Here is a 72,089-nt window from a genome sequence, read left to right as displayed (position 1 = left end):
AAGCGGAAAATAAAAGTAGTCAAGGAAAGTAAATTGTTCAACACTTGGCACGCAGGCCACAAATTGTTCGATAGATAAAGGGAATTAAACCTGTGGGCTTGCCATCAACCCGCTCCTGCTCCTTCAATCCCCTAGTCCATGTCCTCATCGCTGTCTTCACCTCCATCCCCATGCCCCGCCATATACTCCCGGATGCTGCCGATATCGTCTTGTATATCGTTGATGTTGCATTCAATGGCTCCGACCCGGTGGTATGTATTGTTGGCGAGGTTGTAGGCGTTCCTGGTACACATGAGGTTTTCCTGCAAAAGATCATGTAAGCTTTGAAAGTTAGGAAAACCGCCTCCTTGTGAGGAGAATTGACCCGGATCACCATGGGGTTGATATTGGTAGTGGGGAGGTGGTGCGTGAAGAACTAGGGCCTCCTGCGGATTCCATGCATAGCCTTGCGTCCTTTGGAAGCTCACTGTCCCGTCTTCTGCCTCATAAAGTAAGTTCATGGCTCGGCAAATGTGGTAGTCAACTCGTCCTGACCATGGGCTTCTTTCAAAGGACCTTGGAATTCGCGTGAAGTGCTTGAAGAGGCGGTACACCCATCCTCCAAAGAAGATAGGTGTTGGAGCACGAGCAAGGCGGTTGAGATGCATGTTTCGTAACAGGAGATATGAAACATCGAGAGGCTTCCGGTTGTGGATACAGTGAAGGACAACCAAATCCTTCAACCCTACAACGCCACTACTGTCGTGACATTGGCTAAGAGAGTAGGTGAGGAGCCTGTGAATGTAGCGATAGAGCGGGTCTCTCAGCTTAGTACTCTTGGCTCTTGGTGCTGCTAGGGTTGTAGATTCCTTCACCGATTTGGGCCCATGCGGCTTGACGTTCATTTTCATCCAAATCTCTTAATCCCCCGGTATTTTCCTCATTTCCCGATTCCTCTTCCCCGTACAGTCCCACTATAGCTCCAAACTGTGCCATAGAGATCGAGAACCTTGTCCCGCCACACCGAAATGCAACCCCTTCATTGTCGAACGGGTCACACCTTGAGGTGAAGGTAAACGTGCTATAGAGCTCCATGGTGCATTGATGCACCGACCAAAGCCGAGTGGTCAATGCAACTCTTAGTGGTCCCGTAACGATGTTGTTGAATCGGTCCAGCTGGTTTACCAAGGTTAACAGGTCCGTGCATGCTCGCCTGGGGTACTCCTCGGGTCTTGTTTGAAGTATTTCGTATCTTACCCTAGCATCGAGCTCACTTGCGTTGAACCTTGTGAACTTTGCCATCTGAAAGAATACACCAAAAATTAGCACGAAACAATGAGATTTTTAAAGAAACTGCAAATAGTGGGCTGGACGCGGCCCCGTGTTCAGCGGGCACGACCCCGTGTCCAGACGTCTGTAACCCAAAAACTTCATTTTTCGTCCTGGTCCGAAAATCTGAAAATTTTTGGCCAAGTAGGTGCGGTTCCCCCCGAAAATGAAACCCTAAGTGTCGTTTTTCCCAAAACAACCCATTTACCCTTCCAATTTCATCTTTTTCGGTTCAAAAACAAGGGTTTGAGGTTTTAGTGAGAAATCCGACAAATCTATCAACAATACAAGTGTATTTACTTCTCATTATACTAATTTAAACTAATACTAACAGATTCCATCAAAAATTTGAAGTTCGATCCGGATGAACTTGAAGAACCCTAGTTTTTCCCCAAATCTTTGATGTTTAACTACATGCAAGTAACTAATCTAACTACTAATGATGATAGAATCATACCTTGATGTTGTTAAACGTGGAAGTAACGTCAGAAATCTGCGGAAAATCGCCTTGAACCAGAGCGTTTTCGGTAAAACGGGGCGTGTGGAATGAGGTAACTGTTATGAAAAGGGGGTTTTAGCCTCGACACGGCCCCGTGTCCAGCGGACACGGCCTCGTGCCGAGCAAAAGTTTTAATTTTTTTTGTGCTCGTGTGCATACCCCTTTTTCCGAAAACGTGGTTAGAAGACTTACCTGTTTTGATGTATACTCGTTTGTCTGCAACATTTCGGGTATGATGTGGATGCTTTTCATTCGTTAACCGTTTGAAGCGAGATCTCCTCTTCTTCATCCTCAATGGATCCTCGGTAGAGTTTTAGCCGTTGGCCATTGACTTTAAATGGTATACCATTTCGAGCTTTAATTTCTACTGCACCGTGAGGAAAAACATGGGTGACGGAAAAAGGTCCTGACCACCTAGATTTTAGTTTACCAGGAAATAATCGAAGTCGCGAATTAAACAACAGAACTTGGTCTCCTGCCCGAAATTCATTAGACTTAATATATTTATCGTGTAAATTTTTCATTCTTTCCTTATAAATTTCGGAGTTAGAGTATGCATAATTCCTTAATTCGTCTAATTCATTCATTTGACAGAATCGATTTTTACCTGCAGTTTCTAAGTCTAAGTTTATGTTTTTTATTGCCCAGTAGGCTCTGTGAGCTATTTCTACCGGCAAGTGACAACTTTTTTCATAGACGAGCTTATATGGGGTTGTGCCTATAGTAGTTTTATAAGCAGTGCGAAAAGCCCATAAAGCATCATCTAATTTATCAGCCCATTCCTTTTTATTTAAACCTATGGTTTTTTCAAGTATTTATTTTAAACCTCGGTTAGTCACTTCGGCTTGCCCATTTGTTTGAGGGTGATATGCTGTTGAGACCCGGTGATAGACCCCATACCTTGTTAATATTTTTTCGAGTTGATGATTGCAAAAATGGGTACCTCTATCACTTATCAAAGCTTTTGGTGTTCCAAAACGAGAGAATAACTTTTTTCAGAAATTTTACCACTACTCTTCCATCGTTAGTTGGAAGAGCTTCGGCCTCTGCCCATTTAGACAAGTAATCGACTGCCACAGGTATATATTTGTTTCCTTTTGACGGTGGGAAGGGTCCCATAAAATCGAGTCCCCACACATCAAAAATTTCACAAACGAGAATGCCGTTTTGAGGCATTTCGTTTTTGGAAGAAATATTACCTGATCTTTGGCAAGCGTCACATGCCTTTACAAGATTTTGTGCGTCTTTGTAAATGGTTGGCCAATAAAATCCTGAATCAAATACCTTTCGTGCGGTACTAGCGGCACCATGATGCCCTCCGTATGGACCTTCATGACAATGACGGAGAATTCTTCGTGCTTCATTACCATGGACACACCTTCGGATGAGTTGGTCGGCACACATTTTGAAAAGATAAGGGTCTTCCCAAAAGTAATGCTTTACATCAGCAAAGAATTTCTTTCTTTGGTGATGCGGCCATCCTTTGGTGACTATACCGCTAGCTAAATAATTAGCATAGTCGGCATACCATGGTTCTTGTCTACTCTCCATCATTTCCAAGGACTCTGTGGGAAATTTTTCGTTGATCTGCTCGTCCCTGGTTGCCTCTAAAGCTGGGTCTTCTAGGCGTGAAAGATGATCTGCAGCAGTGTTTTTTGCTCCTCTTTTGTCTTTGATTTCAATGTCGAACTCTTGGAGGAGTAGAATCCATCTGATCAAACGGGGTTTTGCGTCTTGTTTCTTGTAGGATCGTTTGCTGACCCGAACGAGTCGTTCAGAGGTTAACTCTTGCAATTCAGATGCGGAATAATAAGCAAAGCAAGTAGATATAGCTTGTTCTTCCTCCTAACTGTCTTTTGTATTGATTAGAAACGTTTTACAGCTCAAACGTCACACCGGCAGAGCTTCGGCGTGGAATACAATCACTCTCCATGAGGATCGCCCCAAACAACCCTATATATAGGCTTCTGGGTTCGCTCATGTGGACATGTGACACATGAGCGGTCCAGGCTTGACACATAAGCGACCCAAGTCTTGTGTGACCCTATAAACGATCCTAGCTCCTAACACCTATACAGACTCTCGCTTTCTCGTATAACGTGCCCTATTCTATACAATACAATGCAAGACCTGATCCTAGACACTTAGACGGAATCAACAGATGTAGTGCACCAACAGACTCCCCCTCAGATGTTGATGGAGTCGCCAACACACCTTGATTTCAAAACTGTGTCTTCACATCTTCAGACTAGATCAGTCTTTGGGCTTCCTCTTTCTCTCTATCTTCAGACTCCCCCTCTCGATTTACTGGCATTCTTTTGTTCTTCAGTAACATCTTCAGGATCTTTGTCTGGCATTCAAACACTATAATTCTCTTGATCAGATCTCTTGATTCCTTAAATTCATCAGCATCAATTGATAACCAAGATCTTCAGAATCAGAATCGATCAACCTGGCTCTCCTCTAATCTTTTAGAAACAAAACCTGTTTACCTGCACAATCTTAACCTAGAAATGAATTTTCTAATTTTATCACATATCAAATACCTGTGCACCAACATATAACTCCCCTCAATATACACTATGATGAACCATTTGAAGAAGGTTAGATTTAACAAATACAGTTAGGTTTACACAACACTCCCCCTCAAGTTATGCTCATCATGTTTAGCACTCGGAATTTTGAATATCAGTTTTCCAACATCAGTTGTCGAAAATATTTTTGACTTTTCAAAAATTAAACTAAAACACACTAAAATCTTTTTGGATTTTCTGAGAAATATTTTCTGACACCACTTGAAAAACAAAATTATACAGAAATATAATATTTACAGACAATATTTTTGTGAGTTCGTGCAAGAGGATCATATCAGTTTTTGAGACCAATCACTAACACCGTTAAGCTTGATTTCATTTTAAGCTTTAAACAATTTACCTAGATTGTCAGTATGTTTGTCCTCTTAAATTTTCAACACAAATTTCAATCGATTCGTGATACGATATTAATGTTTTAGAGACTTAAACTTAATTGTGTATCACTCCACTTGAATATACTCCTGTATCCAGATCCCAAATATTCAGTCTTACAGGTGAGTATACCACAGCTGATATCTGTAAAGGGGTTAGGTGTGAAACCGTGAGAGCTCAGGTCAGAACTTCCGTTCAGTAGAGAGATGACGGCTCGACTTTTGGTGGGTCCCCTTTAGAGGATCTTTTTTTTTTTACAACAGCAATGACTATCAATTTTATTGTTTCATCGATTTGCTGAGGGCGGCGCTTTTTCAAGCATTTGCAGAAAGTATTATCCGGGGACTAGGTCAGTACTTCCATACAGCAGAAGTCCCGGGATAATACCCCAGATATCACTGAGTATAAAGACATAGTATCTCAGAATATGGGACCTTTCAAACAAGATTTCGGGGGTTACCCATATATTCAAGAATAGTTACCCACGAATTAAGCAAGTTTGAATTTAGGTTTATATCTCGTTTCAATTTACTAAATGTGTGAAAATCTACTGACACATTCACAGTAAGATTGTTTAACACTTTTTAACTTTACATTTCTTTAGCGTGCTGTGATAGTCCACTGATGTACTATCATTTCCTCTTTTTCGCAAGAAACTCATTTTTGATTTTATAATGTTTTTGGCTTTTTCAAATTTTCAAATGTTTTTGGATTTTCTGAAATTTCCCTACTCCCCCTAAAATGCAAACACATTTTAAAGAAAATTTGAAAACTTCAAGACTCTTGACCTACTAGAAACATAAAATGCAAAAACAAACTGTACAGAAACTTGACAACTGACACTGAAACACATCAAATCGCCATTCACTAGGCATAAACAATCTGAACTCCCCCTATCACAAATCATTTTCTCATTTAGATTTCAAAACACTTAAGTTTGTTTTAATCAAAATGATTTTTCCGGAAAATGAATTTGTGTTGATAACAACCACATGTAGATTTATCAATGTTAAAAACGAGGATGTGGTTCATCATCTTGTCTATCTTTTGTCATGAATAGTAAATCAAGTACAAATTAATGTCCCTGATTTACCATTTGCATCTAAGAACCTTCTGTACCACTTGTAAATGTAATTACTTCAAAGTAACCAAGCATCTCAAAATTTAACCACAAATACCACCTGTGGGATCAAGATTACTCAAAAAACTACCACGTGTAGGAATATTACGTCTACATCACCATATTACCAATCAGGATGCCGATTCCTGCTTCGCAATTAACCACCTGGAAGCTCCGACATAGTCCTTTCTCCTGCAAAATATCCAAACATGAATCACAATCATTCAAACAAATATATCACAAACTAGAATGATGCCGATTCCTGATCCACTATATAAACTTGGGATCTCCGGCATAGTCCTTTGACTATTCTGGGAAACAAACTTCCCTCCAAGTCTTCTCAGACTTGAGGACCTTTAACTCTTCAGCTGTAGGGTAGTATGTCGCCTTTTTAGTTGCGTAAAAATCTTTTACCCCTTTAGCTTTCCCACTCAACATTTTCCCAAAAATATTTTTAACATTCCCGTTGAATGTTTTCTCGACATCAAATTCTTTTTCATCATTATAAAATTGATTTGAAATTTCAATTTTTCCAATTTTCTTTTTAACCTCCTCAAACTTCAATGATGGAAAAACATCATCATTTACTGAAACTTTCTTCACAACTTGTGGCTCTTCTGGCTTTGTGGAACCATATTCATCGCCGACTTTTTCTTCTACCCTTTTAGAAACCCATACTTGGTTGTCATTTCCCTTTCTTTTGTAAAATTTTTCCTTTTTCGAACAATCTCCAACCTCATTTTTCGAATTTTTAAAAATTTTTGATTTCTCAAATTTTTCAACAACTTTTTCTTTCATCTTCTGAGAAGCTCCCTGTTTTGCTTTGATATCTTTCGAACAATCCGATGCAATGTGACCAGCTTCACTGCATTGAGAACAAGTTTGAGTATTTCTCAGATGAAATACTCCAGTTCCATTCTTTCTCCTCTCAGCAAGAAACTCTTTGTTAGTTTGTCTCCAAAATGGTTTCTGTTGTTCATCTTCCGAGCTTCCACCTGTCACAAATTCAGTATTTGATTTAGAATTGTTCTCATTTTTGTAATTTTCTGGTAGAACAAAACCTAAACCTTTCTTTTTGTAACTACGATTTTGGTTAGATTTCTTTGGAAAACCAGTACCAGAATTGTAACCTTTTTTCTTGTTTAGACGTTGTTGAACTCTAGAGGTATATTTTTTAGGTTTATCAAAATTTTTCAAAACTTTTAATTCAGGAATATTAACCTCTATTAGTTTAAAAGTTTTGTTGATTAATTCCGTTTTGATACTCATTATCGGAAACTCTTTGTTGTAATATAATTTGTCAGAACCATTCAAAGTATAAACAACTTCAAATGTTTCATCATTCAAATCTGCCTTCGATAACAAAAATTCTTTACTATAAGACCGTTTAACCGACGAATTTTGACTGTTGACAGACGACTTTGGCTTTTCAGACTCAGATTTCGACTCTGTCTCCTGATCAGTATCCAACACCTGATCGACCACCTTTTTGATTATTTCAGACTCATGATCAGTATCGGATGAGGTAAACGTCACATCAATGTTTTCTGGTAAGACGTCAGTTGTGTCGGTTTTAAGCTTTATATTGACTGCTTTTGCAAGTTGCTCCTCATTTGGTTTCCTAGGTGAATACCCATCCCAAATTGGAGGCGGACACTTGTTATAGCTAACAGTTGTTTTCTTACCACAGTCTTTCTTTTCTTTTGGCTTCTCGTCTTGAAAAGCTTCCATACCTGCAACAGTTGGGTAAACACGATCAATAACATAATCAGAGGTAGAATAACTCAATAATAACCTCCTAATCCTCTCATTTTCAATCTTTTCAGTTTCCAACTCTTGCTTCCATTTAGCACTTTCTTCAATGTAGAAATTTATAGCTTTTTGCTTTGACATTAAAGTTGCATTCATCATCGTCAGCGCCTGTTCTCTTTCTGTGTTTGTCTTTTGGAGACCAGTTACTGTTTTGTTCAAGACATCGTACGATTCTTTCACATAATTGAGATTGAACAATAACTGCTCTTTCTTCATTTCATACTCAGCTATGATGTCATCTTTTGCTGCACACTCCTTGCAAGCTTCCAAACACTTCTCACATGACTTGACGACTTCAATAATCTTCTCAATTTCGACTGTTTTAATAACTTCAACCACTTTTTCTACTTCGATCACCTTTTCTACTTCTTTCACAACCTCACTAATCTTCTCAGCAACATTTTCAGCATTCTGAACATCACCTTCAGATTCAGATTGTTGTTCTTTAGCACCTTGTTTCTCTTCCAGTTTCTCCATTCTTTCTGCAAAATAAAAATGAAAACTTTCAGGAGACATATGAGATTTTGCAATATTTATATGTTTCTCTTCCTCATCATCACTGCTACTATGATCTGGTGATTGATCAAACTGTACAGATTTTTCAGAATCATCTTCAGAAACACCAGAATCAGACGGTGTTTTATCAAATACAACTTCCTGTTCTTGAACAGTTTCATTTTTTACAATCTCATCTGAATTATCTGAAACATCCCCAGAGTGTTCTGAAAGTCTATCAGTACTATCTGAACTTTCATCAGATGACACAGACTTTTCATCTCCACTTGACACATTCTCTCCAATAGATCTCATCCAAGTAGCAAACAAATTTGGCTCTCGGACGATCTTGGCAATGAAAGCTTTAAAACTTCCCTTTTCATCCACGAACATATCCCAACTGAAACCTTCTGGTAGTTTCTCATCATCTTGATCGATAACACGTTCTGCTGTGGCTTCAGATGATATGTAATCACTCCAGCTGAAATCTACAACACATGCTCTTTTGGAGTCTTCAATCTTTCTCCCATGAGCTGTCTGAGGTTCTTGGGATTGACCAACTTGTTGATAGATAGCTTTGCGGTAGTAATCATCTTTCCCGAATGGATTCTGTGCTCCGCTAGCTTCTCTTCCTTTGCACTCCCGCTTGAAATGACCTTTTTCCCTGCATCGAAAACAAGTAACTTTAGATTTATCAAAACCTAAAGTTGAAACATGAGCATCTAAAAAGTCATTTCTCCCGGTAATTGTTTTGAATTTCTCAGCTCGACGAAGAACACTTGCAAGACACCATTTGATATCCATAAGTTCCATTTCCTCGGCATCTATTTGGTCGTAATCCTCTTTAGTGAGCATAGGATTTCCGATCCGACCAGCAACAAGACCTTTATAAGATAACAGAACTGAACCCAGAAGTGCCATGTGGTCTTTAGCAGTGTCTTCAAAAAAGCTTTGACCTTCTGGAAGGTTGAGAGCTATGTTGCACTGAATTATGTATCCATTTCCAGTTTTTGTACTCTGAGACTGAAAGCTTGTGTTAGTCTCTTTCGGATTCACACTCGGAAACGATGAAAACCCGCTGCTGCTCTTGTTTGAACCCTGATCAACTTTGTCTGATGAATCTCTAGCACTGAAAGCGGTTTGAATCTTTGGGCTTCTTTCAGCTTCAGAAACTGGAACACTACCTTTATAATACATTTTAACATCTTGTTGACCACTAGGATTATTCATCCTCGCGATCTTTTGCTGTTCTAGATCCTGACTCTCAATTTTCTCAATAAATTGACCAATTGTTAGTTTGTCATAAACACCCGTGTTTTTCAGTATCATTAAATACGTTCCCCACTCTTTCTGAGGTAACGCATCAGCCAACTTATCAACCCATTCCTCACGACCTTTTTCAACTCCCAACATCGATAACGAACGCACTAAGTGACAGTATCTCTCAATCAGCTTTTTAGTATCCTCTCCCGGCAAACTGCTAAACAAATCAAATTCCTTTTTAAGCAATGCCTTCTTGCTTTTGATCATACTTTCACTACCCTCGAATTTTACTTTAAGAGCATCCCAAATTGATTTTGCAGTTTTGTCGTGCTGTAGCATAATGAATATATCTTCTTTAATCGCCTGCTGTAACAAACTGATCATCATTTTCTCTGCTCTGTACATTGCACGTTCTTGTTCTGAGAATTCAGATATCTGTTTAATGACTTGCAACTCTGTTCGAGGTAATGTGTACTTTTCCAATATGCATTCCCACGATCTGAGATGATTTGCCTGTACCCAGTTTTCAAAACGATCCTTCCACCCGTAGTATTCTTCAATACTCATCAGTTTCGGGGGTTTCTGGGTGGTTCCGGTCTCATTTTCCAGGTTCATAGCTTGAGCAATCACGGCTGGTGATAATGATGTAGCAAAGGCGTTGTAAAACTCAGAATTCATGATGACTTAGCACGATTTTCAAGACAACTGTCAGAAAAGCGATCCAGAGAAATATTCCTTGGAGCGGTCCAGTTACAATCAAATGAGCGATTCAGACGATGTTCTTTGGAGCGATTCCAAAAGAATTTTGAGCGATCCAGAAATTAACTAACAAGAAATCCAGAAATGTTCTAAAAGCGGTCCAAAGATGTTCACACGAGCGGTTCAGAACAATTCGTTCGAGCGATCCAGAAGCAATGTACACTCGAGCGATCCAAGATCTGTTTTCAAGCGGTCCAAAAATGTTCTAAGAGCGGTCCAGAAAGGAACAAATGAGCGATCCAGAAATATGCATACGAGCGGTCCAGACACTAATTTGGAGCGATCCAGAAGCAAATTGTACGAATGAGCGGTCCGAACTATCAACTTTCGAGCGGTTTACGATGACGTCATTAGAGCGATCCACATTCCGAACATGATTTGGTCCATAAAAACTTTGAATTTTGGTTTCAAACTTTCCAGGGTTTATCTCGATACTATTGCGCACAGACTGTGAAAAATTGAGCGAATTCCGACCGTGAAATCTTCCCGAATCAGAAAAAAAAATGTAGAAGTAAGAAGAAACAGTGAAATCCGGCTATAATCTGTAGAAAACCTCCTCCCAAGCTCTGATACCACTTGTAGGATCGTTTGCTGACCCGAACGAGTCGTTCAGAGGTTAACTCTTGCAATTCAGATGCGGAATAATAAGAAAAGCAAGTAGATATAGCTTGTTCTTCCTCCTAACTGTCTTTTGTATTGATTAGAAACGTTTTACAGCTCAAACGTCACACCGGCAGAGCTTCGGCGTGGAATACAATCACTCTCCATGAGGATCGCCCCAAACAACCCTATATATAGGCTTCTGGGTTCGCTCATGTGGACATGTGACACATGAGCGGTCCAGGCTTGACACATAAGCGACCCACATATGATCAGATAAGCGACCCAAGTCTTGTGTGACCCTATAAACGATCCTAGCTCCTAACACCTATACAGACTCTCGCTTTCTCGTATAACGTGCCCTATTCTATACAATACAATGCAAGACCTGATCCTAGACACTTAGACGGAATCAACAGATGTAGTGCACCAACATTTCTTGAAGAGGTATCTGATAGCTGCATGATCTGTATAGACTACAGTTTTAGAAAGAACAAGGTAAGAATGGAATTTATCAAAAGCAAACACCACAGCTAGTAATTCTTTTTCTGTAGTTGTGTAATTTTCTTGTGCATCGTTAAGCGTTTTACTCGCATAATAAATTGGGTGGAAATGCTTTTCTTTTCTTTGTCCCAAGACTGCTCCAACAGCAAAGTCACTTGCATCACACATGATTTCGAAAGGAAATTTCCAATCGGGTGCTATCATGATAGGTGCATTGACTAGCATTTCCTTGAGGGTTAGAAATGCTTGATTGCATTCTTTGTCAAAGATGAAAGGTGCATCTTTTTCAAGTAATTTTGTTAGAGGTCTTGAAATTTTCGAAAAGTCCTTGATAAACCTTCTATAAAATCCGGCATGCCCTAAGAAACTTCTGATTGCTCTAACGGAGGATGGTGGAGGTAGTCGAGAAATAGTTTTTATTTTTGCTCGATCAACTTCCATACCTTCGCTTGAGATTTTGTGACCGAGTACTATTCCTTTTGTTACTATGAAATGGCATTTTTCCCAGTTAAGGGCGAGGTTAGTTTCCTCATATCGGGATAGCATTCGTTCAAGGTTATCGAGGCATTGGTCATATGAGTCTCCAAAGATAGAAAAGTCGTCCATGAAGACTTCAATTGTCTTTTCTATCATATCATGGAAAATGGCTACCATACAACGTTGGAATGTTTCAGGTGCATTACATAGACCGAATGGCATGCGTCGATAGGCAAAAGTTCCGTAGGGGCATGTGAAAGTTGTCTTCTCTTGGTCTTCAGGTGCTATCGGGATTTGAAAGTAACCTGAAAAACCATCCAAGAAACAATAAAATTTATGACCGGATAGTCGTTCTAACATTTGATCAATGAAGGGCAAAGGAAAGTGGTCTTTCCTTGTTGCTTCATTTAATCGTCTATAGTCTATACAAACTCTCCATCCTGTGACGGTTCTTGTCGTTATTAATTCATTTTTTTCATTAGTTATTACCTTCATACCTCCTTTCTTTGGGACTACTTAGACGGGACTTACCCATGGAGTATCGGAGATAGGATAGATTAGTCCGGCGTCAAGTAGCTTGATGACTTCATTTTTAACCACTTCTTGTACATTGGGATTTACTCTTCGTTGTGGTTGAATTACTGTTTTGTAATCATCATTCATTAAAATTTTGTACGTGCACATGGAAGGACTTATTCCTTTAATATCTACAAGCTTCCAAGCAATCGCATTTTTGTGTTTTTTAAGAAGATTAACTAATTTCTCTTTTTCTACGTTACTTAATTTAGATGAAATAATTACAGGCAAATTACCATCTTTGTCTAGAAAAGCATATTCCAAACCTTTAGGAAGTTCTTTGAGCTCCATGGGTGGGTCTTTAGGAGACACCTTATTTTGTGGCTCATCTAGATCAAGAACCTTAAAGGTTTGCTCTATGGCGATCTCTTCTTCAACAAAGTGGTTATCTTCTTCAGTTGTATCGGGTGGCTCATCCTCATCTTCAATTAGGGGGTCATTATTGCCAAAAGGATACTTCATTGAACGCTCAAGATCTATGCTCCTTTTGAATGCCCCTAATTGAAGAGGTAGATTGTTGAATTTCCGGTTCTTCAAAGCTTTATGAGTTTTTACAAAAGATTTTCCCAAGACTAGAGGAGCGTCATTGAGGATGACGAAGTCGGTTGGAATAACCATTTGATTTGCTTGAACCAAGACATCCTTAACTACACCGATTGATTTTATTACTTTCCGATTGGATAGAAAAATGGGTATTTGAAGTGGAGCAAAATCAGTAATACTTAACTTTTCAAAAATGTAGTTAGGCATTATGTTAACACAAAGATCTTTATCAATGTTGATATTACTAATAAATGAATTTTGAAAGAAACATGGAACCGGTGTAATGTTAATTTCAAAAGGGTCTTCTTTTATTAGCGAGGTTTGATCATTTGTTAACTTAACACTTACCATTTCTTCAATTTTAGTGTTAGTGCTTAACTCTTTTAAAAACGTGGCATGAGGGGTTACTAAACAATGATTTTCGAAAGAAGGTGACAAGAGATTAATTTCTTTAAAATTAGACTCTTCTTGAATTTTAACATCATCGGCCTCACCTTTTTCGTTGTTTAACTCATGTGTCGGTTTTTCACTTTCTTGTTCTTCCATTTTTACATTTTCAACTATCTCTACGTTATTATTAAAAAATTTAATTCTTCTCTTGCGCGGGACTCCTCTTCTCTTGCGCGAGATTCTTTTATGCAACGTTCGATAGTTTTAATGTGTTCTAATATCCTATTGGTTACTTCGGTGAGAGAGAAAGAATTGGGATCCTCAAAGCTTGAATCCGGTTGTTCGATCCTTGGTTCCTCATAGTACCCATATGAAGTAGATGGTTCACACCATTGTTCTTCGTTGTAAGTATATGATGGATAAGGGTTGTAACTTTGTTCTTCATAGTACTCATATTCACGCCATGGTTCCTCATAATAAGTGTATGAAGGTTGTGGCTCATATCTCGAGTCATCGAAGTATGAGTATGAAGGCTCATACCTTGGTTCATCAAAATATGAGTATGAGGGAGAAGGTTCATACCTTTGGTCTTCATAGGATGTGTATGAAGTTGATGGCTCGTACCTGGGCTCCTCATAATAGTTGTATGAAGTGGATGGTTGAAACAAGTTACAATATTGTACCGAGTGCGGGTTTCCACAATTAGTGCAATAGTCTCTCATATAATCATCCTCCTCATAGGTGTAGTTGTAACCTCCTGAGTATTGATCCATAAGAATCACTCAGCAGACCACAACTGAGTCTCGGGACCAGAAAACAAAAACAAAGACGGAAACAGAAGCTGGACACGGCCCCGTGTTCAGTGGACACGGCCCCGTGTTCAGGATCTGTATCTGGGCGTTTTAATTAAAGTTACTGGTCACGTTGAGCACGGGGACGTGTTCAGTGAGCACGACCCCGTGTTCAGACTCTGTATCTGGGTATCTAACTAAAAAAATGCAGCACGGGGGCGTGTTCAGTGAGCACGGCCCCGTGTTCAGGCTACTGTAAATGCAAACTAAACTAAAATGCAGAAAAATATGCGCGCGTTTTAAAAAGGTTTTGAAAAACTGATTAGGCCGTCGATTTTAAGCTTTCTTAAAATCCTTGTGTCCCCGGCAGCGGCACCAAAAACTTGATGTGCGTGTAGTGTAATATATTTTTGATGTATATTTTAAGCCCTTTTTACACTTTTAGCCAAGTTTTAAATTTATAAAACATGATATTTACTAACACTAAACACACATATGGGCAAGTGCACCCATCGTGGACGTAGTATAGTGTTGGTAAGATACCGAGGTCGTCCAAGGACACAAGAGCTTTTAGTACCGGTTTATCCTCAACGTCTAATCAAATCAAAATGTTAGAAAAGGTTTTTAAACTAAGAAAATAAAAACTAACTAAATGCTGAAAAATAAAAATAAAATAAAAACAGATAGACAAGATGAATCACTTGGATCCGACTCGTGTATTAGTATAACCTTTGATTATTTTCACACTTTTGCACTTGTTTAAGAGATTATCTTAGTTATTGTAGTAGGCCCCTCTTTTGAAGGCGACGTTACCCTCAACCCAGTAGTTTGAGTCAGCAAGGATACAACCCTAAAGGGTTGGATTATTGGAAGATAATGAATTAAATTATTAATGCAAATTATGGTAGGCCCCGCTTTTGGCGGTGACGTTACCCTCGACTAACTAGTCTGAGTCAGCAGGGATACAGTCCTAAATAGCCGGGTTATAGTATTAATAGTAGTTAACTTATGAGGGGGTCAAAGAGTTTGGATCCCCGCCATCCAATACCTATGGGCATTGAAGGAGATCCTACCAAAATTTGACCCAGGTCCCTTGCAGGACCTCTAAACGCTGAACAAGGGCAAGACCCTTACCAAACCTTTCCCTTAACCCCCGACCAGGTAGCCAACATACCTCCATATAGACCGTGGAGATATGAATGGTGAAAATCTTTTATTTTATATAGACAGTAAAATAATGCCAAGACATCACGGACAAACGATAAGGAAAGATCTCCTTCAACATAAGCAACTAGTTATTAAAGTCATTAATACAAAACCAAATAAAAAGTGCAAAAGATTAAAAATAAAAAGTATTATACTAAACACTTGTCTTCACCAAGTGATGTAAGAGACTTAGGCAAACATGGCCTTGATTGTCAAGAACTCTTACGATCAATCTTGGATCCCGAGACGACTCACACACTCTATGATGGATAATGGATGATGGTGGTGGATGATGGTGTTGTGATGGTGGTGGGTGGTGGATGAAGTGTGAGAGAGGTGGTGTGCCAACGGATGAGTTGCAATGAAACCAAGCACTCCTATTTATAGGCTGAACAGAAGGCTGGGCACGGCCCCGTGTCCGCTGAACACGCCCCCGTGCCTGTCTGACACTTTCTCTCTTCATTAATTGTAATTCGCAATTACAATTAATGCGCCTGCTGTACTTTCGCCACGCCCCCGTGTCCGCTGGACACGGCCCCGTGGGGGGGGGGGGGCAATAGAAGCTTCTATAGGTTTGTCTTTTCTGCTGCTTCTTGGGCACGGCCCCGTGCTGGCTGAGCACGGGGCGTGTTCAGTCTTCTGCCTTCTCTATTTTGCTTGGGAGGATGCTGTTGAGGGGTCGGGCAATCCACTTATGTTCCTTTTCTTGTATTTATGTTAGATTTTGCTGTCTTTTTGCTTCTTTTGTGAATTTGAGCTCATTTAATCCTGAAAATACAAAAGGAAGACAAAAACACTCTTTTTCCAACATTAGTACTTAAAAAGGGTTAGTTTTATGCCTTATTTGATGTAATTTATATGTTGCATTTTACACACATCATCACCCTCAAGTTTAACCATGGATCCTTCAAGATCCATGCTTAAACTTGGTAGATCCTAGCTTTAACGTACTTGATTTAATCATAAACACAAGATATAACATGAACAACTTCATTACATACACTAAAAATTCATGTAATCACTTATTTTCTTCATGAATATGTTAGATCTTCTTATTTTTAATACTAGAAGTTAAGTTGTTTAGATGGTGAAACTTGCACATAACATAATCATGACATAAATTAGTGATCAAGAAGCTTACTACTAGCTCTAATGGCTAGGGAAGTGGCACAAAAATGATGAAGATGAACAAGGAAGAAAGTGAGTGGTTAAAAGCTCCACAAGGTGGTCCTTCAAGTTCTAGCACCATACATCTTCATAAATGGCCTTCATACACCTCCTAGTGAGCTTGGATTGTTAGAAAGTGAAGTGAAAATGGTGGGTTGTGTGTGTGTAGGTTGAGCCGAGAGTTGGAGGGGGAGTAGGAGGTTGAAGATGAAGTGAATGAATGGTAGGTCATATAAGATTCTTCCATATCTTTTAAATGGCATATTACTAGCATATTCTCTTACACAAGATCTAGTAAAATCCAATAAAATCTAATAAAATCAAGTGAGATTTAATAAAATCCCCATTTGGGGCCCATAGGGGCCGGATTTTGTGAGGGGGGGGGGGGTAAAATGTAATTTTTGAGAAGTTGAAGGTTTATGATGCAAACTAGAAGGTTTAAGTTAGTATAAGTGTGTTTAGGTGTTTTTTATGATTTTTAAGATGTTCTAGCATCAATACTAGTTTAATATCATAAAAAACATTACTTCTAGTCGAATTTTGATGTCCCAGTTTTTGTCCGGTTGTTCGGTTCGTTACGGTTCGTTAAAGTGCTGAATTGCGCAGTTTCGCTAGGTATAAAGCACTTCTTGTGGCAGGTTTTATTCCCAACACTTTGTAAGTTATTTTGGACAATAAAACACAAATTCTACATGATATTGATGTGTTAAAAAGCTGATTATAGCTGATTTATAGCTGAATTATGTAGATTTCTGCATTTAAAGTGCATTTCGGGTGCTTTTTAGTGCGTATTTTAGCTTTCGGAAGGCCTATATGTTAACCCTTGTATGTACTCTTGGGTTTTAATGTATTCTTGTCATTGGGCCTACACCTAGGCTCCAATTTTATTGTCTAACTGCTTTCTGCAGAATTGTTGACACAATGTGTCTTACCAGTGAGTTTACTAGTATTTCTGACGTAACGCTGTTCATTAATGCATAAAGTAATTCTTGTAGTATAAAACGTGCATGAATTCACTTGTTTAGTATGTAATTAGACAATGTTGACATTTAAGCACATAATTGCAGTCGTTAAATAATAATTAAAGTGTACAAAAATTACCGGTTTTGTGCTAGTTGTCACACTCGGTATCTTACCAACGCTATACTACGCTCACGATGGGTGCACTTGCCCATATGTGTGTTTAGTGTTAGTAGAATATCGTGTTTAATAAATTTAAAACTTGACTAAAGTGTTAAAAAAAGGGCTTAAAATATAACTAAAAATTTATCACACCTAACGCACATCAATGACCCATATGTTGGGAACATATAGTGATAAGTTTCTCTACATGATTCAACTACAATTCTATACTTAATTTCCAAAAGGTCTAACACTATGTTTTTATCCGGTGTAACCTCGGGCGCGTGGCCTTCTCCGGCAGTACAAACTGCTTCGGCTGTTGTACCCTAGGAGACAGACGCGTCGTCTTTAGTAGAGGCACGAAATCTATTTTAAGGGAAGCGTGTTGAACACATGCCTCAGCCACAACCGTCAACATTTGTTTGTTATTTTTGTAGGAAATTATTATACAAGAAGACGTGGTTCAAGACCTCGTTGAAGTCTACACAACAGACTGAAAACACAACGAACCATACAAGTAGACGCGGTTAAAGATCAAGTTGAAGACTTTATCTTTTGAAGATATTGGTTTGAATCAATTGTTTTATTAAATTTGTTGTAGTTCATATTTATTTTGCGTTTGAATTTGTACACGGTTCATGTACTACAATTTCCCAAATAGGTAAAGAGAGTATCTTTACTACTTTTTTATTTATATAAGTTTTTATTAAAATTGTGACCCATATCCTACAGTTTTGTCGATAGAGGTTTGGCGGTCTATTGTGGTGGCAATTAGGTGTGGCCGAGTTGACGATGAAGGTGTATGGGGGTGGGTGTTTGAGTCGGCGGCGATAAAGGTGTGTGGTGGTGGCTTCACAGTCGATGGAAACAAATGCAGATGGTGGTGTTCATCATCTTCGATGAAGGTGTGTGGAGGTGAGAGTTTCATTAGTTTCTATTGAATTGAAAGTTATGTTCATATATGAGTTGTCCTTTAAACATGTTTTTCTTTTTTGTTAATTGTAGTAAACTTTTGATAGTAATCTCTTAGTCTTTCACTTCACCATTTCATCAATTAAACAAACAATGGATTCTCTACGGTTTCTGTTAATCATTTGTGTTTCAGAGATGGTATGGTGGAAGATTCCTAGGGATGAAGGTGATGGAGACAATGGGGTGGGGGTATTTTGGAAGTTAAAAATATTGTTTATTTGTTATTATTATTTATTAAAAGTAAGGGTAGTTTAGTAATTTTACACCAACTTAACTAAGCAAACTAATGGTCATCTGCTTAGAGGACTATCCGAGTAACAAACGATCAAACCACAGATAACATACATGTAATTTTAGAAAGTTAGAGATTAAAGATGAAAAAATGACAAACCACAGGAAACATCCGGGCAATTTACTTTAGTAATCTGAATATTAATAAAAGACTTCATTTAATGCAACATGTCATTCTCTCCTATAATCTCTCATTTTTATTTAAATTTTATTTAATAGATTAATAAAATTTAATCAAACTCACATCCTTCAATTTATTTATTTGTAGGTCCCTTTTCTCGGAGGATCGAGAACAACCTAAACCTTGTTATACTAACCCACTAGCGAGTGCGGAATCCAAGCTAGTAGGCAAACCGGGATGAAGCAAGAACAAACACAAGAACACACAAAGTTCACCGATTAACACCACTGTATTAATACGTATGAAGGTTTACGGTTACAAGCACAATGTTTACAATCTGTTTGCAAACTCTCTAAAGTGTGTGTGTGTGTGTGTTTTTCAGCAGAGTTTCTCTAACTCTCTATGTGTGCCTCTATCTAATACTAACACACTGCATGAGTATATATACCCATACACAGCAGGTCCTTTCCGAAGGATCCGATAGATGGTCCGAAGGATCATCTATCGAAGACAACAAGTTCGAATGATCAACATGTACCTTGAAGGATCATCCTTCGAGGACTAATGGTCGAACCATATCTGTCGAGCACCTCGAAGGATCAACAGTATCCTTCGAGGCTATCCTTCGAGACAGACACTTATCTTTCTAACTGTTTGACCAAGTCAATCCGGAGGATGGTTGACTTAGTCAACTTACAGACTTAGGACATCGTTTACATACAGACCGAATACAGACAAAGTACAGACACAAGTGCACCAACAAACTCCCCCTTGGCTGTAGCTTTGTCTTTATCTTGTCTTGATCTTCTATAGATGTAGACCCGTCTTGAACATTGACGGTCTTTGGTCTTCGAGTTCCCAAAACTCTGATGTCCTTTCAAGTCTTCATGGTCGGAGGATCTTCAAAGTCTTCACGTCTTGAAAGCAGAGAGTGTATCAACAAACTACCCATATCGTGTAGGAAGTGTGTTGACAAACTCCCCCTTAACATAAGCTCCCCCTTGAGTTATGCTCGTGAAAGGACTTTATCTTTATGAAGTGAGATCCTTGTGGTGTTGATGATGGCCAGCGGCAACTCGATCATCTTCATCTTTTGAGCGCCTTCTCGTCGTGTCTTCATTCCAGAGCTTGTCATCGACCATGTTCTCCTAGCCTTTAGAATCTGCACATACAAGAAATCTAAACGCGTAATGAGAACAACTGCTTGGAATATAGTATAAACAAATGACACACGAATGACCATGTCATAATCAAACACCGTCCGACAGTTTGAAAGTTTAATAAATTTGTCAATTTTAGCCTTTAACTTTCAAAACTTGCAAATTTCGACCGTTTATGAAGATTTAGTCAATTCGGTTTTCGTTCAGGTTTCAGGCAACGAAGACTTGAGCTCCAACATCGTACGATCGAAAATAAAACAGAAATAAAATCTTTTTGGCTTTTATAAAGTTTATATTAAAACAAGCCTAAAATCTTTTTGGTATTTTTGAAATTAAAAGGAAACAATTTTAATATCCTTTGAGTGTTATCAAACGACATCACCGCTAATGTCGTGCTGATATGCACCAAACGACGAAACTGTTTAAAAGAAACATACTAAAAATTAAGCAGTAAATAAATATATACAGACATTCTTTTTGCGAGTTTCGAGGGTAAGAGAATCATATCAGTGTACGGTCATGCCAAAACACTCTTGTTGTTCAGTTAGTTAATATTAAGATAAGCATCCTATAACAATTATCGGTATTGTTGTCCACTTAAGCTCAACTTATCAGATGTAATCATGGCGAGGGGATACGTTAAGGTATGATTTATACTTACCGACCGGTGTTCATCCACATCACGACACATTCCCGTATCAAGGTATGCACGAGAGTTCATCTTACCGGTGAGTATACCGATTATCATCTGTTTGACCGTATAAATTGTGAGATACTCACTTATTTTGATTTGAAAACAAGTCCTATGTGATATAATCACTTATTGATGAGGAACTTGATTTTCGTATGCATGAGGGCACAGGTGCAAGTCCGTGAACAGGTCAGTACTTCCGTACAGCAGAGAGACGAACTTGACACCCGGATAACTGTGATATTTTATCACTTATTTGATTTGGACATGTGATTGTTTATCACTTATTGAGGTCGAATGCAGTATGTAATATGTACACGTATGTATAGTATCATGGAAGATCCAGACTTGCGTCCCCGTTATTTTTCGGTAAAAGATACAACCATGATACCCAGATGATAAGCAGCATAAAGACCGAATATCTCAGAACCTCGGCAATATATCAAACGAAATTTCGGTACTAAGACCATATGCCAATGAATGGTTCCCACCTGGTCTTCAGTCGGTTAAGATTTATATCACCCTGCACACTTTAAAATGATTGTGAGCCTACCGATACATCTTATATAGAGCTGCTTATCGTTTTGCATTTAAGGTTTAAAGAGGTTTGGATAGACCACTGATGTACTATCATTTTCTCTTTTGCTCTCCAGGAAACTCATTTTTGTTTTTCTATTGTTTTTGTGTTTTTGAAATTTTTCGATGTTTTTGGATTTTCAGATTTTTGGATTTACTCCCCCTAAAATCAATAAACTAAGATAAATTTAAAAACACACAAAGATATTTACAAAAATGATTTTCCGATGTTGGTTTACTCCTGCTTGACCTTAATGCCGTTTACCAATAATAAGAAGTCAAATCTAGATTTGTCAAAAGCTTTGGTAAATAAGTCGGCACGTTGGTCATCGGTGTGGACCTTAACAACATCGATTAGTCTTTTCTCAAAGCAATCACGTATGAAGTGATATTTGATTTCGATGTGTTTGGTCTTTGAATGCTGCACAGGATTTTTAGTGATATCTAAAGCAGCAGAATTATCAACGTAAATAGGAGTAGTTAGGAATTCAAAACCGTAGTCCCGCAATTGTTGTTGGATCCAAAGAACTTGTGAACAACAACTTGAGGCAGCAATGTATTCAGCTTCGCATGTTGATGTAGCGACACACGTCTGCTTCTTGCACTGCCATGTGACTAGGCGATTTCCTAAAAACTGACATCCAGCCGTTGTGGATTTGCCGTCGATTTTACATCCGCCAAAATCAGAATCACTGAATGCGACCAAGTCAAAGTTATTATCCCTAGGATACCACAGACCGGTGTCGGGGTAAGCCTTCAAATAACGAAAAATCCTTTTGACAGCTGCAAGATGTGAGGCCTTCGGGTTAACTTGATATCTGGCAAGTAGGCACGTTGGGTACATTATATCTGGCCTTGATGCTGTGAGGTACATAAGGGATCCGATCATCGCGCGATAGTATGAAGGGCTAACAGGTTCACCCTTCAAGTCAGGAGTAATTCCGTGATTAGTTGGCAGTGGGGTACCAATGGGCGTTGCATCGGACATCTGGAACCGGCTCAAGATGTCTCCAACATATTTAGTCTGATGGATGAATATCCCAGACTCCGTTTGTTGCACTTGTAGGCCCAAAAAGAAATTCATTTTCCCCATAGCACTCATCTCGAACTTATCCTGCATGATGCGCTCGAAATTCCTACACAAAACATCATTAGTAGAACCAAAAATAATATCATCAACATATACCTGTACCAGAAGAAGATCTCCATCTTGTTCTTTGATGAAGAGAGTACAATCGATAAGACCTCTTCGAAAACCGTTCTCCAGCAGATATGTAGATAAGGTTGCATACCAAGCTCGTGGCGCTTGATGAAGACCATAGAGAGCTTTGTTGAGCAACCAAACCCGATCGGGATGAACAGGATCTTCAAAACCTGGAGGCTGTTCGACATATACCTCTTCTTCAACCACACCATGTAGAAATGCACTTTTGACGTCCATCTGGTAAACTTTGAATCCTTTGAATGAGGCATAAGCCAGAAAGATCCGAATAGCTTCCAGACGTGCAACTGGTGCATAGACTTCGTTGTAGTCGATCCCTTCTATCTGACGAAAACCTTGAACGACTAAACGAGCTTTGTTTCGAATAACCACTCCACGGTCGTCTTTCTTGCATTTGAAGACCCATCGAGTGCCAATCTTCTTGTAGTTCTCAGGCTTTTCAACAAGCTTCCAAACACCAAGCTTGTGAAATTGCTGTAATTCTTCTTGCATGGCCTCAACCCAGGCACTATCTTTCAATGCTTCTTTCCACGACTTTGGTTCTTCTTGTGACACGTAACACGCGAAGGACCAGTCATTTTGTTGACCAGATTCTCTTATAGCTGAATACAAACCAGCATTCCGGTTGTTTCTCAGCTGATTACGCGTCTGCACACCGCGATGGACATCTCCTATGATATTCTGCTGGGGATGGGTATCGTGAATCCTCATTTCAGGATTATCCGGTACACGAGCATTGATACCCAAATTATTCAAATTAAGATCAACAACCAGCTCCACACCTGGAATGTGGGTAGAGGTGGATGCATTCCCTTCAGCAGTATCTATATTCTGCGTATGCGGTGTATCTACAGAAGCACCTTGAACAGGAGCAGCTGGAGCTGAAGATCCTTCAGCTGCATCATGATATTCATCATCTTCAGAAGAGTCATTATAATCAGCAGCATCTTCATAAACCTCATTTTGAACCATATTGTTGACTGACGAAGAAGCTTGAGGGTCAACCACAATAGGTCTAACCAATGGCGAGACAGCAGCGTTGTCACTTTCCAACAACATTCGAGCCGCTGCTGATTCTTCGTCAAAGGTTGGCAGATTAAAGGAGTCAAATAGCCCATCATAATCGAACATCCACGGATCACCCGGAGCCCTAACAGGACTCGTGTACCTTTGAACCCTAACTTCGCTCCATAGCTCAATCTTTTTGGTAGCTAGATTCCAAACACGAAAATTCGGAGTAGCATATCCAAGGAAGAAACCCTCGATAGCTCTTGCACCAAACTTTCCATCTGGCTCAATCATAGTACACGGAGCACCAAACGGTTCAAGGTAAGAAAGATCCGGTTTCCTTTTCTGAAGGAGTTCGAAGCAAGTCTTGCCATGTCTCTTAACTGTAAGAACTCTGTTCAACGTGTAGCAAGCAGCCGATACAGCCTCTCCCCAGAATTGAATAGGGAGTTCCGACTCTACTAACATTGTTCTTGCAGTTTCAATAATAGTTCGATTTTTCCTCTCAGCGACACCATTTTGTTGTGGAGTATAACGAGAACTGTACTCATGAAGAATGCCTTTAGAAGTACAAAACTCATCCATAACTTGATTCTTGAATTCAGTTCCATTGTCGCTTCGGATCCTTTTCACTTTCAACGTATAGAGATTTTCTAACATTGTAAGAAGATCCTTGAGGATGCCAGGAGTTTCACTCTTGTGTGCCATAAAAGATACCCAAGAAAATCTAGAGTAGTCATCAGTAACTACTAAACAATAAGCATCACCAAACGTTGTCTTGTGCTTCATAGGTCCAAAAAGGTCCATATGAAGACGTTCGAGAGGCATGCTGACAGTGTTGATTTTCTTCAAAGGGTGAGACTTCTTTGTTTGCTTCCCCTTTTGGCACGAGACACAGATATCTTGTAGATGAAAACTTCTTACAGGCACACCATTCACAAGATTATTTTTCACCAAATGGTTCATCTTTCTCAAGTGAATGTGTCCCATTCTTCTGTGCCAAGATATAGACTCCTTTTCTGTGGCTTTTGAGACAAAACAAGTAACTTGTGCAGATGTTGTAATCGCCTGGCTCATGTCGAGAATATAAAGATCATTAACTCTCGGAGCCGATAAGAGAATCCATTCTTGTGGAATTTTGAATCCAGGTTTCAGCACATAGCAGCCAGCATCATCAAAAATCACTGAGAACTTTTTATCGCAGATTTGCGACACACTGAGAAGATTGTGATCAATTTGCTTCACATAATTGATCTTATCAAAGCACACGATACCATTGGAGATACTTCCTTCTCCAGTGATGTACCCACCTTTATCACCCGCAAAAGCAACATACCCTCCTCTAATATTTCTCACGTCGTATAGGAGCCGTAAGTCGCCAGTCATGTGCCTGGATGCTCCACTATCAACAATCCAATGACTATTAATAGTTCCTCCTAGAACATCCTGCACATGTCAATTAAACACATCAGTTGAGAATGGGGACCCAAGCCTTAGTGGTCTTGGGTCGTCCCTTGGCATCACGATACGTAAGCTCTATCTCTTGATGGTTTTCAAGAACAACTGCTCCCCCTGAATTGTCACCCGACTTAGGTAACCAAGTTTGTCTGTGCCTACCAGTTTTTGAAGATTCTGGTTTTCCAGGTTGTGACACACTTGGTTCCTTTTGTACTGCTTTAACTTCAGATTTTAAAGCTTTTTCAACAGTTTTTATGTTCTTACGTCGTTGTTTAGTTTCTTGTTCTTTTACAGTTCGTTTATCTTGTTTAGGTGAAACTGACCGACGTTGAGGGTGAACTGTTTCAGGTGGAGTTTTCTCAACAAATTTCTTCTTTGGAGCATTTGGGCAATTTCTGATAATGTGCCCAATTTCTCCACATTTGAAACAAGTTCTCCTTTCAACAGACTTAGGAGAACTTGATCGACTACCAGATGTTGAGCTTGTAGAACCTGAGGTACTTGCTCTTTCATCACACCCGTTTGTGTGTTGGGTGTAATTGTTATCACTGTTACGTTTCAAAATCTTGACTTGTTGTACAAAATCAGTGTTTGATTTGTTTTCAAAAGTCTCAATTTTATCTGTACCTTTTGATGCTACAAACTTAACATCTTTTCCTTTCTTCACGTAACGAGCTCCTTTTGATTCAACCTTAGCCTTTGGCTTTGGAGCTCGTTGTTGTTGTTTACCCTTAGAAGCAGTCGGTTGTTGAGTGGTTGGAGATTTTTGATTACCAAATTGTTTCCTAATCTCAGCCTTAGGAATTGGATCACATTGTGTTACCACAATTCCCGGAAGTGTTTTTCCCAAAAATTTGTTTGTATTGTCTTCAAAAACTTTATCAATCAAAGATTTATTTACATTTTCAATTGGGAAAACATGATCTGAGTAGATTTTATTATCTCCAACCAAAGTGTACAACACATTACTGCTTTTAACAGTAGACACATCTGCCTTATCAACCTTGACAGGATCAATCACTTCCTTCTTAACAGATGGAACCTCAGGAGTATCAGGATCACAAAGAATGTGATTCTCTCGTGGAATATCTACTCCTTTCATCTTGCTAAGTGATTTATCCTGATCACTTACAGCCACTTCTGATTCATCATCCGATGTCTCATAGTCCTCGATAATTGGAGGACTTTGCTTCATGGATGGTGAAGTTTCTGGTTCCTTAGGGGCTGTGTTTGAAGAATTGTCCGGTTTGAACCCAAGGCCAGTAGTAAACTCCTCAACATCAAGAGGCACACTGGGTTCATACCGAGGCATTTCTTCCTCATCAGGCATCTTGGTATAGTTGTTCATCAAGGGGGGCGGACATTTGTTATACCCTATGCCTTTCACATTACCCTTTAGTTGTTGAACGTCGATGATGTGATCAAGCACAAATTTGGAGTTAGAATAACTATCCAATTTCTGTTTGATCGTATCATGTTCGCATTGGGCAATGGCTAATTGCTTTTTAGTTTCTTCCACAATGTTGATATATTCATTTATACTCACTTGCTTGTGGTAAACTACTTTGTTAACCTCGGACACATTTTTCTTTAAAGTTTCTATTACAGATTTAAATTCTTTTTCATTCCGGGTTAAAGCCATGTTTGCCTCTTTGCATTTCGACAGTTCAATAACCAAATTCTGGTTATGACTATGAAGCTTTTCTGATTCAAGCTTCATCTCAGCACATGATTTACAAATACTAGGAGCAGGAGGTTCAGAAGTTACCTGACTAGTAGAGGCTGAGCCGTTTGCCATAAAGGCAGTTTGAAAAGAAAAAGCTCCATCTTCAGAGAATAGCTTTTCCATTTCCTTTGATGCAGTAGCAGCCTTCCTAATCAGAATTGATTTCTGACATTTAAGCTCATCAGCTTCATTCAGTAACTCCTGAATATCATCATCTCCTTCTTCATTCACATCAGGCTCTGAGTGATTATCCCCAGAAACAGAGCCTTCTTCATCAGAACTTCCAGAATAACCAGAACTGTCATCACTTCCAGAAGATTCTTCTTTATGAACCTGCTCGATGACTTTAGCGTACAAAGCAGTTCCACTTCCCTGATCACCTTCACCAAACTGCACTGACCAGTCACAGCCTTCATCAGCTTGAACAGCCAAAGCCCGATTGTGATTTGCAGTTCCAGGCTGTCCCTGATTGTTGTTCACTGCCACCATCCTCCGTTCACGGTTTTCTTGTTGGGCATTCACATTCGTCTGGTTTCTGAAAGGGTTGTGATTGCCGTGTTTTGTTGGTCGAGTGCACTCACGTTTAAAGTGCCCTTTCTCGCCACAGTTAAAGCACGTGACGGCATTAATATCAAACCCATACTTCGTGTTTTTCTTTCCTTCCAACGAAGTTCTTCCAGTTCGTGCCATGAAATCTTTTGCCCTTCTAACCGCACTAGCAAAAGCCCATTTAATATCCATCAACTCCATTTCTTCCTTGTCGATCTGATCATAATCTTCATTGGTCATGTTGATGTTTCCAAGCTGACCAGTTACCAAACCACAGTATGCACTGACCATGGTGTTGATAATCTCCATATGTTCTTTAGCAACTTCAATGCTAAGGTGTGAGAGATTTGAGTTGTCGACTCGGATTGTGTGATGACTTTGGGATTGAGGTTGAGGATTGCTTGTATAGTGAGCTTGCTGTTGTTGTTGTTGAGGTTGTGGTTGTGGTTGTGTTGGAACAGGAATGTAAGACCTCGGATCGAATTGAGGTTGTGGTGGAGTAGCTGTTGATTGAGGAAATGGAAATGAACTTGAACTTGTATTGGACACAAATGCAGTCTGCAGCTTAGGTTGCTGTTGCTGAGCTGCAGCGGATCTTGCCAAAGCATCGAATCCTGGAAGATACATTTCTGTATTCTGAGGAGCTGGAGCACGCCTTGCTTTCCTAATTTCTTCATCATTTTTATGTTCCAGCTTCTGAATGAACTCGTAGATGTTGATTTCATCTAGAGCTTTAGTATGCTTCAACAACTCAATAAACGAACTCCATTTTGGGGGTAGGGCGTCAGCAAACCTATTCACCATGTCTTGTTGAGTAGCTGCCACCCCATAAGCACACATTTCACTAATCAAATGATAGAAACGTGTGGTCATATCATTCAGAGTCTCGTTTTCCAAAAACTGAAAGGATTCAAACTCTTTCTTCAACAAATCATGCCGAGATTTTCGAGCAGCTGCATTGCCTTCTCCTCTAGCAACTAAGGCATCCCACAATGCTTTCGTGGTCTTGCAATATGAAAACTGATGGTAGATGTCTTTGTTGAGTGCTTGAGTAAGTGTGGCATAGGCCTTTTTCTCCAATTCATAAGCCTTCTTGTCATTTTCAAGCATGTTGGCGTAACCTTCTGAAGTGGATGCTCTACTTTCAAGGCTTTCATTGAATGCATTGACAAAACACATCCAAAGGTCGGTGCTTTGTCCTTGAACATATGTGTGAAAGCGGCCTTTCCATGACGGAAAGTCGTTCATGTGGTTCAGCTTTGGTGGACGATTGTTACTGCCTGTTTCACTCTCACTAATCAGAAGATTCTGAAGACTTTGACTTTGATTGGATACCAAAGCCCATTGACATGAACTTATTGACTGTTGTTGTTTAGGTATGGCACTCGTCATATATTCAGCCATCGACATCTGTTTCAGATCTGGTTGTGGATCCGTACTCCAATCCCAAGGACTTGTGCAACTCATTTTGATCAAAAATTAACAAATAACCTACACACCACAAACTGTTAACAACAAACAGACAACAATCTGAAAGATACAATCTGATCGAAAGATCAAGACTTGTTCGAAGGATCAACAGTGATCGAAAGATTACTGTTGAGTTTCGAGCAAAGTCTTCGAAAGATTCTTAATGAAAGATCCTTATCTTTCGACTGATTATCACGAAAGATTCACAGTTCGAAAGATCTATATCTTTCGAATACTGATCTCGAAAGATTCACAATGAAAGATCCTTATCTTTCGAGATGAATCCTTATCTTTCGGACAACCAACTTTCGAAAAGATTCCAACTACGAAGGATACTTCTCAGACTTCGAAAGACTACTCGAAGGATGCTAATCTTTCGAGCTGTCTCCAATCGAAAGATGATCTTTCGAAATCGAAAGATATCCTTCGAAAGCTTACTGACACACTGACACGAAAGGACAGGTTGGTGAGAAAGGTGATAGGTTGGTGAGGTACTTTCGGCTGAAAGGATGGTCTGCCAACTACTTTTCACCAAACAATTTGACTTTCAAAAATTTTACCAAAATAGGCAACCTTATCCTCAAGTTCAGTCACCGGAGACAAACCGGAAGTATGGCCGGAAAGTTCAAAGTTTCACAAAAATGATTTTTATGTTACCCAAACCGACCCCGAACACTCCCGATAGGTTTAGTAGCCGTTTTTCAGTTTCAAAATGCAAGGAAACTACCAAAAACGAGTGCTAAACCAAGTGTCCAAACACACCAAAGAACTCGAACAAACCGGTTTTAAACAAGGTAAAGAGCGAGGCTCTGATACCACTTGTAGGTCCCTTTTCTCGGAGGATCGAGAACAACCTAAACCTTGTTATACTAACCCACTAGCGAGTGCGGAATCCAAGCTAGTAGGCAAACCGGGATGAAGCAAGAACAAACACAAGAACACACAAAGTTCACCGATTAACACCACTGTATTAATACGTATGAAGGTTTACGGTTACAAGCACAATGTTTACAATCTGTTTGCAAACTCTCTAAAGTGTGTGTGTGTGTGTGTTTTTCAGCAGAGTTTCTCTAACTCTCTATGTGTGCCTCTATCTAACACTAACACACTGCATGAGTATATATACCCATACACAGCAGGTCCTTTCCGAAGGATCCGATAGATGGTCCGAAGGATCATCTATCGAAGACAACAAGTTCGAATGATCAACATGTACCTTGAAGGATCATCCTTCGAGGACTAATGGTCGAACCATATCTTTCGAGCACCTCGAAGGATCAACAGTATCCTTCGAGGCTATCCTTCGAGACAGACACTTATCTTTCTAACTGTTTGACCAAGTCAATCCGGAGGATGGTTGACTTAGTCAACTTACAGACTTAGGACATCGTTTACATACAGACCGAATACAGACAAAGTACAGACACAAGTGCACCAACATTATTTTTTTTTGAAAATTAATTATCTTTCTCTTTGATCTTTTTCTATTATTATCAAAATTATAGTTCATGATATTGATTAATTCTCATTTGTTTTTATTACTATTTTTGTAAGTGTTGTATTTCTTTTGGAGATAACTTTATTATATACTATTTTTCCTACTTTTAGCGTAATATACACGGTTAAAATTTTATGTGTTTTCATATTTGTTTACATCTTATCAATACAAAAAAAAAATAATATAAATTACATTTTAACAAAATTTACATACAATTTTTCTATACTTTTAGAAGAACAAATCTTACTTCTAATACACGGTTTTAAAAAATGTCACGTGTTAACATCATAGCATCCATAAAAAATCATTTCTAATCGAAATTAATTTTTATTTTATTTTTTAAATCTTTTTAATATCATATAATGGCAATATTGTTACTTTTAAAATTGTTACCTTAATATCTGCTCCTACTTCAAACGCCAAGGTTTTGGGCTTTTCCAAATGACTTGTTGACTTATTGGCTCTCATAAGTTAATAAGCCACTTCCAAACACAATCCCAAACACCCCTAAAAATAGTTAAATTCTATTATATTTATAAGAGTGAGAATAATGATACTTTTAAATTAAATTACCGAAAAATGTAGAATCTACGGATTTTGAAATGTTTAGAACAAATTTTGAGTTATTGTGGAGAATAATCAAATGTCAACCCAAGTATGAGTTTAAATATTTTTTTATACTTAACTATATTACGTGATTTAACAGTTTAATCTTTTTATTAAAAAACTTTTACGTTAACAATGTAGCTTAACAGTTTATTACTATAGCCTAACAATTTTTAAAATTATACGTGAGACATGATAGGTTAATTTGTATTATGTTTTCAGTGTTTAACTACACGATGTAAAAATAATTAGACAGCTTCCTAAAGAATTGATGATTAAGTATTTCAGAAGTAGGTTGGGTATTGATTACTATGAGCAAAAGATTCCAAGTTTGTGAGATGATTATCATCATCGTGTACAACTACTTGTCTTGTTTAGTGTGCAAACAAATAGTCTTTGTTATTCAAATCGTATAATACACGGGACTGTAAACTAGTAAATATAAAGTAAAAGCACAATATGAAAAGTGAAATAAAAAATAGTTTTACTCTTCAGGTCAATCGGCCGGATTTGGAGTGTCCCAACTTGAAGACTCTTTCGGAGGAACACAAACTGAAGCTTATTGAACCTTTTTCGAAAAACTTGGCTAGAAAGGATATAGAACGCTTGGAAGAAGAGATGGAAACATGGGACCTTATAGAAGAAGAAGAGTGGGTTCTTTTGGAAAGCAAGAAACGCTCAAGGAAGTGGAAGTTAAAAAGAACAAGGACCTAAAACAAAGGTCACGGATTAGATGGGCATTAGACGAGATGAAAACTCAAAGTTTTTTCACGAGGTGATAAATAGTAGAAAGGCTAGGAATTATATTCCCGGCTTAAATATAAGAGGTTCTTGGGTTACAAAACCGACACTGGTTAAGAAGGAAGTCTTTGGATTTTTTAGGAAGCGTTTCATTGAAAAAGTTCCAAATCGGCCAGATTTGGAGTGTCCCAACTTGAAGACTCTTTCGGAGGAACACAAACCGAAGCTTATTGAACCTTTTTTGAAAAGTGAAATTAAGGAGGCTGTGTTTAGTTGCGGGGATGATAGGGCTCCGGGGCCTGATGGGCTCAACATGTGATTTATAAAACATTTTTGGGAATTTTTAGAAAATGATTTCTTTGATATTATGGCTAAATTTCATCTGGAAGGGAGAATCAACTGTGGAAGTGGCTCGTCTTTTATAACATTGACCCCTAAAGTTAAAGACCCGGTTGATCTCAATAATTACCGCCCTATCAACCTTGTGGGGATTATTAGCAAGACTATTTCTAAAATTCTTGCCAATCATCTCAAGAAGGTTTTAGATGTGGTTATTTCGGATTCTCAATCGGCATTCCTCAAAGGGAAATTCATTTTGAATGGCCCGCTAGTGGTTAATGAAGTTATTACTTGGATCAAGAAAAACAATAAGCAAGCTTTCATGTAACACCCCAAAAACAGGTTTGGTAATTAAACCCCGTTAATACTAAAGAGCGGGTAAAATACCGTTAGTGGTAAAAAGGGGAATAAAAGTTTTAGAGGAAATAAAGTGTATAAGAGGCCCGAGTTAACGGGACTTAAAATAAAATGGGATTTAACTCCCCGAACCCATTAAGTTAACTAGGAATAATTAACCTAGTTGGTAATGAGTAATTAAATGAAAACAAGGAATAAAATAAGAACTAATGAACCTTTTTATAAAAGGTTAGAACTAAAGGGGCCAAAACTGTAACACGGGAATTTAAGTTTTATAAAAAAAATAATAACACAACACACACCTAGGGTGTGCGTGTGTGGGTCGACCAGAGGAAAGGAAAAGGGAGCAAACCCTAAATTGTTCAAGATTCATCAAATTGAAGATCGAATCGAGCCCGAAAGCGACGAATAAACACATATTAGTGATCACCTAAGCTAGGGGATCCTAAGGTATGTAGAATTTTGATGATTTGTGAAGTTGTTAAATATGAAGAAACATCATAATCTGTGAATTATGTGTGAATCATAGAAGTTATGGCTAAATTGTGATGTATACTCACTTAGAAACAAAACCCTAAGTGTGAATTCTACATAGGTTGCTAAGATTTGAATAATTGATGATTTACCACACTTAGACAAGTGGGTTTTGATATAATAGTGATGATGATGATAAGTTTGTGTTTAAAATCATCATATTTGATAGTAGAAACAAAGTACTTGAACAAATTAGGTATTTGAATACATGAATCATAATTACCATGAATTGGGTTTGGTATAAAAAGATGGAAATGATGATAAATTTATGTTAAAAATGATGGTTGATAGCATCATGTGTTAAGAAAGATTAATGTTGTGTTAATTCAATGTATTATGGTTATAAAACTTGGCTAATAAAGCGGATAAACGGTAGCCTAAGAATGATGCTACCGGGTAATTGACCAAGTAATAAAACCAGTAGTTGAATTACATTGTGTAACTACTTTCGTAAATAAGCACTTTGATTTTAAAAGTCAAAATGATCAAAGATATGATCGAATGATAAATTCGACATAAAATCCGCAAGATGGAATAGTCGAAATTAATGATAACTAATATAATCGTCTTACGAATTATGATGATAGTTTGACGCTTAACAAGCTAGGTGGAGGCTTGGAAAGGAAACGAGTCAAACAAATCAAGCGTGAAGGAAAAGCGTGCTTCGGATGCAAGGTATGCAAAGCTTACACCCCTTTTTGTAGAATATGCGTTTATTTTGTAAACTATAAATGCGATAGGTGTAAATTCCGAAATAAGGATTCCGACGCGATTAATACTAGTTGGAACAAATATAAATGATAAAAAAATGGGTCATGGTAAAAGGAGGCGAAACGGTAATTTAGTCATGTAATGACTAAGAATTAACGAGTTTCCGTTAAGATTACTTTATAGAGTAACTAATAACGAGAAAAGGGGTAAAAATGGAAATTTAGTCAAATATCGACTAAAGTAAATTAAAGTTAAAAGGACACCCATCGTGTAAGCCGAATGGGTTAAAAATATAAGAAATGACTTTAGGAGAAAGGGGATCTAGTGAGAAAATCTGAAATGGGTCGGATGTGTGATTGGTAAATTAAAAACCATGTTTTATTACATATGAAAATGTTGGGTCATCTAGGCCGAACGGGTCAAATGGCGGTGATAACACTATTTGACAAAATCGACTAATGTGGTTGTCAAGTCATGTGTTTACAGGAACGAATAGCAATTTGGATAATTGCGTCGCCATAGAATATCGGTAATAAAAGCAAGGTGTTGGAAACGGGTCACTAGGTTGATTCGAGCCAGGTACGCATATTTTGAATTATAGTTAGAAGTAGTATAATGGTCAAATATTAGTGAAAGCCCTTCATCGTAAAATGAGGGACTGAAATTGACCAAAATACCCATGAACACTAAACCGGGTAAACAGTCCTTATGAGCCGTTTAAGAACATGTTTTATGATCATGTAAGTTGTGACACCCCGTACTCTCGATCCCAATCATTGAGAGGAGAATATTCAAGTTTATTATTATTACTATTATTACTATTGTTGTTATTATTATTTACTAAAATAATAATTTGGATTACTGATATGTTATTGTTAAATAACCGAGCCAGTATAATTGAGCAAGACGCGTAGTTGTTTAAACGAGTTTACGCACTTGGGCTAGGCCCAACCCAACTAACCTAAGCCTAAACCCTAGACCTATATAATACTACTTATACCCTCACCCCCTTTGATTTTAAAACCCTAAAAACTCTCATTTCATGCTCCAGCCGACACCCACACTTTCTCTGCCTTTCCGGTGACCAGAGCCGCATCTCCGGCGACTTCCGGCACCCCCTCTTTCTCGACTGATCATCTTCGTCGCACACCCCTCCCCTTTGTTCCTTTTTTCCGGCGACACCCATACAAACCCGCACGGCAACCGTCCTCTCTAGCTGCTTCTTATTGTGCTAACCATATCGACGTAACACTCTCTATCGACAAGCGACGTTCCCTAATCCTAACTGCATATGACTTGTGTACGACCAGCTATCTCGTCGACGTCAGACGAATCCTTGTTGCCGACCTCAAAGCCTTTTATGTTTTGTCCCCTGTAGAATGCATCAATTTTGAGTACCCTTCTTGCATTATCTCGCCACTCGTGTTGTGAATCCCCTGATTCTTATCCTATTCTATTCTGCACAAATCTCCGTTTGGACGAATTACTTTCTACAAATGTTACTCGTTGGAGCAACGAGCCAAAGATACCCTGAGGGTAAAGGGTATTGGAAGCACTGTTCTTCGAACTCGATACGGCCAACACCTAGATACGACACTCGAATTTATTCCATTCTGTCAAGATTCGACACTTGTTTCCCTAGACGACGCCCGAACCTATTCCGAAAACCAGTGGGAATCAGGACGACTCCTACGCTCTACCCTGGTCCTTCCACGACTCAAACCGCCTTGCGCTAAGATTTCAATCCACGACTTCTAACGTCGCAAAGCCCACATTTCTCGACCGTATACGCAACCCCTCACGATTTAGACTCAAAGAAGTATCACCTGACATTAGGGAGATGCTCAGCGGTCCGCAACTCCAGCAATTGGGAGATAATCTACGAGGTGCTTCTATCTTATTCTATCCTGTCCAAGGCATTGATGAAATGTCTACTAATAACGGCATGCGACCAAAGAAACCGACAGGTTTTCGAACTGGCAACCATCTACTTGATGGAAGTAGATGCTGGGCACGGAGTGCCAACTTCTATTGTCTAAGATCGTAATCCACGTTTTGTATTAGATTCATCACAGGTTGTCCACAAAGACCTTTGGCTCACAATTAGGCATGAGCACCACTTATCGCCCGCAAACTGATGGTCAGGCCAAGCGCACCATCCAAACACTCAAAGGCATGCTAAGAGCACGTGTTATCGACTGTGGATACGAGTGACGCTTCCTTTTTGTAAGAAACCTCTTCCAACAACTACTACCGCACTAGCATTCAGGCAGCACCATTTGAGGCATTGCACGGACGCAGATGCCAGTCACCTCTGTGTTGGGCGGAAGCCAGATTACCGGCCCAGAACTTGCACGTGACACAACGGGTAGGATTGCCCAGAATAGACAACGCAGGGCGGCAGCTCCAAGACCGTCAGAAAGACAACGCGGATAAGCGTAGGAAACCTCTAGAATTTCCTAGTCTCATCCTGGAAGGGTGTGGTTTGTTTTGGTAAATAAGGCAAGCTTGATCCACGATACATCGGACCATTCGAAATTACCGAGAGGATCGGTAAGGTAGCATACTGGCTAAGCCTGCCTGAAGAGCTGAATGCGGTACATAATGTTTTTCACGTGCCTAATCTGAAGAAGTGTCTGTCAGATGATGAAACATTCGTTGTTCCATTTTAGGAACTTGTGATCAACAACAAGCAACACTTCGTTGAGGAACCGGTTGAGACCAAGGATCAAGAAATCAAAACCCTCAAGCGTACTAAGATACCTAACGTACGCATTCGTTGAAACTCACACCATGGCCCAGAGTTTACCTGGGAATGTGAAAACCAGATGATGCGCAGGTATCCCCAGTTGTTTACAAACAAAACTTCCAGCATTGAGGCTACAACTGAATTTCGGGAAGAAATTTCAAGACAACAAGGGGATGAGGTGACGCCCTACGAAAATGTTTAAACACACTAGCTTGTTAGTGGCTGCGTGCTAAATTTCGGGACGAAATTTCTTGAACTTGGGGATAATGTGACACTTCGGGTTTTCCTGTACATTTTTTGGATGTTATGATTAATATTGTGAAATTCTATACTATGTGAAATACATCCGAACTCTGTGGATCTTGTGCTACATGATTTTTGTGCTATGTGACTGTATGTGCTATGTGGCGTACATGTTCGTTCTGTGGACTTTCATGAAACTGATTGTATCTACGTATAGTAACAGAAATCTAAGTATACATTTAGAGTGAATCGCATGACTTTTGCTTAAATTTCGAGGACGAAATTCCTGGAACATGGGGAGAATGTGACACTCGTACTCTCGATCCCAATCATTGAGAGGAGAATATTCAAGTTTATTATTATTACTATTATTACTATTGTTGTTATTATTATTTACTAAAATAATAATTTGGATTACTGATATGTTATTGTTAAATAACCGAGCCAGTATAATTGAGCAAGACGCGTAGTTGTTTAAACGAGTTTACGCACTTGGGCTAGGCCCAACCCAACTAACCTAAGCCTAAACCCTAGACCTATATAATACTACTTATACCCTCACCCCCTTTGATTTTAAAACCCTAAAAACTCTCAGTTCATGCTCCAGCCGACACCCACACTTTCTCTGCCTTTCCGGTGACCGGAGCCGCATCTCCGGCGACTTCCGGCACCCCCCCTCTTTCTCGACTGATCATCTTCGCCGCACACCCCTCCCCTTCGTTCCTTTTTTCCGGCGACACCCATACAAACCACACGACAACCTCTGTCACCCCAACTCTCCACCGTCAACCACTGATAACCACCGTCCGACACCCTCCTTCGCAGACACCCACACAGAATCAGAGGATGAGAGAGAAGACAACGGAGGAGTAGCGATGTCAGCAGCGGCGGCCGGTTTCGACGGCAAACGACATGCGACGGCGATGATTCTATTTTTGTCCGATTCGGGCAACCCCCGTTAGCGATGATCCCGATTCGGGCAACCCCCGTTAGCGATGATCCTATTTGGTTGTGATTTGGGTCCGACCCGACAGTGATTTGCGGAGGCAGCAGAGAAGATCACCGGCAGCAACAGCCGTCGGAGCTCCGGCTCGTGCACAGTAGCCGTGGCAGCAGGTCTTCCCCTTTGTCTCAAATCGATTGGTCAGTTCATACCCATCTGTAAACTATATGATTGTTTGTAAGCTCTCTTCATAATTATATTTTGTAAAAGTTGATAAGTTGCCTTGGTGAACTGTCTGATCGTTGAATGGGTGTTATAGAATTTTGTGATAGTTTGTTATTTGCAATTTGCGAAACAGAGCATGTTCATATTAATTAAACCATACATCAGTTATCTGTTTGGAATATATGAGAAATGAAAGCAGGAATATACTTGGTGATTATTGTTTTGGTTGCTGTGAATAAAATTAGAGATGCAGGAAATATGATGGTTTTGACACACATATTGGTTACTCAAATTTCTAGGAGATTTGAATATTTGGTTATAAACTGGGTGTGATGTTCGATAAATAAGTTATGTGTATACATGCTCCTGCTCCGTGAAATATATGCTAGTTGTTAGGGATTGATGATGTTCTTAAGATTGTGCACTGAATAGGTAAAAATATGCTAATAGGAAGGTGTTTAAGAATAAATATGTTGCTTGAAATAAAACTCGGATTAATGAACTTGTTGAATATGTTATGAACATTTGAAATATACTGTTGTGATCCAATTTGGTATTGTACGGAAGAATGAAACATGTTAAAGAATTATGATTGGTTCATACATCTGGATAAGGGTTCTAGAAAGATCCCATCTGTGGTTGCGACTCGAGATCAAGTGGTTTCGACTCGAGACCACTTAGCGACTACTCGAGACCAGGATGTACACTTCAGGGGACTCGAGACTAGACAACTTGCGACTCGAGATCTTCTGATCTCGACTCAATGCTTGACTCGAGATCTCAGTGGTTGCGACTCATAAAATGCACCACTCGAGACCTCCCGTTTGCGACTCGGAACCTCGTGGTTGCAATTCGGGGTTTCTTGTTCTCGAGTCGAGACCCCCTGGTCTTGACTGGACTCCCTTGCTTGGTTGATGGGCCACACAAACTGGTATTATGGAATGTGTGTTGCTATTATTGTTTAACTGCTACTGTTTAACTATACACATGCTAGGGTAGGCCCAACACAGTATATGCTTGAATGACATGCATGATATGTGTTAGATACGTGTAGGATTATACGTGACGTTACTTGCGTACGAACCTAATAAACATTTATAAACCATAATAGGGTATGGTTGACCAACATAACACAAGTAAATTGTCAACCGAGTAAAGCAAAGGTGAGTTCACTACTTTTTACTTAAAGCATGCGTTCTCGGTGGTTGGGAAACGGAACGAAACACTTTTCCTGGTTTGGGATTGCTTACTATCTCCTTGTGCGGGATACGGTATTTCTATCTCCTTGTGTGGGATACGGGTAACAACGCTATCTCCTTGTGAGGGATACAAAACTACTTTTCTCCCCTTGCGAGGGACCGTTAGTTAATTACTATTTATACTGGATGCAACAAGCAATACTAAACGAAACTCTATCACCCAAGTCCCTACTCATTAATACCAATTAGTCGCCAGGGCCTGGCGAACGGGTTATTAGTTGATAGCGCTATTTAGGTCTCACCAGCCTCACACCGTGCCCGTGTATGGGATCGGGAGTGAACTAATAGACTCTGGCAAACCGTCAATGATGATAGAACATTGACAAACGGGGCACTCTACGGAAACGTACGGTCGCATAGTATTCGGTATTGTAAAAACAGTTTAGTAGCTTACTTATGGGGTAGCTCCCCATGGCATGTATAAATAAGTAAATTAACTGTTGAAACAAGTTTTTGGGAATAAAACTGGAAAACTTTAAACTCGTGAACTCGCCAACGTTATGTTGACACTCTACTGCATGCTTTGCAGGTTGCTCGCTAACAACTTTGGACGAACGTTGCAATCAGATGGAGTGCGTGGTTTGTAAGTTCATAACTAATAAACTTGTGGTTTTAAATTACGATATGTACATCTTTCCTTTCCGCTGCAAACTTAAACTATGTTTTGAAAAATTTAAATTGGCCGCTAATTACACCATTATTTGTAATAATAACTAAACGGTTTAAAATAATTAGTGGCTGGATCCTGGTCAGTCATACGCCTCGCGGTAGTACTCCGCATGTGGTTTTGAGGGTGTGACATAAGTTATAGGCAAATATCAAGTGGTTGTGCATAACAAAGGGGAAAGGTTTAAACTTAAAAGATTTAAATCTTCGAAACGGGTCAAAAGAATTATGCGTATAGATTGAGTACTAGCCACATAATTCATAAAAGTTATAAACCCGAACTAAGGATTTCGAGATAAACATGTTGATGTATGCTTAGTGGTTAGTTAGAAACAAGTTTGGGGTTTAAAAACTTGAACGGGTCAAAAGTCTTTAAAAATGAATTTTTAAAGCGAAGGGCTCGAAGCCTATTATTTTATGAATTCAGATGTTAACTTTAACTCCATATGATGGAGGATTAAATTACGAACGCGTAGGAAAAAGAATCGCCTAAAACGGACTAGTAGATAAAAAGTTATGCTAATTAGAAGTTGGAAACTTGGTTAAAAACTTAGCTGGGCATCTGCAACATCAAAAATCCAACCATTCTGTCGAAATTAGGGGGTCGCGTCGCGCGACACCACCCCAGGATTACCGTCATGTCACGCGACATTAGTCGCGGCCCGCGACAGAGTTGAGCGACAGCGGTCGCGGCCCGCGAGGGCCTTAACTGCTGCAAATTGTTTGAATTTTTGTTGTTATACGCACAGAACTTGATATAATTTATTTATTTGCTAACAAAACTAACTTTTAAGTTGGTTTTGATTTTAGGTGAACGTCAATGACTCCCGGATGATGATCAAGCTCGTCGAAGAACCGAACACGACCTAGATACAAGCTTCCGCACGTGGTTTTCGTCGTTACATTTAAATGACGAACTCTTATATGTTATGCTGCAATGTTTGAAATTTGAAAAGTTTTAATAAGTCCGTATTTTGCGATGTATATGTAATGTAAATTACATGTTTATTTCCGTAAACTATACAAAACCGTAAAATAATAATAAGGGTGTTACATTTCATCCTGAAGATCGATTTTGAGAAAGCTTATGATAATGTCAACTGGAATTTTTTGATTGATATTATGGCGAAAATGAGGTTTCCTTCGTTATGGTGCTCTTGGATTCGTGGAGTCCTGTCATCAGCGAGATCGTCGGTGCTTGTAAATGGCGCCCCACATTCGAGTTCCAATGTGGAAAAGGTATGAGACAAGGTGACCCACTTTCCCCTTTTTTATTTCTAATTGTTATGGAATCTTTGTCTTGTATGTTTGATAAGGCGTAGGAAGGCGGAGCGGTGAATGGTATTCAAATTCCTAATGGTGGCCCTATGATTTCACACCTTCTGTATGCGGATGATGCCATCATTCTTGGCGATTGGTCGGTCGATAATATCTTAAATGTGGTTAGAATCCTTTAATTTTTTTATTTGTGCTCAGGGCTGAAAATAAACCTCTCAAAGTCCAACTTATATGGTATTAGAGTGGATTTAGCAGAGGTGAAAGACAAGGCTAGAGCGGTGGGGTGCAATGCGGAGAATCTTCCTTTCAAGTACCTTGGGTTGATGGTGGGGGCCAACATGAACCATATCAACAACTGGAAACCTGTATACGACATTTTTGAAGCGAGGCTTTCCTTTTGGAAAGCTAATCTTCTTTCAATCGGTGGCCGCATCACCTTAGTTAAGTCCATTCTTGAGTGTCTTCCGAATTACTATTTCTCTCTGTACAAGGCGCCGACTAAAGTGTTAAAAGATTTGGAGGCGCTTATTAAAAGATTTCTTTGGGGGGGGGGATCGGGCGAGGCTAAGAAAATGCATTGGGTCGCTTGGGATAGGGTGTCTATTTCTAAAGAAGAAGGAGGGCTTGGATTAAGCAAATTAAAACACATTAACATTGCGCTTCTATCAAAATGGGGATGGCAATTTAAAACGGAAAGGAATAATCTTTGGAAGAAGGTGGTTGAAGGTCTTCATTCGCGTAAATCCAAATGAGATTTTCTACCGGCTAAAAAAAGCTTGAACGGGGTATGGAGCAATATAGTGACATCTTTTGCTAGAACGACGATAGAAGGTACCACGCTTCGAAGTTTTTTTAAGGGTAGAGTTGGAAACGGGCATCATTTTTCGTTTTGGCTGGATCCGTGGCTTTACAATGAACCGTTAAAGGATATTTATCCTAACTTATTCAAGATAGAGGCTGAAAAAAAATGCAATATGAAGAGCAGGTTTTCCAATAATGTTGTTGGGCCGATTGAGGCTTCTTGGAAGTGGAAAAAAGGGCCGGAGAGTTTCATCGAAATTTCAGAGCTTAACTGGCTCATTAGAGACTTAAGTGTGATTAATTTGGAAGATCGCGAAGACAAATGGACGTGGATTGGAGTTAGCTTAAGAGAATATTCGGTTGGGTCGGTGAGAAGAATTTTAAATAAAGGAGTGGATCATGACAACAATTATGTTATGAAGTGGTGCAAGTGGATTCCAGTAAAGTGCAACGTTTTTGTTTGGAGAGCTGAGATGGGGAAGATTCCTATAAGGATGGCGCTTAGAGAGATGATGTGACTTGCCCCCTTTGTGGATCGAGAGAAGAGACAAGTAATCACCTTTTTTGTTCATGTAAGGTGGCGTGTACAATCTGGCAATATATCTCAGTGTGGTGTAAAGTGGCTGCTTTCATTACTTTATCGGTTAAGGAGTTACTGGAGTTGCATAACCACATTGGATTGAAAGGGTCGGCTAAGGACATTTTCTATGGGATTGTGATGATAGGGTGTTGGAGCATTTGGCGCGCAAGGACTGGAGTTAAATTCTCTAATAATCAAGTTCGAGTGGAAGACATTATCAGCGAAATTAAGAGGGTGTTTGGGGTTGAGTTTTGAAAATAGATTATGTGTTTTGAATAATCAGAATCAGATAACTAACTGTAACAAAACGTGATGTTGAAAGATAGTGTTTGGATTTGATTATGTTGCTTGATATCACAATAATGAGATAATCAACTATTTGAGTGTTTGGTAAATATATATATATAAACAAGTGAAAATTCTTTTCTAAACGCAAATAATTAATTTTTGGAAAACTATGTTTTGTTGCACTAGGGGGGGGGGGAGCTGCTTTTGGAAAATTGCGTTTTGTAACTTTCTAAACGCAAATAATCAGTTTTTTTTTAATTTTTTTGACCCAAACACTCAAAACTTATTATTTACGATTTCAACACTCAATAATCTAAAAATCTCATTCAAAACTCAACCCCAAACACCCTCTAAGTCTATTGGGTTTCTTTGGGTTAAAAGTAGATTTAAAGATAGGTCCGTCTCTTGGACCGAGTGGTGTAATTTTGTATTTATGTAGTTTTGTTTTGTTCGGCCTTCCCGTTTTGTGGGTTGGTGTTTTCTAATGAAGTTTACTTGTCAAAAAAAAAAAAAAAAAAAAAAAAAAAAACCCTACATACATATAGCATACATATGTATATAATATTTCGTGTTCAAAGTAGTAAAAACTCAATTCTTTTTTTTTTTTTCAGCTAACTTTCCAACATTTCAAAGGGTAGTTCGTCGAGTCTAATTGTATGGGATGCGTCGAAGGTTTACGTGTTGGTTCTTGTTAGTAAGGTTCAAGAATTGGTCTGATGGTTAAGTTTTCTCGGTTGGATAGTTGGTATGTTTGGCAAGCTTTCAAAGCTCAAGTACTGGTCAAGTTTTCAAGGAGTGGTCTAGTGCATGATCGTCAAGATTTCTAGGATCATGAGTTGGCTTCTTGGTCAACTTTACCGTGTTCCAAGTTTAAAGATTTGTGTTCATACATTGAAAAAACTCTTTTCGTCTCTCATCTAATTTGATATAAATTATCATTTATAAATCTTGTTAATTATCGCTATATAATATAGGGTAAAGATCCTGTACAAATATTCTTATCGTACGAAAGGCATGAAAAGATAAAAAAAACGTGATGACATTTTCGTAATTATTTTACTCGTAATTACCCTACAAGATCAAAATTACCCTACATGATCAAAATTATCCTACAAGATCATTTATAGAGTAATTATGTTACTCTATAAAAGTACCCTACAAGATCAGCATTACCCTACAAGATCATTTTAAAAAAATTTACCTACAAGATCAAAATTACCCTACATGATCATTTGCAGGGTAATTTTGATAGTTACTTTATGAGAAAATAATCACGAAAATGTCATCGTGTTTGTTTACCTTTTTCATGCATTTCGCACGTTCAGCACGATAAGGCTATTTGTATTTGATCTTTTGCCGTAGAATATATCTTTTATAGGTTTTAATATGTTATTATAAATGCTCATATATAGGTTTTAATATGTTGCCATATAATATATCTTTTATAGGTTTTAATATGTTATATAAATGCTCATATATAGGTTTTAATAATGTTATTATAAATGTTCATATATAATTCTTAAGAAAAATTATTTAGGAATGGACCCAATGACCCCATGTTGGTGGGGACCAAATCAAGGTGGATTTGATTCATCCTTCGATGGATTAGAATTTAGTTATTACCGTAAACATACAATACATTATTATTATAAAAAATGATTAAAGAGAATAAGATGGTGCAACCACCAAAACAATAAACATCAACTTCAATTAACAGAATTCTAGTGAAGTGGAAGCCAAGAAATGTGCATAATTATATCCTTTTTTCTCTCTTATAAATCATTCATGCATATCTTCATTTATTTCACAAGTGGTGTGTGCTTTTGTTCCATGCATATGCTCTTAGCGTTTTAATTTTTTTTTCAACTTAGTTTTGTGAAGAGATGGAGGAGGGTTTGGTCGTGAAAGGGAGGGTGGAAATCGATACACGACAACCGTTTAAGTCTGTGAAAGAAGCCGTTCTGCTGTTTGGAGAGAAAGTTTTAGTACGCGAGGTTTACGCACAAAAGCTCAAAGAGGTTATGTTGCTTTTAGTAATTTTCTTTTTTAAAAATATAAATAATAAACGTTTTGGCCAAACCAATATGTTTTCATATACTATATATGTAGTTTGTGATTTACACATTGATAGTTATATATGTTATATTTTGATAGATGGGAAGCGAAAGGGAAAACAACCAACATGCGAAAACAATCGTCGTTGAAGAGAAGAAACAAACATTAGAAAGTTCTAACGACGAGGCAAAACTAATGGCCTACTATCTTATGTCGCTTAAACAACAACTTGAAGAAACAAAATCGGAACTCAACCAATTGAGGTCGACAAGAGAACCCTATCCAAGCAATCATATAACCCCTGTCCCTGAGATAGAAGAGATCAAGTTTATGGAAAATTCGAAACCTACTCAAGCAAAACAAGATAAACACGAACAAGTCGATGATAATTTGTTCGAATTAAAACGAGAGGATTCGGAAAAGTTTCAGACTCCACCAACAAAGGTGATCGCTGAAGTACCATATGAAGTACCAAAAATACAAGAGAGAAGTAATTCATCATTCAAGATCAAGAAAACTAAAAAGAAAACTCTAATTCCATTGCTTAGTGGGATTTTCTCAAAAACTAAAGGGTAATCATCATTGAAAGAGATTTTGCGTTCACCTAAACCCAAGTTTTTAATTTAAACTTGGAATATGATGTATGATTCGGTTCAAGTTTGTTTTATTTTGTTTTAACCTTTTAATTTGTTAGCCTTGTTTTAAAAGAGTTATGATATTTCGAAAATAAAAGAAGTTAAAACACACCAACCCTACTATATTTTACTTATCCTAATTTTTAGTGTTAAAATTAATGAACCGACACATATGGTATACATTTTACCTGCATTTTTTTTTTCTGTTTCATTTTTTAGTTTCGTAACTATGGTAAGAAATAATAATTCAATGGATAAATAATTATCAAATTCGGAGTCGTCGGCCGAGCTGAAAAAAAAAAAGCCCTTTAGCATAACGGATTATATAAACTATTAGGGTAAATTACATTTTTCGTCCTTTATGTTTGTATCAGATTGCAATGGATAACCTTTAATTTTAATAATTACAGTTACAGTCCTTTATTTGGAAAACCTATTACACCCTAGGTCCCTTAGTACAAACCAGATTAAAATTTTCAGTTAATTACACCAAAATGCCTCACAGGTCACGACCACCACTTCGACCAACGACATCGAAACCCCCCTCACACCACTTCAACCCACGAAACCTTGCCTTAGATCTGAAACCCTTGTAGATCTCGACCATATGGATATGGAATAGGTCTCTGGCTTGCTCATCTCTGCTCTTTGGTTATGTACTCATCAGGTACAACCGGCAGAATCAAAGGTGTGGAGTTAAGTCACCGGAATTTATCGTGATTACCTCCGATGCACACTATAACAAATTCGTAAAAGACAAGTGTGACAACACGTGCTCTCGATCCCATTCGGTAATAGATTATTATTATTATTATTATTATTATTATTATTATTATTATTATTATTATTATTATTATTATTATTATTATTATTATTATTTATTAAATAGTAATAGCATGCGACGAGAGAAACTAACCGTTTAACTGATAACTAGAAACAAGCGTATTAAATTTAACGCGCATACATATATATGTAACAAACAGTGTATTTGTTTGTGTGGTTAAACGAACTCATTTTTTTATAAACAAGACAACAGTAATTAACAAGATTATACCCATGGGCTTGGCCCAACCCAACTCACTTAAACCTCTAAACCCTAACATATAAAGGTATCATATCCTTTTCATCCCCTCACAAAACCCTACACACATAACAACAATTCAGCCACACACCCCTGTACCCCCCTCAATCTCCGGTCGCCGGAGGTATCCTCCGGCCAACACCCGGCTGCAAGAAACAACTTCTCCGGACACACCCACCAATCTCCTTTCCTTTTGTACCTACACGCATACACCCTCTCCTCACCCTGTTCTCCTCCCCTACTGATGATACAGCCGGCCACCACCATGAACGGCGGTGGCAGCACGACAGCACTGCGGTGGTCGACGGCGAGAGGCAAGATGCTGATGATGGTGATAGAACTTGGCAGCAGACTACAGAGAACCCCAAGGACTACCTGATGATACGGATGTGGTTGACCAACATAACCAAGTAAATTATCTGCCAAGCAAAGCAAATGTGAGTTCACAACTTTTACTAAAAGCATGCGTTCCAGGTGGTTGGGAAACGGAACGAAAACGCTATCTCCTTGTGTGGGATACAAACTACGCTATCTCCTTGTGTGGGATACAAACTACAATATTTCCTTGTGTGGGATACGGGTAATACTATCTCCTTGTGTGGGATATGGGTAACTCTTCTCCCCTTGTGTGGGATGCTTAGTTTATTTACTATTTATATTAGATGCAACAAGTGTACTAAACGAAAATCTATCACGGAAAGTCCCCACTCATTATACTGATTAGTCGTCGGGGCCTGGCGAACGGGTTATTAGTTGATAGCGCTATTTAGGTCTCACCAACCTCACACCGTGCTTTTTGAGGACGGGCGTGAACTAATAGACTTTGGCAAACCGTCAATGATGATAGACATTGACAAACGGGGCAAAATACAGAAACGTACGGTCGCTAAGTATTCGGTACTGCACAGTTTAGTAGCTTACATATGGGGTAGCTCCCCATGGCATGATATAAATGGTTAATTAAACAACAAAAGTTTTTGGAAATAAAATCGGATAAACTGTGAACTCGCCAACTTTATGTTGACACCCTACTGCATGCTTTGCAGGTTGCTCGTTATAGCTTTGGACGGACATTACAATCGGCTAGAGTGTGTGGTATGTAAGTATTATGTTAACGCTTAATGAAAGAACTTGTGGTTTTAAACTATGATGGGTTTTCTTTATACATTCGCTGCTAGAATAAACTTTGTCTTCGTACATTTAAATATATAGACTAAATTTTATTGGAAAAATTTATAACGTAAGTAATCGGTTCAACATGATTAATGGTTAAGATCCTTGTCAGTCACACGCCTCGCGGTAGTACTCCGCGTGTGGATTTGAGGGTGTGACAACGAGAATGCGCCTCAGCTGCAACCTCACCATGTGTCTTTGCTTCTATTGCCTTTATTTCATGTTTTTGGAGTTTTTATGCTGATTAGGGCTACATCGCTTGGTCAGATGCTGGTTCTTATGGAGAGATTTGATTTTAGTAACTTATTGAAATCGGTGGAGAAATATAAGGTTACGTCATCTTGCTTATTTGAGAAATTGGGCTGGATCTTGATGGTGGCGGGACTATGGAGTTCAACAGTGATATTACGTGGTCTTGCTTATTTGGCTACGCTAGGACTAACTGCAGAGTCCCTTTATTTTTGCCCACTGCATCCCAACAATAATTGTATTGGAGTTGAGAAATTGTCGGAGGAACTTGGACAGTTAGAGTGTTTGAAAGAGTTAAAATAGAAGGTACAGGCATAGGTGATCTTCCGTAGAGCAATTTTCAATTGAAAGGTTTGTGTATTGTATGGTCTCGAATGCGGCTTTTGGGCTATGGTTTTACATCCTTAAAAAAAGCTCAAGAAACACGCCCTCTGGCTACATATAGTTGTGAAGACATGAGTCTCCTCTGTGTACCCATAGTATCCAATTCACATACAAGTATTGAAACATGTATTCACTTAATGATCTTATTGAGCTATGTACTAGCTTGAATGAGGAGCTGCTAAATGCTCAGAAACAAGCCTTATTAGAAGCAAATGCTTCTAATGAAGGATTAGGTGGAACTGTTGAACTATTAGCACCTAGAATGATGGAATCCTGAGATTTAATAATCGTATATGGGTTCCTATCTTTGAAGGACTCAGAGATCTAATTCTCAAGGAAGCTCATAATTCCAGATATTCTGTACATCCTGGAGGCGACAAAATGCACCAGGATTTGAAAAAGAATTATTGGTGGATGGGTATAAAGAAATCCATAGCCACTTATGTAGCTAAGCGTCTGACGTATTTGCAGGTTAAAGTCGAACATCAGAAACCGTCGGGATTGCTATAACAACTTGAAATTCCCACTTGGAAATGGGAGATGGTAACTATGGATTTGATTACCAAGTTACCAAAGACCAAACGTGAAAATGACACGATTTGGGTAATTGTCGATAGACTCACTAAGTCAGCCCATTTTCTGCCAATCAAGGAGACTTATAGTTCTGACAAATTGGCCAAATTATATGTGGACAATATTGTGTCCTTGCATGGTGTGCCAGTATCCATAGTATCTGAAAGAGATACGAGATACGAGATATACATCTCATTTTTTGAAGAGTTTCCAACAATCATTGGGCATGCGATTAAATTTCAGTACGACTTACCATCCACAGACTGATGGACATAGTGAGCGTACCATTCAGACATTGGAAGACATGCTGGGAGAGCATGCGTAATTGATTAGGTGGTAGTTGGGATGATTATATACCCCTAACTGAATTCTCCTACAATAATGTTATCATACTAGCATCAAGGCTGCTCCATTTGAAGCCTTGTATGGGAGAAAGTGTAGAACGCCCATTTGTTGGGCTGAAGTTGGGGGAAAGCCCACTATCAGGACCTGAGATAGTCTTGGAGACCACGGAAAAGATTATACAAAACCGTGATAGGCAGAAAAGCTATGCTGATAAGAGGCGGAAACCTCTTAAGTTCCAATTGGGGACAAAGTTTTATTAAAAGTATCACCCTGGAAAGGTGTGATGATATTTGGAAATTAGAGCAAGTTGAGCCCGAGATACATTTGACCATTCGAGATAATCGAATGTGTCAGTTCCGTGGCTTATAGAATTAAACTACCTGAGGAACTCAGTGGAATCCATGATGTATTCCACATATGTAATTTAAAGAAATGTCTAGCCGATGAGTCGCTAGCAATATCGCACCATGATGTGCAGATTGATGAAAACCTGAGTTTCATTGAGAAACCAATTTCGATCGAGGATCGACAGGGTAAAAAGCTCCGAAAGAAAATGATCCCCATCGTGAAAGTCAAATCAGATGCCCATCGTGGCCCAGAATATACATGGGAGGTTGAGTCCAATATGAGACAAAAGTACCCCTATCTTTTTGAATAAAAATCTCGAGGACGAGATTTCTTTTAAGGGGGTGAGGATGTAACACCTCGGAATTTTATAACGAATTGTATGGCCACATGTGTCCAATCAACTCTCAAATATGCCACAATGTTGGACGAGAGGGACTAATTATGTAGAATCGTGGAAGATTGAGTGTGGAGGGACTAAATATGTCAACATGCCAATTTTTGGCCTCTGAGTGACCCTTACGGACCACAAGGCCTACAGCCTTACAGACCGTAAGGTGAAGATTTCATTGTAACTGTAAATGCCTTACGGACCGCAAGACCTTGGGTCTTACGGGCCGTAAGGATTTAAAAACAGTGAGCGCGCATAAGGCTTACGGACCGTAAGCCTTGAACCCTTACGGTCCGTAAGGCATGGTACTGGCAGATTTTGTTTGCTGCCCAAGGTAGCGTGCATGTTGTGCCACCTATCTCGCATTTTGCCACCATTGTTCGTCTTCTGACACCTCATACCTTACCTGGAATCATCCTAGAACTAATTCTAACACTTTGCATGATCCTATGATCATGTTTCAAGTATAAATAACAACTATCGTGCACCTCATTTCCTTGCTCATTTCTCATTTCTCTTCTCTAATCTCTCATCTGGAGTTTGCTTCTTCCTAGAGGCCTCCTACCAAGTTCAAGTTCCTCCTAGAACACTTGTAAGTGTTCTTTCATAGTTCTTTTATTTTGTAGGCTAAGTTATTAGCCGAAAGTCAAGCATATTGACTTTTGCTTTGACTTTCGGTTATGACCATTATGGTCTAGCCAATGTTCGAATTGAATATGGCTTTGTGATCATAATATGGTAGGTAATAATCCCCTATGAGGGCACCTCCTGAAGATCACGTTAAATTGTCAAATGACTGGTCAAAGTTATGTTTAAATGAAAGTCAAAACGCAGTTTTACGGAAAACATATAAAATGAACTTATAAACATTTTAACACACATTTTTGACATTATATCAGTTGGTAAAACATGTTAGAACATGTTAAAGCATGTTCAACCCGTCATTTCCAGTTTATAGTCCGGTTCGCAACCAAAAGTCAAGTAGTTTGACTTCTGCTTTGACTTTTGATTCTGACCCGTTTTAGTTAAGTTACCTACTGTTTTGAAGTTTCACTATGATCATATTAATGTATGGAATAACCCTCCGAGGTTATACCATTTGACCATAATCAGTTGTCGGGTTTTATGCAAGTTCTTACATCATGCCGTAAAAATACCAAATTTGCCCTTTTGTGCATAAAATTGTTTTAAACCATCATGAACATATAAAATGTAATACCTACTGATGTGGTAACTTAATAATCATCTTTTGGCATGATGAACTTGACATTGACTCATCCGATCACCCGATACCGCCTATGTGCGTATGGTTGACTTATGTAACTTAGTTTATACAAGTTAACCGAATTGGGTCAAATCCTTCTAATTCTTTTAAAAATCCACAATTTATTATGGTTAACCCATATTATACAAGTCATAGTACCTGTGAGGGTTCAAACCACATTCTATTCGGTCACCGCTTAATCTAGCGAACCGTATTGTTTCTTTATATTAGTTAACCATTCCAAGTCTATGATTTGAATAGGACCCGTTAACATTCTAATGGATAATAATTCCATTTATTCCAGACTAAGGGCGTCCAATAAATTTCAACCTTACTTGTTATTTTGTTTGAACGCTTGTGCTTATATTTGTCTTTGGATTGTAAAGACTTAAGCCAGGTAAATACTCTTAACCTATTTTCCCTATACAGGCTTGGGATACGGTAAATTATTACCGCTTGGTCGGGTATGGGACCAATGACGGATTGTGTCTAAAATCCAAATAACATGTTTTAATTCTTATTGCTTGATAACTTAAACATTGGGGGTTAATGCGACTATGTTGTGGATATCCTCGGCTCATTTAATTGCAAATGGCCACGACCTAAGCATGGGGTGTAAGCATACACCCGACAGATGCTCATGCTATAATAAAATATTTTCTTACCCTTTTTAGGGATACCCTTTTATGGGTTAAAGTGGTGTGTCGGTTAATCATGTCCCGGAGTTTAGTTCCGGGCCCCATATGTATTGACAAGCATGTAATACTGATAACAAGAGAAATAGTTTGTCCCAGGTTATTTATGAAATTATATGTACCATAGTGTACATAAAATGATTTTGAAATATTTTTAAAATGTGTCGGTTATTTATATTTACCAGTGAAAATTGGCGTATCTTCAAAAGACTAAGCACAGGTCGCAAAGAACGTAATTAGGCTGGAAGCTGCCCGGTAATTGCTTAAGTGGAATTTGCAACTCCATGCAAGAAGCCTAGTAATCTCTTTATATAATCTTTTGTTATTCCGATCCGCCTATGGATCTTTTATACACTTTTGGTCTATATAATATTTGAACATTTGGACATTTGTAATTTGTAATAATTATTTTATACTCCCAAGACTTCCGCTATGTTATTGTGTGTCACACCCCAACCGATGGCGGAATCATCGGGGCATGGCACTGAGCGAAACAGATTGTCCAGAAGTTTCCACAACAACTATCATTACTATTTAGTTTAAATAATACGTCCCATACCGTATCCCAAATAATAAAACAAGTTATTACAGATAAGCATCTAGTCAAATATACTATTCCGACAACTCAGATTTAAATAAATTATAAATATTGTTCAAATGCCTCTAGAGACTCGATCTGCAAGATCTACAGACAACTATGCTCTAGACGCTTATTCCTAGCTCGCCTTCCTAGCAGATAAGCATCCTAATTGCCTGTCACATACGCTAAAATAAAGTCAATACATAAAATGTAAAGGTGAGCATATAAGTTTGATATAGCATATAGAGTTCGAAATAGTTTACGCATAACCAACACGTACACAGAGGAAAACGAAGCATGTTAATTATCGACATGGATCTATCGATACCAATGACTGCGGGTTGACTGTCTGAGACAGTTCGCAATACATGATTACCACCGTAATCCATGCAAGTAATTGTCCTTAACAACCCCCGTGTGAACGGGTGCTGAGTCCAAACTATAGTACTACGTCGTTAAGGCAGGTAGACAGCATTCCACGTGTAAACACAACAACAAGCATTCATTTAGTCACGTAATACATGCAAAACGGTTAGCGTTTAAATAGTTGAGTAGTGTGTTCGATTGTGATTTTTAGATAAGTAACGTATTTAACACCCAAAAGTGCTAAAGCAAAAAGGGTTCGAGTATACTCACAGCGATTGATTGATGGATTGAAGGGAGTGCTTGAGAGTAGGGTTAGCCTGAATAGTTCGATAGTATAACGATGAGTAACGCGTGAAAAGAAATAAGTGATGATGGGTCGAACAGCCTGGTCGATCGAACTGTTGGTTCGATCGAACGGATCGTTCGTTCGGTTAGACAGTCCGTTCGGACAGCCTGTTCGATCGGCCGGTAGGCTCGATCGGTTGGACTGTTCGAGTGGATTGTTTCTTCCCTTGTGTAGGATGTGTTTGTGTATGGTGGCTTGTCCTTTTGAAGTTTTCGTTGTAGTATTTGAGAACATTGAAGTGTTCTTACCCTTCAGGTCGATCGATCGAACAGGCCGTTCGATCGGCCGGCTTAACCGATCGGTTAGACACATCAGTAGTAGTCCTCAGCAGGATGTCACCTGATCAAACAGCATGTTCGAACGAGTTGTAAAATCGATTAAGGGTTGAAGCATAGTATCTCATGATCCGATGAGTAATGTTATAGAACAGCTCGTTCGATCGAACATCACTTCGTTCAATACTATACATCATGAAATTGTCAAAGTGTGGGGCCATGTGCTAGCCGATCGGCTGGCCTGGTCGATCGGCTGACATGTCCCATCGGTTGGGCTGTTTGTTCGAACCGCCTGTTCGATCGGTCAGCATCCTGACCTGGTCGGCCTGTTCGTCTAACAGTTGGCTGTTCTGATTGTTTGACGTTATATTGAGATATTTTGACAACGAGTTGAACCATGGCACCTTCGTTCTTACTTGTTTCCCCTGCTCGAACAGGAATCACCCAAGTCCGGCCGGTGAACTGTTCGGAACGATAGTTTAACGTTTAACCTGAAATCGGTGAACCTCGTAGATAGAATCCGAATCTCGAACCACAAAACCATTAGAATGATTGGTGAGTTGGCTCAAGCTCCGTTTCTACCGGTTTTGAAGGCATTGAGTGTAAAAGAGTTGAAAGAAATTTGGAAATCATTCTTTCAATCCTTCACACCATGTAAATGTTTAGATCTGTGATAGATCTTAGTTTGTTTATGTGGAAATCGGCTAGATCCAAGTGATTCTTGGTGGATTGAGGCCAAAACATGAAGTTCTTGAAGAACACCATGATGACATCATCCTAGAATACTTAGATCTTGATGATTTCACGGTTAGAAATCAAGATTTGAAAGATAGAAAGGTGTAGGAGTGTGTATTGATCAAGAAAGTACAAGATTTAGGATGAAAACTTACCAAAATAGGAAGAAATCCGAGAAAAGAAGGGGAGCACGAGCTGGTCGGTCAGAGGGTTTCCAAAAGTGGAAAGAATGACAATGACAGGCCTATTTATAGGCTTCCCAAAGAGGATAGGGCTGGCCGATCGGCCAGGCATCCCGATCGGACAGCCTGCTCGATCGGACAGTCTGTCCGATCGGCTGGGCTGTTCGATCGGCTTAGGAGCCTGATCGATCCACAGCCTGCTTTGAGTGTTCGGTGCGACGATTTTTGATATTTCGATTTCGATTGAAGATGATACGAATACGATAGAGTTTCCTATTCAAATTACTTTTAATCCCAACCACTCTATCTACATACAAGCATCTACATTCCATATTCGATTTCGATTTCAATTGAGTTCGATTGAGTTTCAAGTTTCGATTCGATTGATCACCACACATAGCATAAAGTAAACACGCACAGGTAACACGTAAGGCGCACACACACGTAATATAACACCAAATTCGCATAATTCGAGTTTCGAGTTCGATTGATGATTCGATTAGCTTGATTATTGATTGATTAACTTTATCGCATTGTTACTCCTACTATTCACAGTTGTAAATCGTTTTGCGTCGAGTAAACATTCAATTCGTTCGATTACTTTGATTGACAACACTTACTCCACATAATACAAATAATAAAACATAGAATAGATTAATTACAGTCAAAGAAGTCAAACTTTACTTGGACTTTGACTTTGACATTCGAAAACACGGGGTGTTACAGCCTCCCCTTGTTTAGGGAATTTCGTCCCGAAATTAGGCTCGAAGCTGCACAGCACCGTGAATGGTTTTACCAATTTCGCGCTTCAGATCCTCATTTAAACAACTGCGGGTACTTAGCCTTCATGTCGCTTTCGAGTTCCCAAGTAAACTCTGCGCCTCGTTTGCCTTCCCATCGGACTTTCACGATAGGGATGCGCGAGCGTCTAAGTTGCTTGGTTTGGCAATCCATGATTTCGACAGGCTTTTCCACGAAATGCAGCGTTTTGTTGACTTGAAGGTCGTCGAGAGGTACAATCAGATCCTGATCAGCTAGGCATTTTCGGAGGTTTGACACATGGAAAGTCGGGTGGACGTTACTAAGTTCCTCCGGTAGTTTAAGCCTGTAGGCGACGTTACCGATCCTTTCCAGAATCTTAAAAGGTCCAACATATCGAGGTGCTAGTTTCCCTTTCTTGACGAATCTGACCACACCCTTCCAAGGTGATACCTTTAGGAGTACGTAGTCGCCAACATCAAATTCAAGGGGCTTGCGTCTTCTATCGGCGTAACTTTTCTGTCTATCCCTGGCTTTCGACAAGTTGTCACGAATCTGGAGGATTTTGTCAGTCGTCTCTTGTAGTAACTCGGGACCGGTTAATTGCGAGTGACCGATCTCGTGCCACACAATAGGTGAACGACATCTTCTTCCATATAAAGCCTCAAATGGTGCCATTTGGATGCTGGCATGATAGCTGTTGTTGTACGAGAATTCGACTAACAGTAGGTATTTGTTCCAACTACCACCGAAGTCTATAACACACGCACGGAGCATGTCTTCAAGAGTACGGATCGTTCTTTCAGTCTGTCTGTCGGTTTGAGGATGGAATGCGGTACTTAGGTTAAGCGTTGTTCCAAGAGCTGCTTGAAACGTTTCCCACAATCGCGAAGTAACCCGAGCGTCACGGTCTAAAATGATGTCACGAGGCATACCATGATTACAAATGATCTCGTCGGTGTAAATTCGGGCTAGTCGTTCTACCTTGTAGTCTTCCCGTATTGGCAAAAAGTGGGCTGATTTGGTCAAACGGTCAACTATGACCCAAATGCTGTCGTGACCTGATGGCGTGGGCGGAAGTTTGGTTATGAAATCCATAGCTATACTCTCCCACTTCCATATGGGGATTGGAGGTTATTCGAGTAAGCCAGAAGGTTGTTGATGTTCAGCCTTAACTCTCGCACAAGTCAGGCAACTTCCAACATAAAGAGCAATATCCCGTTTCATGCCCGGCCACCAGTACTTGTAACGAAGATCCTGGTACATTTTATCGGCACAGAGATGAATAGAATACCGGGATTTGTGGGATTCGTCCATTATAACCTTTCGCAAATCGGTCCGCTTAGGGATCCAAATTTGATCTAGATAATAAAAAATCCCATTTGCTTTGCTTACAAGCTGAGCTCCATCGTGATAAATCCTCTCTTTCTTTAAAGTGCGTTCATTGAAACAAGCATGCTGGGCTTCGCGGATGAGGGTTTCGAGATCATACTGGGCTTGGGTATTGCGAATACTGAGCAAATAACTCTGTCTGCTGAGCGCGTCGGCAACAACATTTGCCTTGCCTGGGTGATAACGAATCTCACAGTCGTAATCGCTAAGAAGTTCTACCCATCGGCGTTGACGCATGTTAAGTTCCTTTTTATTGAAGATATGTTGTAAACTCTTGTGATCGGTGAAGATCATACACTTGGTACCATACAGGTAGTGTCGCCAAATCTTCAATGCAAAAACAACTGCGCCTAGCTCGAGATCATGGGTCGTATAGTTCTTCTCGTGGATTTTGAGCTGACGAGATGCGTAAGCTATAACCTTGTCCCATTGCATGAGAACACAACCGAGACCAATGTTGGAAGCATCACAATAGATAATGAAATCGTTGTTTCCGTTGGGCAATGTGAGGATAGGAGCATTGCAAAGCATATGCTTGAGGGCATGAAAGGCAGACTCCTGTTCAGTTCCCCAAACAAAAGGCTTGTCCTTATGAGTAAGAGCGGTAAGCGGCACAGCGATCTTAGAGAATCCTTCGATGAATCGCCGATAATAGCCCGCTAGTCCGAGAAAAGAACGAACTTCGGACGGGTTCTTAGGCGTAATCCAACTCTTAACTGCTTCAATCTTCGCGGGATCGACATGAATACCTTGACTATTAACGATGTGACCCAGAAATTGAACCTCCTCCAGCCAGAATTCGCACTTGGAGAACTTGGTGTAGAGTTGTTTCCCCTGGAGTAGCTCGATAACCAAACGTAGATGTTGCGCGTGTTCAGCTTTCGATTTGGAATAGATCAAGACATCGTCGATGAACACGATGACGAAACAGTCTAGAAATAGCTTACACACGCGATTCATCAGATCCATGAAAACCGCGGGTGCGTTGGTTAAACCAAAAAGCATAACGACGAATTCATAATGGCCGTATCGAGTACAAAAAGCGGTTTTGGGGATGTCTTCCTCTCGAATGCACAATTGATGATAGCCTGAACGTAGATTGATCTTCGAGAAACACTTGGCACCTTGCAGCTGATCAAATAAGTCATCGATTTGAGGCAAAGGGTAATGGTTCTTGATGGTTAGCTTATTCAACTCCTGATAATCGATGCACATCCTGAACGACCCATCCTTCTTTTTAACGAAAAGGACTGGCGCGCCCCAAGGAGAAGTGCTCGGGCGAATAAAGCCTTTTTTAAGTAACTCCTGGAGTTGGTTCGAGAGTTCCCGCATTTCGGATGGTGCGAGTCGATAAGGGGCTCTGGCTACGGGATTCGCTCCAGGAATGAGGTCGATACGAAAGTCGATATCACGACTTGGCGGTAGTCCAGGAAGATCATCAGGGAACACCTGAGGAAATTCACGGACCACTAGAACGTCTTTAACTTCGGCCTTCTTTTTCTTTTCCTTCTCCGCTACTACAATGTTGGCCAAGAAAGCTCTGTATTCCTTGCGGAGATACTTGCTAGCTTGGATGCATGACATGAGTTTGAGACCTTTCGAAGCGGTTTCACCGTACACACATAAAAGATCACCATTCGCGAGCGAGAATCGAATCATCTTATCAAAACACACAACTTCTGTCACGGCCCCCGACCCGGTTTGACCTGTTTCAGGAGGCGCGGGACAGGAATCCCGTGGTATTTAATTTAGGCGACAGCGGAAGTCTTTTTAAAACAAGATCTTTCAATAATTTAAACTGCTCGTTTCATAACTTAGGGATAAATTCTCGTATTTTACAATAATGTGATTTCCCAGGGAAATCTTTATTTTCAAAACATGTTCATTTTATTTATTTACATTGAGCCACTTTTCTAAGCTGGGAGTGCTCCGTGGCACTTTCCTTTGCTCACACCAGATCACCTGAAACATGTTTGAAAAAGGTTTTGTCAGCGGGAAATACTGAGTGAATCATTCAGTTTTATTAAAACGACTCGTCTGTTATAATTTACAGTATTAAGGGGAATTACAATGTTTCTGATATCAAACCAACTACCCACAGTACTTGTCACTCGACTACCCATTGGCTATCTCGTTATCCAAATGGTGTCTGTGACTGTGGTCAGATCACCCCTTGGCTAACTCGTTGTCCAAGTGTGACGGGAAAATAAGTAATGTATACAAAACCCCACATACCGGCTGTAATTTGGTGATTACATAGACTTAATCCCTGTTAATTATAACTTTGAAAATAACCTTGGAGTTCTGTAAAACAGTTAATAAAAAGAGAATGACTCACATTGCAGATTTACGAGCAGAGTATAAGCTTTACTGATTAGCCTTCTAACCTAATTTAAATAACAATGCACACACAAACGGGATTAGTAACTAATTCAGCAGTTACATAATTCACGAGATTAAACCCTCACAACTATTATCAAGTGCGATACTTAACAATCCAATGGATTCACAACGAATGACAGAGCATAGTCCGAATTCGAACAGCACTCAAACATTCAAGTCGAAATCACAATGAATAACAAAGTATAAGCTCAATTTGAGCAGCACTCGGACAATCGTTGGATAGTTATAATCGATCGGACGTTGAATCGTAATAGCGATCGAGTTATTACCCTGATTGCGGCAGCACTTCGTGAATCGTGTGTGTGTTTATAGTATTTCGACTATATCTCAGCGGACATTTAGAATTTTAACGTCGTTTCAGTGTCAGAATTCAAGTCCCAAGGCCCTCTATTTATACCCGAAATTTGCACCTCCCGCGTGTCGCGGAAGAATTCGTGTCACGTGCCGCGTATCGCCTGGGGTGTCAATTTAGGGTAGGGTAGGTTAGTCACTGGTATAGGCTTGGTGAGTCGACAGTTTATGAATTCCTAATTCAGACAACGAATTTCGAAGATAATTATCATTTAGGGTTTAACCCCCTAGAGTTTTAGGGGCCCTGATCCTGATTCTGATTATTCTGAAATTTTAGGGTTAGTGCAGAATTACTTGGGTGTCTCAATTAGGGTTTTCTTATTGACTAATTATCGTCCTAATTATTGATTTTAGTGGCAGTTGTTACATCCTCCCCACCTTAAGAAAAATCTCGTCCTCAAGATTTACTAAAATAGATGAGGGTACTTTCGCTTCATTTCTAATTCCAGTTCCCAAGTGTATTCTGGTCCTCTCTTGGATTCCCATTTGACTTTTACTAGCACTAGTCGTTTGTGTTTGAGAAACTTGATCTTCCGGTTTTCTATTTGTAGGGGTTTCTCTATGAATTTCAGCTTTTCATTTACCTCTATATCTTGAAGAGGTACTACCAGGGATTCGTCTGATAAACATTTCTTGAGATTGGATACATGAAATACATCATGTACTCCAGCTAATTCTTCTAGTAGTTGTAAGCGATAAGCTTCTGGTCCTATTCGTTGGATCACTGGGAATGGTCCAACATATCTGGGACTCAGTTTTCCTTTCTTACCAAATCGTACTACTCCTTTCCAAGGAGATACTTTCAAAAGTACTTTGTCTCCGACTTGAAATTCTAACGGCTTGCGGCGATTGTCCGCATAGCTTTTCTGGCGATCTCTGGCTGTCTTTAATCTTTCCTTGATTTGTGTTATTTTTTCAGTAGTTTCTTGCACAATTTCTGGACCTGATAATTGACTTTCTCCTATTTCTGCCCAACAAACGGGAGTTCTGCACTTGCGTCCATACAGTGCTTCGAAGGGAGCAGCTTCGATGCTTGAATGATAACTATTGTTATAGGAGAATTCAATTAATGGTAAATGGTTATCCCAATTACCACCAAAGTCAATTACACACGCTCGGAGCATGTCTTCTAGAGTTTGGATCGTCCTTTCACTTTGTCCGTCTGTTTGTGGATGATATGCAGTGCTTAGATTGAGTCGGGTTCCCATTGCTTCTTGGAAGCTTGTCCAGAAACGGGAAGTGAAACGACTATCTCTATCCGATACAATGGAGAGTGGGACTCCATGTAAGGATACTACTTCATCCACATACAACTTGGCTAACCTTTCCATGCTAAAGGTTTCTTTCATAGGTAGAAAATGAGCAGATTTGGTTAATCGGTCCACAATTACCCAAATCGCATCATTACCTTTTCTGGTTTTGGGTAACTTAGTAACAAAGTCCATTGTTATGAGTTCCCATTTCCATACAGGCATTTCTAACTGTTGTAGTAGACCTGAAGGTTTCTGATGTTCGGCTTTAACTTGTGAACAGGTTAGCACTTAGATACGTATTCGGCTATATCCTTTTTCATTCCTATCCACCAGAAATTCTTTCTTAAATCTTGGTACATCTTATTGTTTCCTGGATGTACAGTATACCTAGATTTATGAGCTTCCTCTAAAATCTTTGATCTTAAATTTCCCTGTTCAGGTTCCCAAATTCTGTTTGTGGAATTTCCAAATTCCATCATTTCCTTGTTCCAATTCTTTTAGGTAACCTTTCATTCCTTCGGCATCGTCCTTGATTGCCGTTTCCTGAATTTCCTTTAATTGTTCCATTAAATCTACTTGTAGATTTATTCTAAGAGCACGGACTCGCCTTTGCTTCTCGTGATACTTACGACTTAAGGCATCTGCGACTACGTTTGCCTTTCCTTCGTGATATTGAATATCACAGTCGTAATCACTCAGGATTTCCATCCATCTTCTTTGCCTCATATTTAACTCTTTTTGCCCAAATATATACCTTAAACTTTTATGATCTGTATAAACAGTAAACTTACTTCCATACAGATAATGTCTCCATATCTTAAGGGCAAAAACTATAGCTCCTAATTCTAAGTCATGAGTCGTATAGTTTTCCTCGTGCTTCTTCAATTGTCTGGAAGCATACGCAATTACCTTCTTGCGTTGCATTAACACACATCCGTATCCTAATTTTGAAGCATCACAATATACTTCAAAATCTTCTGTTCCTTCTGGTAAGGCTAAGATTGGAGCATTGGTTAATTTCTGCTTCAAGATTTTAAAGGCTTCTTCTTGTTTAGGTCCCCATTCAAACTTAATGGCTTTACAGGTTAGCTTAGTTAATGGTACAGCTATCTTGGAAAAATCCTTAATAAACCGTCTATAATACCCAGCTAAACCTATAAAACTTCTATTTTCCATTGCGGTTTGCGGAACCTTCCAATTGGTAATTGCTTCTATCTTAGTAGGATCTACGTGAATACCTTCATGATTCACCATGTGTCCTAAGAATTGCACTTCTTGTAGCCAAAATTCACACTTTGAGAATTTGGCATAGAGCTTTTCTTTTCTTAACAAGGTTAAGAGTGCATGCAGGTGCTTACAATGTTCTTCCTGACTTTTGGAATAAATGAGTATATCGTCAATAAACACGATTACAAATTTATCCAAGTATGGTTTACAGATTCTATTCATCATGTCCATAAATGCGGCTGGAGCATTTGTTAATCCGAAGGGCATGACTGTAAACTCATAATGGCCATACCTGGTTCTGAAAGCAGTTTTAGGTATATCCTCCTCTTGTACTTTCAACTGGTGGTATCCGGATCTTAAGTCTATTTTAGAGAAATACCTAGCTCCTTGTAATTGATTGAAAAGATCATCAATCCTAGGTAGTGGGTATCGATTCTTAATTGTAACCTTATTCAACTCTCTATAATCGATACACATTCTCATCGATCCATCTTTCTTTTTCACAAACAACACTGGTGCACCCCAAGGGGATGAACTAGGTTGTATAAATCCTTTGCTTAGTAATTCATCTAATTGCTTTTTCAATTCTAGCATTTCAGTAGGTGCTAATCGATAAGGTGCCTTAGCTATTGGTGTAGTACCTGGAATTAGATGAATTCTAAACTCTACTTCCCTATCCGGTGGTAACCCAGGTAATTCTTCTGGAAACACATCTGGGTATTCTGAAACTATAGGAATGTCCTGGAGTTCCTTACTTTTAGTGTTAATGATTACAGAAATCATATACACCATTTCTTGTTTCCTTGAATAACTAGCTAATTTCATTACTGAAATGAATTTTAATGGCTTCCGAGGTCTATCTCCTGTAATTAAGATTACTTCTCCTGTGAGAGTACGGATTTCTACGGAATTCTTATCACACAGGATTCGAGCATGGTTGGTGACTAACCAATCCATTCCTAATACTACATCGAATCCGGCTAAATTCATAGGTAACAAGTTTGCAGAAAACTTATGGCCTAACAGTTCTATCTTTCCTTCTTGCAATACCTTATCTATGTTGACAGAATTTCCATCTGCCGTTTCGACTGTAAAAATCTGCCTAAGAGTAGTTAGAGGTAAGTTAAGAGCTTGGCAGAATGCAGTATTAATAAAACTTTGGTTTGCACCAGAGTCAAATAATACTTTTGCATAGATGTTATGCACTAAGAACGTACCCGCTATCACATCTGGAATGAGTTCGGCTTCTTGAGTGGTCAGCTGGAATGCGCGAGCATTCTTCTTGGTTGTCCCTTCAGCTTGTTTGCCTTTATTATCCATGGTTTTGACTAACTTAGGGCAGTCAGGTTTGATATGCCCTGTTTCTCCGCAGTTATAACAAATTCTGGTCTTTTTCCTACAATCCTCCTCACGATGTCCTTTTGCCTTGCAAAAGTTGCAAACTATATTGCATTGCCCATAGTGTTTCTTATTGCAATTTCTGCAGAAAGGAGGTGACGAGGATTGCCCTGTTCCTCTTCTTTTGAAGCGATTATTATTACCCATACGAAATCCCTGGGTAATCTTCTGAGCCAATTCCTTCTTGCGATCTTCTTCTCTTGTGCGGACTAGTTCATCGGTTAAGGTATTAGCTAATTCCACAGCATCGTCAATCGTGCGTGGTCTCGAAGCTTTAACGATGTTACGGATTTCTCCGATTAATCCCCAAATATAACGAGAAATGAGTACCGGTTCTGGCGAAGCCAGGGAAGGTACCACTGTCGCATATTCGAAGAATGTCGAAGTATATCCTCGACAGTCTACACCTATCATACGATGGCTCAGGAACTTGTTGGCCATTTGTTCCTTTTCGTATTCGGGACAGAATTTTCTTTCGACAAGACTCTTAAATTCTTCCCAATTCATTGCATAGGCCACCCTTCTTCCTTTTGCTTGTAGCACCGTGTTCCACCATTCTAGCGCCCCTTCTTTGAATAGATTCGAAGCATACATCACTTGATCTTCTTCAGTACATTTACTTACTGCAATTACTGCCTCGGTTTTCTCTAACCAACGCAGTGTTGCAGTTGCCCCTTCATTACCTGCAAACTCTGCGGGTTTACAGGCAAGAAATTCTTTGTAAGTGCAACCAGGTGTTGCAACTTTCATTCTTTTTGGGAGTGGGGCCTGTTGCGGATCATGATCGTCATGATTGCCGCCTCCATTTATGCTGTTACTGCCGTTATCTTCCGGAGTACGTTTACTAGGAATTAATTGTTGTGGTTCGACAGGTTTTTGAACAGCAGCCACAATTTCTGGAATAGCATTGGCTATCCCTCGAGCAATAAAGTTCTCAATATCTTGTCTAGTTATATATTGATCTTCCTAATTTTGCTCAGACTGATTTACTTCATTAATTGGTTCACTATTAGCGTTTTCCATCTGTTAATTAGTAGGAATTGTTCGTGTCTAATTATTGATAACAAAGTCACAGATAAACACATAAATCATTATAACATGCAAGCATAGTCAAAATTGTCGATGCCTCGACTTTTGTTTTGTTTTATATATTATACCTGCTTCGATACACACTGTTTATCTTACATTGTTTTATTGCCCATTTTACAGAGTCAGTTTTACTATATTAGTTATAATACAAACAAACTTCTCCAAACCCCTCCTATCTTTTGGTTCACTGGCAGTTTCAGTAACGACGCTCCCTCTCGTCGTACTTCCAGGAGATTTGTTCCCCCATTTCCTGGATCCTATTCCCGGTGCCTATCAGTTCTTCATCAAACTGACGCAGTTCAGCTAAATTTTCATAGCTCATTGGCGGATTAGGAATAGGTTCTGGATCAAATTGTGGGAGAAAACTATAGGGACTATTGACTATATTTTGGAATTGCCAGTCATTGGTCCACCATTCCTCCATTTGGCCTAACGGTCGTGTGTGGACTAGTGGGTCTGGAATAGCTGGTTCTAGGTTTATTGGGAATTGGGCTGTAACAGGGTAAGAGAAGAGATTATCGTTGATAGGCTCTAGTATATCACAACTATCCAGTAGACGGTCTATTTCGTCCTGGAATGTGATTTCCTCAGGCTGTTTAGAGCTTTCTCCGATCTCTATTCCCTTTTGCTTTAGGTCTATCCCTATTTCTGTCCCTGCTGGTTTGGAACTTTCTCCGGTTTCTATTTCCTTTCCCTTGCTCACACTTACAGGATTTTCTATTTTAGGGAGTCTCCTAGGTTTCCTTCTGCGCACTTTCCTCCATCCTACATATCTTCTTCTCTTTTTAGGTTTTGCTTTTTCCAGCGGTGGAGCTTGGAATTCCAGCGGTTCCTCAATGTAACCAGTGAAGTTGAGGGAGACTTCAATTGGCACTGGATAGAGGTTGAGGTTCTGAAATGCTTCCGACATCTCATTCATGCTGAGCAGCATATATGCAAAATGTACAAAATGCTAAGTTAAAACTTTGGAACAAAGTTTAACAAATAAACATTTTTATTGCACATTTAATTTGTATAACATAACAGGAAGGAGAACACACTCAGATTTATTTATTTATTTACTGGGAAGTGTTGTTACTAAACTTAGGGTTTTAAAGATTTGCATGTTCTACTACAGTAGCTAGCATATACAGGTTTGCCCATTTTTCATCTAAATTGTCTAATTCCTGGATTTCTGGATTAAACCTCACTCTCTTGGCTTGGGGTTTCTTTTTCTCTTGACCCTTTCTAAGAATTGAATTCCTTTTCTCCGGGGTAAGAGGGTTTTCATAATTTGTCTTATGGACAAAGATTCCTTCTTCTAAATTGGTGGGAGATTTGGAGGAAGAGGTTCCCTGTTCTTTAGGTGTACTATCTAATTTGCGGTAGATAGCAGAAATCTTTTGTTTACCCATACTGTAATTTTAACAATTAATAAGTTAATGCATATATAGTCACAGAATGACAAATAAAATTTTCCTAATTGTTTTTCAATAGGCTTAAATCAATTAGAACAGTGAGCTTAATCAGTAAGCTTAAAACAGTGGCTCTGATACCACCTTTTCCTGTCACGGCCCCCGACCCGGTTTGACCCGTTTCAGGAGCCGCGGGACAGGAATCCCGTGGTATTTAATTTAGGCGACAGCGGAAGTCTTTTTGAAACAGGATCTTTCAATAATTTAAACTGCTCGTTTCATAACTTAGGGATAAATTCCCGTATTTTACAATAATGTGATTTCCCAGGGAAATCTTTATTTTCAAAACATGTTCATTTTATTTATTTACATTGAGCCACTTTTCTAAGCTGGGAGTGCTCCGTGGCACTTTCCTTTGCTCACACCAGATCACCTGAAACATGTTTGAAAAAGGTTTTGTCAGCGGGAAATACTGAGTGAATCATTCAGTTTTATTAAAACGACTCGTTTGTTATAATTTACAGTATTAAGGGGAATTACAATGTTTCTGATATCAAACCAACTACCCACAGTACTTGTCACTCGACTACCCATTGGCTATCTCGTTGTCCAAATGGTGTCTGTGACTGTGGTCAGATCACCCCTTTGCTAACTCGTTGTCCAAGTGTGACGGGAAAATAAGTAATGTATACAAAACCCCACATACCGGCTGTAATTTGGTGATTACATAGACTTAATCCCTGTTAATTATAACTTTGAAAATAACCTTGGAGTTTTGTAAAACAGTTGATAAAAAGAGAATGACTCACATTGCAGATTTACGAGCAGAGTATAAGCTTTACTGATTAGCCTTCTAACCTAATTTAAATAACAATGCACACACAAACGGGATTAGTAACTAATTCAGCAGTTACGTCAATTCACGAGATTAAACCCTCACAACTATTATCAAGTGCGATACTTAACAATCCAATGGATTCACAACGAATGACAGAGCATAGTCCGAATTCGAACAGCACTCAAACATTCAAGTCGAAATCACAATGAATAACAAAGTATAAGCTCAATTTGAGCAGCACTCGGACAATCGTTGGATAGTTATAATCGATCGGACGTTGAATCGTAATAGCGATCGAGTTATTACCCTGATTGCGGCAGCACTTCGTGAATCGTGTGTGTGTTTATAGTATTTCGACTATATCTCAGCGGACATTTAGAATTTTAACGTCGTTTCAGTGTCAGAATTCAAGTCCCAAGGCCCTCTATTTATACCCGAAATTTGCACCTCCCGCGTGTCGCGGAAGAATTCGTGTCACGTGCCGCGTATCGCCTGGGGTGTCAACTTAGGGTAGGGTAGGTTAGTCACTGGTATAGGCCTGGTGAGTCGACAGTTTATGAATTCCTAATTCAGACAACGAATTTCGAAGATAATTATCATTTAGGGTTTAACCCCCTTGAGTTTTAGGGGCCCTGATCCTGATTCTGATTATTCTGAAAATTTTAGGGTTAGTGCAGAATTACTTGGTGTTTCAATTAGGGTTTTCTTATTGACTAATTATCGTCCTAATTATTGATTTTAGTGGCAGTTGTTACAACTTCAGCATGATTTTTGCGAAGAAAATCCATGCCTACTATGATGTCGAAACTTCCGAGTTGCATGGGAATAAGGTCGATTGGGAAGATGTGATTGTTGAGCTCGAGAGTACAATCACAAAGAACAGAGTTAACGGTGACAGTTTTTCCAGTAGCGACTTCAAGTTCGAATGACGAGGGGAGATAAGAACGCTTACGACTAAGGAGCTTCTTGAATTCAAACGACACAAAGCAGTTATCGGCTCCAGTATCAAACAAACATGAGGCATAAATACCATTCACAAGGAACGTACCATTAACCATGTTGTTGTCAGCCTGAGCTTGACGAGCATTGATGTTGAAGGTTCTGGCACGGGCTGCTTGTTGTTGCTGCTGAGGCTGCTGCTGTTGGGGCTCTTGTTTCACCACCCTGTTTGGGCATATGTTTGCAAAATGGTTAGGATCACCACATGCAAAGTAGACTCGAGCATTGATCGTGGGTGCTTGGGCTGCGGGTTGGCCTTGAGGGGCTGGGAGTAGAGCTTGATGAGCGGCGGCAGGAGCTGCGGTGTTTCGGGGACCATAGCGACAGTTCGTAGTGAAATGACCGTAGAGGTTGCAGTGAGCACAGAAACGACAGGCAAGTCCCACCGGATGATGATATGAGCATGTCGGGCAGAGCGGGTGGGGACCTGTGTAAGGACGCTTTGCTGGCGGTGCATTGGTCACTAGAGCTGGTCGGTGATGAGACTGCTGCTGAGCCTGTATGGCTTGGAGAGGGGCAGCAGTTGTTGTGATAGCACAGTTCTTGTTAGAGCTGCTGTTGTTGTGCTTCTTCTTGCGACATGATGACTTGGATGGTTGAGCAGTGGAGGTGTCGGCGGTCGATGCATTCGTAGCTTGATGTAGGGACTTGGATGGCTTATCCCAGAAACCAGACTTTACCCGCTTGTCATTGATCTCGGCGGCAAGCAAGTAGGTCTCCTCAATTGATGATGTCTTGGCGGCATGAACAAAGTCGGCAACACAATCAGGTAGAGGTCGAATGTACTTCTTGATGGCCATGTCTGGGGTCTTGACTTGATCGGGACAGATAATGCTAAGCTGCTTGAAGCGAGCAGTTAAAGCAGCGTTGTCTCCGTCCTTCTGCTTGATGTTCCAAAACTCGTCCTCCAGCTTTTGGCATTCATGGGGAGGGCAGAATTCGTACATCATGATGACCTTCAGCTCTTCCCAAGTCAGATAAGCTGCATCATTCCCGCGTTTGTTTCGTTCGGCCGTCCACCAGTCTAGAGCTCGGGACTGGAAAACGCCGGTTGCATTTAGGGTACGGAGATTTTTAGGACAGCCGCTTTGGCGCAGAGTGACTTCAACCGAATCAAACCATTGAAACATGGCGGTAGGGCCATCTTCTCTGGTAAACTCTTTTGGTCCGCATGACTTAAACTGTTTGAAGCTGAAAATGGTCTTGTTAGCATCTTTAGGAGCATCGATTCGCGACTCCTCAGACGATTTGCTGACGTTTTCATACACCTCGCTTACAGCTTTTGCTACTTGCTTGGCGATGATAGCAGCGAGACGCTTGTCTCTCTTTTCTTGGCGAGTAAGAGGGGTTCGGTGTCCAGATGACGACATGGTCTACAACAGACATCGTCGTAGGTCTCAGACACAACAAATCAAATCTTACCTCACACGTCTACTACTTACTAAAGCTTAGGAACACGTCGAAACAGGTATCACATAAACACATAGGCACATAACCACAGATTCACGTAGTCACAGAAGCACATAAGCATGTAGGCACGTAGATCACAGAAACACAGTGGCACAGAAACACATAAACATAGAAGCACATACACATTCAGTCACAAAGGCTGTCAGAATATAGAAACCTATCCTTCAAAGCTCGCGTGTCGTTCATATATATCGGTCGCGTATAGCGTATCGGGTAGTATAGTATGATCGTATAGCATGTTGAGTATAGCATAAGCGCATATTGTAGCATAATTTCGTCTAGATTTGCAGCGACTTGTTAGCGTGTTGAGATAGAAGAGCAATGCGAGTCGTGTGTGTTGATCGGAGTGATAGCAAAAATTGAGTGAACATCAAAATTAAACACATAAACAGGTAAACACACTTAAAACACATAAAATCGACGAATTATCAGAGTCAGTAGTTGCGGGCTCAGAATCGAAACACATAAAATCGAGGAATAGATTGTCTGCGGCTACTAGACGTCGACTACCCAAAGCGATTCGACTATTCGCAATGGACTTGTCGTCACTTTCTGACTTTCGGGATCGCATTTCTGCCTCGATTCTTGGGCATTCAACGCGTATTCCCTAGGTCATACTTGTGAGTTCAGGTCGTTGGAGTCCGTCGAGGCTTTGGTGAGAAAAATAAAATCCGAAACAAGTTTTCCAAGGTTAGGGTTTCACCCCTAGCTTAGCAACTTCTTCCTTGTTTTAGCAAAATTGAGGAGATTATTCATCAAAATATGGATTTCACTCCTGATTTGGTATAATTCTCCTCGTTTGTCATTGAAAATCATGAGGAAATCATTGATCTAACAATTCATTCGAGAGTTGGCAGCTTTCACACCTAATCTCGACTAAATCGCTTGACTCTATTTGAAAATTCGAGTGCAGTGATAGTGTAGAATAAGCGAGAGGTAGCACATAAACTTGGTCTGTTGGTTCCTAACTATAGTCTAGGTCTCTAAGACAGCGACCCGGACTAGGTCGTGTCTAGCCTAATTCCCTATAGTTATGGCTCTGATACCAATCTGTCACACCCCAACCGATGGCAGAATCATCGGGGCATGGCACTGAGCGAAATAGATTGTCCAGAACTTTCCACAACAACTATCATTACTATTTAGTTTAAATAATACGTCCCATACCGTATCCCAAATAATAAAACAAGTTATTACAGATAAGCATCTAGTCAAATATACTGTTCTGACAACTCAGATTTAAATAAATTATAAATATTGTTCAAATGCCTCTAGAGACTCAATCTGCAAGATCTACAGACAACTATGCTCTAGACGCTTATTCCTAGCTCGCCTTCCTAGCAGATAAGCATCCTAATTGCCTGTCACATACATTAAAATAAAGTCAATACATAAAATGTAAAGGTGAGCATACAAGTTTGATATAGCATATAGAGTTCGAAATAGTTTACGCATAACCAGCACGTACACAGAGGAAAACGAAGCATGTTAATTATCGACATGGATCTATCGATACCAATGACTGCGGGTTGACTGTCTGAGACAGTTCGCAATACATGATTACCACCGTAATCCATGCAAGTAATTGTCCTTAACAACCCCCGTGTGAACGGGTGCTGAGTCCAAACTATAGTACTACGTCGTTAAGGCAGGTAGACAGCATTCCACGTGTAAACATAACAACAAGCATTCATTTAGTCACGTAATACATGCAGAATGGTTAGCATTTAAATAGTTGAGAAGTGTGTTCGATTGTGATTTTTAGATAAGTAACGTATGTAACACCCAAAAGTGCTAAAGCAAAAAGGGTTCGAGTATACTCACAGCGATTGATTGATGGATTGAAGGGAGCGCTTGAGAGTAGGGTTAGCCTGAATAGTTCGATAGTATAACGATGAGTAACGCGTGAAAAGAAATAAGTGATGATGGGTCGAACAGCCTGGTCGATCGAACTGGAGGTTCGATCGAACGGGTTGTTCGTTCGGGTAGACAGTCCGTTCGGACAGCCTGTTCGATCGGCCGGTAGGCTCGATCGGTTGGACTGTTCGAGTGGATTGTTCTTCCCTTGTGTAGGATGTGTTTGTGTATGATGGCTTGTCCTTTTGAAGTTTTCGTTGTAGTATTTGAGAACATTGAAGTGTTCTTACCCTTCAGGTCGATCGATCGAACGGGCCGTTCGATCAGCCGGCTTAACCGATCGGTTAGACACTTCAGTAGTAGTCCTTAGCAGGATGTCACCTGATCGAACAGCATGTTCGATCGGGTGGCACTCCAATACGTTGAACGAGTTGTAAAATTGATTAAGGGTTGAAGCATAGTATCTCATGATCCGATGAGTAATGTTATCGAACAGCTCGTTCGATCGAACATCACTTCGTTCAATACTATACATCATGAAATTGTCAAAGTGTGGGGCCATGTGCTAGCCGATCAGCTGGCCTGGTCGATCGGCTGACATGTCCGATCGGTTGGGCTGTTCATTCGAACAGCCTGTTCGATCGGTCACCATCCTGACCTAGTCGGCCTGTTCGTCTAACACTTGGCTGTTCTGATTGTTTGACGTTATATTGATATATTTTGACAATGAGTTGAACCATGGCACCTTCGTTCTTACTTGTTTCCCCTGCTCGGACAGGAATCACCCAAGTCCGGCCGGTGAACGGTTCGGAACGGTAGTTTAACGTTTAACCCGAAATCGGTGAACCTCGTAGATAGAATCCGAATCTCGAACCACACAACCATTAGAATGATTGGTGAGTTGGCTCAAGCTCCGTTTCTACCGGTTTTGAAGGCATTGAGTGTAAAAGAGTTGAAAGAAAGTTGGAAATCATTCTTTCAATCCTTCACACCATGTAAATGTTTAGATCTGTGATAGATCTTAGTTTGTTTATGTGGAAATTGGCTAGATCCAAGTGATTCTTGGTGGATTGAGGCCAACACATGAAGTTCTTGAAGAACACCATGATGACATCATCCTAGAATACTTAGATCTTGATGATTTCACGGTTAGAAATCAAGATTTGAAAGATAGAAAGGTGTAGGAGTGTGTATTGATCAAGAAAGTACAAGATTTAGGATGAAAACTTACCAAAATCGGAAGAAATCTGAGAAAAGAAGGGGAGCACGAGCTGGTCGGTCAGAGGGTTTCCAAAAGTGGAAAGAATGACAATGACAGGCCTATT

The 72,089-nt window shown here is 39.6% G+C and overlaps 2 protein-coding genes across 2 annotated transcripts; both read left to right on the top strand.

Moving 5' to 3' along the window:
* Nucleotides 1–40,835: 40,835 nt before the first annotated feature.
* On the top strand, nucleotides 40,836–41,743 carry LOC110901804. The gene is made up of 3 exons (XM_022148584.1): nucleotides 40,836–40,952; nucleotides 41,036–41,123; nucleotides 41,190–41,743. The coding sequence occupies exons 1-3, from the start codon at nucleotides 40,836–40,838 to the stop codon at nucleotides 41,741–41,743; spliced, it is 759 nt and encodes a 252-aa protein (XP_022004276.1).
* A 2,718-nt stretch (nucleotides 41,744–44,461) lies between these two features.
* On the top strand, nucleotides 44,462–45,422 carry LOC110899464 (WEB family protein At3g51220). Its single transcript, XM_022146359.2, has 2 exons — nucleotides 44,462–44,678; nucleotides 44,815–45,422. Exons 1-2 carry the CDS (start codon nucleotides 44,544–44,546, stop codon nucleotides 45,289–45,291), a joined length of 612 nt encoding a protein of 203 aa, XP_022002051.1. The 5' UTR covers nucleotides 44,462–44,543; the 3' UTR covers nucleotides 45,292–45,422.
* The last annotated feature ends 26,667 nt before the right edge of the window (nucleotides 45,423–72,089 follow it).

Source organism: Helianthus annuus, chromosome 7 (assembly GCF_002127325.2).
Source record: "Helianthus annuus cultivar XRQ/B chromosome 7, HanXRQr2.0-SUNRISE, whole genome shotgun sequence".
NCBI lineage: Eukaryota > Viridiplantae > Streptophyta > Magnoliopsida > Asterales > Asteraceae > Helianthus > Helianthus annuus.
The sequence above is the reverse complement of the archived record's forward strand: the minus strand, read 5'-3'. Positions and strand labels throughout refer to the sequence as shown.

Excerpts from the sequence above, each read along its gene's own strand:
- LOC110899464 (XM_022146359.2), top strand. The coding sequence starts at position 44,544 with ATGGAGGAGGGTTTGGTCGTGAAAGGGAGGGTGGAAATCGATACACGA. Across the intron at positions 44,679-44,814 it reads ACGCACAAAAGCTCAAAGAG|ATGGGAAGCGAAAGGGAAAA; the intron begins GTTATGTTGCTT and ends ATATTTTGATAG.
- LOC110901804 (XM_022148584.1), top strand. The coding sequence starts at position 40,836 with ATGGCGAAAATGAGGTTTCCTTCGTTATGGTGCTCTTGGATTCGTGGA. Across the intron at positions 40,953-41,035 it reads CGAGTTCCAATGTGGAAAAG|GAAGGCGGAGCGGTGAATGG; the intron begins GTATGAGACAAG and ends GATAAGGCGTAG. Across the intron at positions 41,124-41,189 it reads GGATGATGCCATCATTCTTG|GGCTGAAAATAAACCTCTCA; the intron begins GCGATTGGTCGG and ends ATTTGTGCTCAG.